The 72,089-nt window shown below is 37.9% G+C and overlaps 3 protein-coding genes, 1 long non-coding RNA gene and 1 other non-coding gene across 7 annotated transcripts; 3 read left to right on the top strand and 2 right to left on the bottom strand.

Moving 5' to 3' along the window:
* Positions 1–27,665: 27,665 nt before the first annotated feature.
* On the bottom strand, positions 27,666–34,976 carry psmd12 (proteasome 26S subunit, non-ATPase 12). Its single transcript, XM_046871794.1, has 11 exons — positions 34,727–34,976; positions 32,567–32,626; positions 32,272–32,400; positions 32,046–32,153; positions 31,855–31,959; positions 30,928–31,077; positions 30,653–30,787; positions 30,166–30,278; positions 29,389–29,563; positions 29,050–29,127; positions 27,666–28,256 (listed from the first exon to the last, which is right to left on the bottom strand). The coding sequence occupies exons 1-11, from the start codon at positions 34,832–34,834 to the stop codon at positions 28,047–28,049; spliced, it is 1,371 nt and encodes a 456-aa protein (XP_046727750.1). The 5' UTR covers positions 34,835–34,976; the 3' UTR covers positions 27,666–28,046.
* Positions 34,977–35,036: 60 nt separating this feature from the next.
* Positions 35,037–59,752, top strand: ppp1r12c (protein phosphatase 1, regulatory subunit 12C). Its single transcript, XM_046871672.1, has 20 exons — positions 35,037–35,547; positions 39,994–40,168; positions 41,084–41,214; positions 42,280–42,398; positions 43,910–44,069; positions 45,509–45,653; positions 48,314–48,388; positions 48,777–48,853; positions 48,975–49,087; positions 50,933–51,000; positions 51,154–51,284; positions 51,466–51,553; positions 52,484–52,598; positions 52,907–53,022; positions 53,752–53,801; positions 53,916–53,967; positions 54,060–54,164; positions 54,783–54,833; positions 56,139–56,189; positions 56,314–59,752. The coding sequence occupies exons 1-20, from the start codon at positions 35,360–35,362 to the stop codon at positions 56,398–56,400; spliced, it is 2,097 nt and encodes a 698-aa protein (XP_046727628.1). The 5' UTR covers positions 35,037–35,359; the 3' UTR covers positions 56,401–59,752.
* Positions 59,753–61,771: 2,019 nt separating this feature from the next.
* On the top strand, positions 61,772–65,922 carry LOC124400209. Of its 3 annotated transcripts, none has more exons than XR_006928343.1 (5): positions 61,772–61,927; positions 62,083–62,138; positions 62,679–62,732; positions 63,271–63,847; positions 65,363–65,922. It is a non-coding gene; the product is annotated as an uncharacterized LOC124400209 (long non-coding RNA). The 3 variants fall into 3 exon arrangements; XR_006928345.1 differs by having other exon boundaries at positions 63,283–63,847; positions 65,363–65,921; XR_006928334.1 differs by having other exon boundaries at positions 61,773–61,927; positions 63,393–63,847; positions 65,363–65,913.
* trnak-cuu lies at positions 64,806–64,877 on the top strand. The gene has a single exon. It is a non-coding gene; the product is annotated as a tRNA-Lys (tRNA).
* Positions 65,923–67,936: 2,014 nt separating the features above from the next.
* Positions 67,937–69,965, bottom strand: LOC124391774 (zinc finger CCCH domain-containing protein 6-like). Its single transcript, XM_046858538.1, has 5 exons — positions 69,909–69,965; positions 69,284–69,367; positions 68,892–69,011; positions 68,402–68,468; positions 67,937–68,305 (listed from the first exon to the last, which is right to left on the bottom strand). The coding sequence occupies exons 2-5, from the start codon at positions 69,335–69,337 to the stop codon at positions 68,076–68,078; spliced, it is 471 nt and encodes a 156-aa protein (XP_046714494.1). The 5' UTR covers positions 69,338–69,367; positions 69,909–69,965; the 3' UTR covers positions 67,937–68,075.
* Positions 69,966–72,089: the final 2,124 nt, after the last annotated feature.

The raw sequence follows: 72,089 nt of genomic DNA, 5'->3' as shown, positions 1-72,089 counted from the left end.
ATTACTGTTAACTGGACCTCACATCATATAAGATAGATAGATTGCTCGCTAGATAGCTGTGATAGCCTAGTGGGTTAATGTCAGGGTCCCCATGCGGATGAGTTTGAGAGTTTGATTCCTGGTCGAGCTGGTTGCTGTGTTGGTAAATAAAACTTCTGGACCTTGTCCACTCTTAAAACATTTAAATTCTGTGTTGGATTAATTTCTTGCTTTCCTGGTCTTTAATGAAAGATAACTCCACCAAAAAAAAAAAAAAAAAACGCACTTCTGTGGTAGCTCAGTGGGTTAAGGCTTGTGCCTGAACATGGTCCTTAATATAGTCCACGCTGGTGATAAGGTTTCAAAGCCAGTCCTACATGCCTTCTTTCTTACTGCGCTGGCATGAAACAAAGTATGAACCCTCCAAAAAAGCACACATGTTTTTCAGCAGTGGTCGCTCAGTGGTTTAAGGTTGTGCCTCATCTAAACATGCTTCCCAATCTGATCTCTTCCATGGTTCAGTGGATTAAGGCTGGTGCCTCACTGAAGTCCTAGACTTAACACTCGACACACACTCATTACTCATCTCAGCCCATTCAACCATCATTTATTTATTATTATTTATACTCTACCGTACTACACTGTTTACATGCTGTTTTTTGCACCTTTGGCTCTATTATACTGTTTAGATGCTGTTTTTTGCACTACATTGTGTCTGTTTATATTCAGTCCCGGGTATAGTTTTTGCAGTTCTCCTCATACAGTACTGTATATTCAGAGTATACAGTAGGTTTACTAGTTGGTGCTCAGGTTTTTTGTCTTGTCTTGTGTTGTCTTGTGTTTTCTGTCTGCAATGTCTGTCTGTAATGTTTTTTGTCTGCACTGTTCTCACTAGGTTGCACTCGATGCACTTTATGTAGCTTGTTGTTGTTTAGTGTAGCTCCAGGGTTCCGGAGGAACATTGTCTCGTTTTTACTGTGTACTGTGTACCACTGTGTATAGTGGAAATGACAATAAAAGCCTCTTGACTTGACTTGACTTGATATTGAGGATCAGGGTTTGAATCCTGCTTCCTAAGTCTTTCTTTAGCTTTATATTCTTGTGTTGATGGTTTAAAGGTAGATAGACCTGATCTAAACAAATTTCCTGGCCTGTCTTCCCTGATGGTTCAGTGGGTTAAATCAGGTGTCTTGCTTTTGGTGGGGTTCAGGGTTCGAATCCTGTTTTCTGCCTGCCGATCAGGATTCACTTCCTACATCTTTCTTTAGCGATATATTTTTGTTTTTAATGGGTTAAAAAGAAAGATAGACCTGCTCTAAACAAGCTTCCTAGCCTGCCCTCACCAATGGTTCAATGGGTTAACGTTGGTATCTGGCTGGTGGTGGGAATCATGGTTCGAATCCTGCTTTCTTCCTGCCAGTTACAATGTAGGTTTAACTAGTCCTACTTACATCTGTATTTGCTACATCTTTCTTTAGCGTTAAATTCTTGTGTTGATGGTTTGAAAAGAATGATAGACCTGCTCCAATCAAGCTTCCCATCCTGTTTTTTCTGATGGCTTAGTGGGTTAAGGCTTGTACTTTGCTAATGTTGGCAGTCAGGGTTCAAACCTGGCTTTCTGTCTGCAGGTAGGTTAAATTCCTGATTCCTACATCTTCATATTCTTGTTTTGATGGGTCACAAAGAAAGATAGACCTGCTCGAAACAAGCTTTCTAGCTTGTCCTTCCTGATGGTTCAGTGGGTTAATGCTGGTCCCTCGCTAATGGTGTGAATCAGGGTTCAAATCCTGCTTTGTCCCCGCTAGTCACGATATGGGCTTCCTTCATATGTCTGTCTTTAGCATTATATTCTTGTTGTGATGGTTTGAAAGAAAAGATAGACCTGCTCTAAACAATTGCCGCAGCCAGTCCTTCCCGATGGTTCAGTGGATTAAGACTGGTATTTCGCTGTTGGTGGGGTTCAGGGTTCGAATCCTGCTTTCTGTGTTTCTGTCTGGTCTGAATTTCTTGCTTTGAAGCCTGAAACGAAGGATAAACCCCCAAAAAAAAGAAGGTTTGTTGTGGGACTTGATGGCTTTGTGATAAAAGCCTTGCCTCTGAGCTCAGAGGTTGCTGGTTCAAATCTAGGTTAACAAAGTTAACAAAGTTAAAAACTTGTTATACGTCTTGTTTCTTTTATTAGTCCAAAATGAAGGAAAAGCAGCAGACATTTGTGGAATTAAAGGTCAAGACGGCTCCATGGGAGCAATTATTGTATCAGAACGTGTTTCAAAAGTTTTTACTAGTATTGATATTGTATCAAGGATGCTCAGGTAAAAAGGTCAGTACAAGAGAACCAGAGTCCAGCGGCAGCTAATCAACAAACTATGGCTATGTTTACACTAATCCGGATACATTTGAAAACTGTGTTCTCATCAGGAAACGTTCCACGTTCACACTATAATTTTCCATCATTTCTCAAAAGTTGCTCATCTACACTGAAAACATCTGAAAATGCTTATGTCCCTGTACTGCGCATGAGTAAAACGTAAAACGATGGGACCGGCATCATTTCTAATTTCTAGCTCTTTGAAACTTTGTGGCAATGTTGAGGAAAGGCACCGTCACATGGCATGACTCAAATCCGCCATGTGTTTTCAAAAGCCTCCATTTCCTTTCACTAAAAATGACCTGTCAGTGTGAAAGGCTAAAACTGAGAGAAAAATGTTTTCAAATTAAAAATGAATGAGTGTGAGCATGGCCTTAAAGTAATCACAAAACTGATTTGGACTCTGACCAACCAGGACTGAAATGAATTGAATATGTAGCAGGCGGCTTGATGGTGGTGTCTGTATTTACTGCCCAGGCAGGTACTAAAGATGAATATATAAACACTATAGGTTGATATTAATGAACATGTTCTTACACCACACATGTGTTGTGTACTGTAGCTGAGAGCTCAGAGAAACAAAGTCAGGTTCCATTAGCACAAGGAGTATTTACAAAAGGAAAAGTCAAACCAGGCAGGGTCCTGACCAGGACAATTAGTCGTATCAATTAACACATCCATAGACACACTCTAAAATCAGAAAGGTGATAAAAAAATAAATAAAAACCACAAAAAAATACCAGGAAAATGTCAGTGATTAACATTTACTGAGGAAAAAAAGCTGGATAGAGACAAAAACTAGGCCAAGCAAAAGGTCATAAAACATTGCAGACAATCCAGACATAGAGAAGCCTCACATGGACAAATCAGCTTTAATGTAACTCAGAAGAACGAGTCGTCTCAAAGAGTGATTTAATCACTTTTTCGATTAAAGAATCAAAGTAACGAAATGAAGATTTTGATGAACGGGATTCAAAGAACTAATTCCCTAAAACGATATTTCCACCATTGGTATACATCAAGACTCGTTTCTGTTCTTGCACTGAGGTGGTGAACTTCCCTATAGATACCCAAACAGCTGAGTCACTGCCTCAGTATCTTTAAACAACGAGTGAAGACCTACCTCTTCCCGAAACACTTTTACTAGCATTTATTTTCTCTGATATGTTGTTTTTTCTTAAGTGCTATAATTCCTCCAAAAAAAGATTAGGCTGTTGGTGTCCTAAGTTTGCAACCTAGTGAACCAGTTGATTTATTTATTGATGAAGTCTTTAAAGCACTTTTGTACGTCCTCAAGATGTGCTAAATGTAATACTTCTTTGTCCTTAACTATAGGAGGTGCTTGATTACAATACAAACAGGAAATGAAAGCAGTAGAAAAAGGGGTTCAAAGCTCAGAAGAGGGTGCCCTCTGTCTGTCTGGAGGTGTCATAACATAAACTTCAAACTGACACATCCTTTTAAAGTATTCTCATGTTCCAGAGAACAAAACACCAACAATTATGCTCTCTTTCTCTATATGTATTGGTCTAGACCTGATTATCTGCCCAATCCCAGTAATGTATTTCCATAGCATTTTTTCAGATATGTTATATAAGATGACATGGTTCCTTTTTTGTGTTCCGCCCATTTCATCTTCTGTATTTGAGTGCAAATCAGTACACAATGTATATTTTGTCCAGTATTATTACTGTTTGGCAGCAGTAATTTACGCATGCACATAGTGTATGAAATAATGCATTATTTATACAATGTTTGCTTTCATGCCATTTTAAAGGCAGTATGTAATTTATGGCGAGCGCATTTGCTGAAGGAAAACATGCAATAATGAAATGAAGTCCACAGGAGAGAGCGGAGAGAGTAGGGAGGGGAGAGAATTGCAGTGCTCTGTGAAGGAATAATGAGGGCACATCGCTGCGGCCACAGGAAACGGGGACGGCTACAAAATGGCTTTCCCACAGAGAGAAAGGTGACTGGCATCAAAAACGAGTGAGGCATGAGCGAAGTCCAGACGCAGCTGAGTGTGTTTTGAAATTGGGTCCGGAAAAGACGGATCAAAAGCAATGGCTGTTAAAACCAGATATGCTTGACCGCTAATGATTTTTTTTTCCCACAAGCTACCACCTGAAGTTTAAACCAAAGTAGACTCTATGTGTTTCTTGAGCTTCCTGAATAAAATTACATTGTGACATGTGCATCATAATGACATACACTGACGTATATAAAGACGGCGTTTACGGCTTCCTTTGCTCACAATGTAAAGTGAATCAATATAGGGTGCCAGGTTTCTGTGAACATTATGTTAAATTTCCCTAGGTGAGAAAACAAATAAAGAGTTGCTGAAACAAACAATATTTTTAAACATTTTTTTCAAATGAATTGTTTCAGCAGTCTGCCCTTCAGTGGATTTTCTTTAACACTTATACACCATATAGCATATACTGCACTGAATGAATTGCAGGAAAGACATTTTTTCCTCCTTTAAATACAAAACAATTGATGAGGTCATTTCTGGAACTGGCATGGGACAGAAAACAAGATGTACAGACGCTCAGGTAACGTATAGACTAAATAATAGTGATAAATCGGTCATGTAACAAATGTAACATTTCCCTATTAAGTTGTGAGATTCCTCTTGTTAAAGTTGCTTAGAAAGAATGTTATAGATGGAATTTCTAGAAACATTTAAGAAAAAAGAAAGAAAGAAATTAAAGGTATTGTTAAAATGGACACCTTATTGAAAGCTTTGTTGAAGCAAATCTGAACAGAAGGGTGTAAATTTAAATTTCAGATATGACACCGAACCAGTTTGGGCCCTTGAAGAAAACTGTTGACCTGCACCATCAAGAGGACACTTCCCAGGGTGGTACATCATCTCATCTGCATTTAATTCACTCGAAGTATAAAAAAACAAATAACCGCATTATCCAGCGGAATATTGAGATTATTCAAATGAATAAAAACGTTCAAACAAGAGCTCTCGATTTAATCCACCATTAATTTCTCTGTGAAGCCTTGATTAAAAAGGTACTTCATAATGGTGGAAAAATTCTTTACGGTCAGTTATTTGCAAACCGAACCCAGTGCAGCTGCCAAGCAACTGCATGTTTTGTGTGAGGGACACTCACTGACCTTTACTTAGGAGAATATTTCAACATTGTGTTGTGTGTGTGTGTGTGTGTGTGTGTGTGTGTGTGTGTGTATTGGAAGTGGTAGTACTCTGAAAGCCCATCTCATTAAATCCAGTCTGAGCTGTGTGCATGCAGGGGGTTGGCAATGATGCTGATTTCGTTAACCTTTTCCCCGGGAGGAAGAGGAGGAGTAGGAGGAGGAAGAGGAGGAGGAAGAGGAGAAGAAGGAGGAAAACAACACCTCTCAATTAATGAGAGGAACTGCACTCTCTTTCAAATCACATCCCGCACGTGCTCATGCCGCTGTTTTGCAAAATACTTGTATGAGTCATGGACTTGTATGAGTCAAAATGTTAACGAAACCGTCCTTTATAATATCTTCGTCTAATTATAATTTTGTATCAGGACAAATTATTAACTGAACTTGTAAAAAAATATATTTTGAATGAACAGATACAAAAGCAGATATAAATAGGAATATACTGTAGATACTAGGAGAATATATGGTACAAGAAAGAAGTATAAGCAAACAAGGCTGTGACTTTTACAGTGTGTAGTACACTGAACAATTTTATTAGCTTTTTTTTTCCCTTAATTTTTAATGTTTACTATCAGGAGGTTAAGACTAGAGGAGGCATATGCCAATTCAGTGTGACAACTAAAAGTTAACACAAATTAAAGGTTTCTTTTACTTTAAGCAAAGTTGGCAAAAATAAAGTTTGTAGTATTCATATAAAATATGAGATTACTGAATGAATTCTAAATATATTTAATGAAGATTCTGAATATATTGAATAAACATGCTAATTATATCGAATGGATGCAGAATATATTGAATGAAAACTATTGAATAACACATGAGAATATTTAATGAAATTTTCATATATTGAATGGTTTCTGAATATATTAAATGAAACTTAAAAATATTTAATGAATAAGTGCACAGTTGTAGAGGCACACAATTTGAATGAGACAGCAAAAAATGTTCTGTTTACTTGAACTAGGAGACCCAAACCTGGTCCAGCATGAAAATGCCCCTGTGCACAAAACCAGCTCCATGAAGATAAGCTTTGCATGGGTTGAAGTGTAAGATCTTGAGTGGCCTGCCACTGAGCTCTGTTTTCAACCTTATTAAACACTTTTAGGATGAACTGGAAAGCTGACTGCACTCCAGGTCTCCTTTAACTACACAAATTGCTGACTTTACTAACACTCTTGAAGCTGAATGAAAAATCTTCACATTTCATACATCAATTATTCAGATAAAAACACATCAAGATTTGTTTGATGAATTTATTACCAAAGATTGCATGTCATAAACAATGTCTTTTTTTCGGCATCTCCCATTAGGGGTCGCCATAGCGAATCATCCGTGTTATACCCCCCTGTCCTCTACATCTGCCTCTTTCACACCAACTACATGCATATGCATGTCTTCCCTCACCACATACATAAATCGCCTCCTTGGTCTTCCTCTTTTCCTCCTTCCTGGTGGCTCCATCCTCAGCATTCTCCTACCAATATACCCCATGTCCCTCCTCTGCACATGTCCAAACCATCTCAATCTCGTCTAACTCGCCTTGCCTCCAAAACATCCTACATGCTCTGTCCCTCTAATAAACTCATTTCTAATCCTGCCGATCGTCGTCACTTCCAATGAAAATCTCAGCATCTTCAGCTCTGCTACCTCCAGTTCCACCTCCTGTCTTTTATTCAATGCCACTGTCTTTAAACCGTACAACATCTCAGGGCTCACCCCAGTCCTCAAACTTTCTCTTTCACTCTTGCAGATACTCTTCTATTACAAATCACTCCTGCTACTCTTCTCCTCCCACTCCACCCTGCCTGCACTCTTTTCTTCACTTCTCTAACACACTCTCCATTACTTTGCACTGTTGACCCCAGGTACCTGAACTCCTCCACCTTCTCCACCTTTTCTTCCAGCAACCGCACCACTCCACTGCCCTCCCTCTTATTCACACATGTACTCTGTCTTACTCCTACTGACTTTCATTCCCCTTCTCTCCAGCATGTACCTCCACCTCTTTAGGCTCTTCTCAAGCTGCTGCCTACTCTCACCACAAATCACAATATCATCTGCAAACCACGGAGACTCCTGTCTGACCTTGTCCGTCAACCTGTCCATCACCACTGCAAACAGGAACGGGCTCAGAGCCGATCCTTTATGCAGTCCAACCTCCACCTTGAACCAGTCTCTTGTTCCTACTGCACACTTTACTGATGTCACACTGTCCTCGTACATGTCCTGCACCACCCTCACATACTTCTCTGACACACCTGACTTCCTCATACAATACCACAACTCCTCTCTCGGCACACTGTCGTACTCTTTCTTTAAATCCACAAACAATGCAACTACTTCTGACCTTCTCTATACTTCTCCATCAACATTCTCAAAGCAAATAATGCATCTGTGGTGCTCTTCCTCGGCATAAAACCATACTGTTGCTCACAGATGGTCACCTCTTCTCTTAGTCTGGCTTCCACTACTCTTTCCCATAACTTCATGTTGTGTCTGATTAATCTAATTCCCCTGTAGTTACTGCAGGTCTGCACATCTCCCTTATTCTTAAATATTTGTACCAGCACACACCTTCTCCATTCCTCAAGCATCTTCTCACCTTCCAAAATCTTGTTAAACAATCTGGTTCAAAACTCCACTGCCATCTCTCCTAAACATCTCTATGCTTCTACCAGTATGTCATCTAGTCCAACCGACTTTCCACTCTTCATCCTCTTAATTGCTGCTCTCACTTCCTCACCAATCCTATCCACTTCCTGTTTCACCATCTTCACACCAGCCAACCTTCTCTCTCTCTCTCATTTTCCTCAATCATCAGCTGCTCGAAATACTACCTCCACCTTCTCAACACACTCTCCTTACTAGTCAACACATTTCTATCTCCATCCGTTGTTGCTCTAACTTGCAGCACATTCTTCCTATCTCGATCCCTCTGCCTGGCCAACCGGTACAAATCCATTCCTCTCCTTAAAGCCATACCTACCCATTACCTCCTCATCCCCTCTGTTCCCTTCACCTACATGCCCATTGAAATCTGCCCCAATCAATAGTTTAGAACAAGGGTATTCTCTGGACCAAGACAGAAACAACACAAATGGCATAATATAAACAAAAGCAAAGGAAATTAACAGTTATTTTTCATATTTATTCTTATTATAATTCTTATTATAATTTTTATTACTATTATTATTATTCATACATCAGTGATGATTTCTCCATTCAAAATATCATGCGGTACATTTGCTAGATAATTCAAGCTGAGGGTATTGTTTGCTTATAAGTTCTGTGATTCTTAACAAGGAAAACACACACACACAAATTGCGATGTTGGTGTTAAAGGCCCTGAACCCAGGGCAAAAGCTATGGAGCTTAAAGGGGACATTGCTATGACTCCAGTGACATTTAAAGTCTTCATTTACAGCCTGGTTTGTGTGTTTTTTCGTGTGCATACACGAGAGATAATTGATTTGCAGTGACATGGAAAAGGCTATTTATAAGTCCCCTCGCACCCCTGTTTCAGCACAATCACCCTTCAACATGGCTGCATTCGAGAACATTTCGAGGACATCCCACAATCCGACTATCTTGCACTATTTCTGAGTGTCCCTGGTAGAGGCTCTCCTAAAATAATCGGCCTTACTTCCAAACAACCTCCTCTTATGTCCTTGACGTCGTCCCGGTGCAGAAGTAACACTAAAAGAAATGCATTTCATGTAATCATAATGGGTACTGTTCCTTGTCATTAGTGAGTCAGACGTTTACTATAAAACGCCCCCCATGGTGGGGAGTGAGAAGATGTGGAGGATGGGAACGACACACTGGATCAGGCTGGAGTTTATACAGTACTTATACAGTAAGGCCAAGAAGCTGTTAACTAAGTTTCAAATCAGAATATTTTTAAGAATCTGTAGGAGGCAACTTGTATATTAGGTTATGAATGGTTAAGGGTTTGAGTAGCTTCTGAAGCTAGTGAGAAATGTTACTTTTGGTCTCTAATGTCTCTAATGAGCAATGGCTGAGAAACAGGGTGTGGGGAAGTGGACCAAAACTGACCTGAATCTTGAGTAGCTGAATGATCATATTAATAGTTTAATAGTTAAAGCTTTGAGCTAGAGATTGTTATTTTGGACGTTCAATTCCTACCATTGCTAGATCTCCAGCTGAGAAGATGCTTAGAACTATTAATTTCATTGTGTTATGAGATCCACCTAAATAGATTATGATTTTTATTTCACTTTCTTATGTTTCATAGTCAGTGTATGCTAATTTTCCTCATTCTGGACCAGGAGTGCCCTATACGTCGATAGCGATCTTCCGGTCAACCGCAAAGGTAATGTGGGTAGATCGCATGACATATATATATATTAAAAAAAAGATATTTATATATGCATTTTTATAGTAGGTAGATCATTTTGACTTGGTCTTTTTAGCAATAGCTCGCATGCTGGAAAAGTGTATGTTCAAAGTGACGTCAATATTTATGAAAGTAAAGTTAGGTGTATTCAGATCTGGTTTACACACAAGTTTTTATGTGCATAATTTCAGATTATGCAGTCTGTTATTTAAGGTCATGTGAGGTTGCCAAATGTTTCCTGAGTAGAAGAATAGGTAGGGTCCCGACTGTATACCACCACATTTTTCATAAACGCGCTTGCATTTAAGGCCGGCAAAAAAAATCCGAAAACAACATGTAAACTGAATTAAGAGAAACTTGATATTGTCAGGGATCCACCACCCACACCTTCATCGGACCCACCTATCACTTCAAGTAGCTCTCCATCATACTAACCACCTGCACCTGGCACTCATCAGCCTACAGCCTATTTAAGTTCCGTTCTCCCCCTAAGTCACCGTCCGTTCTACAGTTTATCCTGGAGAACATAGTCGGACTACTCAAGCTACGGATTACCTGCCTCATGTAGGATTGCTACCTTTTGATAGACTTTGCATGTTCTACAAACTTTGCCTTTCATAGAGTTTACCAGGTTTAGTTGAACCTGTATGTACTGTTTTGTTTGCCGTTTCTTCCCTTTTGCATTACCATTCATTAAAACCTTTGTTCTGCTGAACTCCGGCTTCCGGCACGTTCTTCCGCCTGACAGATATACAGTAAGCAAGTACTGAAATATTAATATAATTAATATTAGTGCATGCAACTTAATAAAAAGCTTTGATACTACATGAAGGTAATACATGTGTAATATTTATTAAAAACATGGCCCAAAGTTAAACCCAAAGCATTTTCTTTACTTTTCCCTAAAACACACATCTGATTAAATCTCCTAAAGTCTTAAGGCAAAACATTTTTTTAATAATAATGACTTAATACTTGCTTTTTTTAACAGGTTTGTATAGGGATGGGATTATTTTTGCTCTTAGAAATTTTTTTGAACTTACATATAAAAGGGGGAGGAGACTTTTATTTGTCACATGTACAATACATATACCTTGCTGAAGGGCCCAAGAGTGGCAAGTTGGCACTACAGGGGTTTGAATTCCCAACCTTCCATCATTAACCCAATACCTTAACTACTTCGCAAACACTTCATCCCATGGAATTTCTGAGGCATGTTACAGTTCAATTTCCATTGATGTCCCTATTGTGCAGCACTGTTAAGATCGTCTTGATTTCCGGGAAAGTTTTGCTTATTCTGTCCAAATATGCATAAACATGAAACTGTGAATCACATTATGCAGTGAAAGGGGCACCGATTCTAGCTTGTTCTCAGGGATTCACACGTGATCTTTTTGCCCTGAGATCTCATAAGTAGCTCGGTTGGAGTCTATTTGCGATGACTGCACCAAACTGCGAGCTCCATAGACTAATCCAAAGGCTGTAAAAAGGCTGAGGCAAGCCGTGGTCGCTATGGCGACCACCAAGTTGCAGCTGGGATCAGTGTGTGTGTGTGTGTGTGTGTGTGTGTGTGTGTGTGTGTGTGTGTGTGTGTGTGGCCTATGAAATCTTCATGATGCTCAACTCTGGCTAAGCTGCACATTCTATGCTAAATCACTCATACACCATCTCAAAAGCCCAGAAATGTTCAGCATTTGCTCAACTTCACTTCCTCTCTCATCATGCTTTTCTTTGTCTGTCAATCCCTGTGAAAGGGTGCAACCTTAGTGGATCCTTATGCTTTATTTTAGACCAACAACTAAACCAACAACTGTCGACCTGTCAATCATACAGGGTTCTTTTTTTGCTGTAGTTTGTATAGTATTGTTTTACATAATCCACAGGAGAAAAGAAATGCTGTACATGCAAATTAAAAAAGAAAACAGAAAGTTCCAGTGCTTGTGGACATTTTAAAGTACAAACATTTTTATATGGGTATTACAAGATAACAAGCAGCACGTGAAAGAGTAATATTTGAGATTTTATTCGATTTTATACACAATATTGAATCTCAAATTATTATAGTAAAAAATACTGTAGTAAAAAAAATGAGTATTGTGGTTGCTTTAGAATTGTTCTTCATAGATTAAATCATTTATCACTTATTGAGATGATAATTATAATGCTTTGGAAGATGCACCTGCACTACGAATGTGCCAAAATAAAAGGATAATATATAAAAACAAAATAGGGTTTATTAGATCAACCTAATTTGCATTAGTATCTTTGTTTGAGACTCTTAAAACAACAGCAATATCTTTAGTACAACCCGCCATGGATGTAATTGCATCCCTCTATTAATATGCTTAAAAACAAAAGAAGACAAAAATGGAATTGGAATTAAAGGATAAATGATTCAAGATGAAAATGAATAAAGAAAAACTAGAGTGTACAAAAGAGAGATGCCTATAGCTGAGAGAATATGTATATTGGGGTTGGAGAGATAAGAGCTTTCAGTCAGACAGTCATGTGTGTGTGTGTGTGTGTGTGTGTGTGTGTGTGTGTGTGTGTGTGTGTGTGTGTGTGTGAGTGTGTGTTTGGTAGAGTGTTAGAAAAGCCCTGGCAGGGATGTTCACCCCCACCGGGCCACTTCCTCTGTAATGTTGGCACCCTGACTGAGCGTTCTCCATCACACACACACACACACACACACACACACACACACACACACACACACACACAGAAATAAGTGCGATGAAAACCTGATTTGACATCACACGCATGCCATCAAAACTAATGAGCTTCAATACAATAATGAAAAAAAATTCATAATTAAGAAAATGATAATAATAATAATTATTTTTATTATTATTTAAGCTATTTAAGTTTAAGCTACTTATTTTGTTGCATGAAATAGACATAAAATATGTTTATCTGCTAAGCATTGCTTGCTTATTAGCTTACTAAAATAATTTCAAAATTTTAAGATCCCAAACTAGCAAGAAAAACTTGTCTTTTGTTTGCTAGCCAGTTAGCTGAAATGGCAGTCGTTCCATTATGTCATACATTACGCCTCAAACAGCTAGCTTATCATAACTGAAACAACAGAAAAAAAACTGTAAGCTGGCTGTCAAATTACAATGAAAGGTATTGTATCCTAGTAATTTGACATACAGTACACTATATGGATAATAGTTTGTCCTGACCATAAAATTCATATGAACATTTTAAACATCTCCACATTAAGTCCCCATTTTCTGTTATAATAACCTCCACTCTTCAGGGTAGATGTTCCACTAGATTTTGAAGTGTTCTTGTGGAGATTTGTGAGATTTCAGCCACGAGGGTGTTGGTAAAATCAGGTACTGATGTAGGGTGAGGACACCTGGGGTGCAGTCAGTGTTCCAATCACAATTGATCACAGTTTTTTAATAATAAATTACGCAACAAACCTTTTCAAAGGTGGATCCTCAGTCAAAATGTAGAAAAGCAAGGCACCTGAGCTAATTTTCAAGTGTTGTTGCAAAGGGTTTGAATAATCAAGTGCATGTGATATTTTTGAGTTTTTTTCATTAAAAAGATTACCAGATATTTCTAGAATTCTGTTTGCACTTGGTCATTATGGGGTGCCTTAATCCTGTTTTATCCAAGAAGCATTAACAAGTAACAATTATCAGCGATGATTCATTGATTTCATGTTATGGTTGTGTTGCATGCATGCTTGTTGCAACCTTACTTAATATAAGAGAGAAACTTTTCAAAGCTTTGTAAGATCTGAAACCTGCGTGAGAGGGGTTTGGAATAAACCAATGAATCACAAAAATAAATTTTTGTATTAAATATAACAAGAAGACTTTCGACCTTAATTTTAAAATATTAAGGTGAACTATGTTCAGACAAAATAACCAACAATGAATGCTTTGTATTAGGTTTTATTTGCTGGGAAATAAATGAATCACATTCCAAATGTAAACTGTAGCTACATTTCCCTTGGGGAAAAAAAAGTCTGGAATGGTCAAGTCACTCCTAATGAGCAGATCACAAACAATAATTTAAAAAGCAACAAGAAAGTGCCTGGACATCACTGTTTTTTCATTTTAATGTCATCAATCAAGCTTACCGGGACTCGGTAAATCGAACTAATAAGATTTTCCAAATTCATAAATATTTAATGTGAAAAATCTTTCAACCTGGCAACCCTGTTTCCAAAGCGTCACCAATTATTCTGGTTTAATAGGAACCTTTAAATAGATTTTAATAACTAGAGTTTGATCATAGATCATCATGGACTGCTAATATCCAAAAAAATAAAATAAAAATAAACGTTTATTTGACCGCTAAAATCTTGGATTGCACTCTAAACCAGGATTTATTAGTTTAGAGTCATGAAAGGTCTGTTGCCAGCACAGCTCATTTAAACACAAGAGTTCCAGGTAATAGCCAAGTCAGAGCAGGGAATTTACCAAACTGTGCTGGATTCCAGACCTCCAGGCCTGGAAGTGATGGCCAAGTGTCATATCATCAAGAACATTTGTTTTCTTAATAATTTATTTCCAGTCTTTTAACTGGCAAGCAAAATAAGAAAATATGTTAAACATGTGAAGGGCTCATATGTCTAGAGCCCTGATGTTCTCTTTTCTCAACGACCTCTAATAAAAGATGCAGAAACATTTGACGTGTATAAAGTTTACTTTTGTATGTCGCTCTGGATAAGGGCGTCTGCCACGCTTGTTGTTTGCTTCATAAACTAGTCTACTATCTGTGGTGTGATAACCAGGAAATGATACACCAATGCATTGGAAAACCAGAGCAGTGACAGGAAATCGGTTGATTGGCTGAAACTGCACGCAATGAGAAGAACAAATATTGACATTTCACCAGAAATATGAAAACTAAAGTAGCAAGTCTGCTTTGAAAATGTAAGAAGTAGACAGTACAGATTTTTCTATAAAAAGTTTTTTAGTAAAAAGTTGTCCAGAAAATAAATAGTGAAGTAAAGTTCTGATACCAGAAACATCTACTCAAGTACAGTAAAATATTTCTCAAGCAATGAATGGGATAAGCATTACACTCTGTTGAATAATTACATTAGTATAATTACATTGAGTATAATGCTCATCCCTTGATCATCCCTTGATCTTCATTGCTTGAGAAATGTTCGGTTAATTGGTTCAGAAAGGAAGAAAAATCCTATCCTATCTTTTTAAAGATTTTCTAATAAGGATTTTTCAGCAAATTTCATAATCAACACTTCTCCCAGTCGCTGAAAATGCTCTGCTTTGTATTTGACTTAAAAAGCTCAAATGCTGCACTGAACATTGGAAGGATGAAAGGGCATGAGCAATGTGCGCCCGCTGGAAGCCGAGGTGCAAAAAAAATTATAATAGAAAAAAGGAACAGAAAATGAAAAAAGTCTCCACATTGTGAGTTCTGCAATAATATAAGAAAAAAAAATACTTTAAAAAACTAATAAAATTCGCATAAAATCTGATGCTCCTTCAATATTTGGGGGGGAAAAAGTTATTCATGGTAAGTATGTGGTTTTTTCAGCAATGGGGACATATACAGTACGAGGCTTCATAGGGTTATGGTTGCTAAAAGCCTTACAGAAAATGATATTCAAGTGTACGACCACTTCACAAACCACCAAACTGCATTAATTTGCTAGGATGATGAAAGGGGGTGGGGTGAGGGAGCTTGAGACATCATGTGATTCAGTTGCTCTGTGCACTGATCAATAATTCATTTTAAACCGTGTTCCTCACTCTGCTTGTCCACAATATCTAAAACTCACAAAATCAGTTTCCTTTCATTTGTTCTTGATTAATTATCAATTATCAGCTTCTCGACCTCAGTTGCTCACTGTAGCAATGTTGACTGTTTTTTTCCTTTCTTTCAATTCAATTCATTTTTATTTGTATAGCGCTTTTAACAATGAACATTGTCTCAAAGCAGCTTTACACAGATAATGTGGTGATTAAAAGTGAATATGTTCTTTATAAGTAAGTTTGTCACTGATGAGTGAGCCGGTGGCAACTGTGGAAATGAAAAACTCCCCGAGATGGCATAAGGAAGAAACCTTGAGAGGAACCAGACTTGAGGGAACCCATCCTCATCTGGGTTGCACCGAATGTCCATTTGTAGCAGATATACAATGTGGCAGGGTACAGTGATGATGATCAGTAGCAACAAGTAGTCCTGGGTCAGTGTAGCAGACTGTTGACATTAACTACAGTCCAATTCATCCTCAAAGCGCCCGTTCTTACTCAGGAATTTCATGGAACCACCCAAGGCATTGATGAGAAACCATCCCAAGCTTTCATTCTCTAACACTTATTATTTTTACCTGGACCTGCCAATTATATTTTCCAACAAATTTTTTGTTCGCGAATTATTGTCCTGCAAACCATTAACACCCTGACCAAGCAGTAACTTTAAGAATGAAAGAACTAAATAGTACATTAATGATAAAGATTCACACATCTACACTCAACCAGATGTGTTCCCTTCTGATAGGCTTTTTTAAATAAAAAAAAATAAAAAAATTATTTGCCATAAAACAGAATCCACCTTCCATAGACTTATAGAGCTTCTGTCTACGCACAACATGAAGCTCACATACTCCAGCACTGTTTCTAGTCATAGGCAAATTAGATGACTGCACCCAGGGGGAGCGGGGGTTTTGGGGGGTGGGTGGTTTACCAGTGAGTGCACCCTGTTCTGCCACCACCCTCATTCACTTAAATTATTTACCTGTTTTTCTGTTAAAGTTTAATATACAGTATATGCTTACACACTTGCATGCTTACATAATAAATATTAAATGTGTTTAACCCTTTTATAGAAGGTTGCAAATGATTTGAATGGTCTGGGGGTGGAGTATTGTGGTGGGTGGGTGGAGCCAAGGTGGGGTGACAATAAAAAACTTGCCTAGGGTGCCAAAAAGTCTAAAAATGGCCCCGACATAAACAATGCTATATTGCAAAGTCTTGCCAATTATGCTTATTCATGCTTTGCATTGGTTTTTAAATATTGAATAACCTTTATAAAAATCTTGCGCATGGATCCTCATCTTCCTAGACAGAAACTGCCCCAATGAGAGCGCTGTCCCATCAGGGATCTATACTAGGAACACTTGAGAATGATAATCCAAATGTATCCGGTTCCATAGTCATTTGTTCGGAATGCTTGGAATCACAAATGCTGTTTACTACAAATCAAAAGCAAAACTATCACGTATGACAAAAAACGGAAAAAAAACCAGCAGTCAAACAAGATTGTAAAAAACCCATTGTTAAACAATATGGCTCTTTTTTTTACCTATAGCCTTGTTTAAACCTGCAAAAGTGAGACGATAAAAGAAGTCCTAGTGATGTAAAGTGTGTTCAGGAAACAGATGGTGTTCCTAAGCAACAGACGAACATCTCAGTCGACACATTAAAGCCAGTTATTAACGCACGCTGACAAATTGTTTTGTTTTTGCTGTCTTTTTATTTGGCTGAAATGAGCTCTTCCCCGATGGGGTGTCCTCCTCTCCTGCTACGAGAAGTGTGCGGGAAAGTTTTAGCTTGATCAAAGGATGATTAGGCTCACAACTGTTAGCAAATAAACCGGAGGAAAAGTACCACATCTCTTTCACGCTGCTTGATTTGAAGGTGCATTGCCTTTAACACAATCCGAGTGCTTTCGAGAATTACACTGTGATCGAACGACTGCTGATTCAGTTATTCAATATGAAGGTAAGTCTAATGATGTTAGCTCATCTGTCACATGGGAAATTTTCACTGCAGAAAACAGAGTTGTAGTGGTTGCAAATAAGCAGTGGCAAGCCATCAGGGGCTTCTCTGCTGACCCAAACTCAATCAGAATTACTGACTTATGTTTTAATATATTTTTGTACATGAACATGTATTAAATTATATCTAATAGTCTATTCTCGTTATTTGATAGCTATTTTTCGGGTCATAGAGCAGAGCAACCAAGTGAAAGTTTAAGTCTGAATTTCCAATTGAACAGGACGTCTTTGGATACTCTATAATATCATTTTGCATTCACTTGAACTTGAAAAACCCAAATATGTTCCAGCATGGCAAGGCCCCATGCACAAAGTGAGCTCCTTGAAGATCTGCTATAGAGCTCTGATCTCATCCCTACTGAACACCTTTGGGATGAATTGGAATACTGACTGCACCCCAGGACTCCTCTGGGAGTGGAATGACCCAATACTTTTGTAAATATAGTGTATATTCGTGTGGATTTAATAGCTGTTTTTTTTATTCAACAATAGCTGACAGAGGAGATTAAATTTATGAACTTACAAGGACGTTCACAAGATGGACTTTTCAAAAAATTCAGGACATCATGAGGAAAGGTCAGCTACAACAAGCTGTTAAACTTTTTCATACACCATTTATACATTTTTGTATATAAAATCTGTACAAAAAAACACAATTTGCCTTTTTTTCAAATCCCCATCAGAACCGTAATGCCCAAAAAAGCATGTAAAGCATGTTTCATAATGTTGTTTATTATTCTGTTTTTTTCTCTTTGTTGCTTTGGGTTGTATATCTGCTCCACAATTTACCTCATCTACACTTGCATCAGATTCTTGTCTGGTTACATTACAGGGCAAACAGTTACATGAATATATCTTTGTTGGTGAAAACTGATTGAAAGTCTTGGCTGAATGATAAAAAATAATTTGAGAAAATGAGATTTTCTTGGACAAATAAATTTGTAATGGTTTTAATTACTTGCTTATTATTACCTACCTTACCTTTAATAAGCAAAAAATACACCCACAACTTGTAAAATTCACATTCACTGAGCTACTGATTGAGTGCACTTTAATCTAAACTGCTCCAACACAAACATACACCTTGTAGGAGACTCTGATTCCATTCATAGTATTTGCTCAGTGTTAGTATTCTTATGCCTGACATACCAAAACTTGTATCTTTGATTGCTTTTCAATATTAACTTGTTTTGACTCATGCTTTTTTATTCGTCTAGCCCAGTCTGGCCTTTTTGTAAATCTCCCAACTATTGCTGTTTTTTGACTCTGTGTGTTAGGTAGAAAATTCTCACAGAGCAGCTCAAGACTGCAGTTTTCTTAGTCTGCAGTATGTATAAATGCGAAGCTCATGTCACAATGTCTTTTTTTAATAAGGATACAATCTTGCTTAGAGCGTTCAGCCCCTGGGAGTGTTCCAATGTCCTTCTACACAAGTACCATTTCGGGATTTTGAAAACTACAGCCCCCTTTTGCTCCATTCACATCGACATGGGAATTTCAGCACATGAAATTTGCTTACGTCCAATAGAATTAGCAAAAGTGTCATGCCGCTAAGTTGCGTTCACACATGCATCAAAAGAGAGCCTTCGGGGTTTTTCAACACTGAATAAACCCCAAATGGACCATGGGGTTTGAATTAACAAGGTAATGACAAAACCTATTTCCAGAACTGAAGAGCAAAAACAGCTTATCCACAGTGTTTAATTGTTCCATTTCAGGGGTCATTTGCATCCACCTGTAAACATATGAACAATATCAGGTTTTATTTCAGCGCTGGGATTTTTTCCATTATGATTATGCACATTTTTATTTTCTCTTTTTTCTTTCCATATCTGTGTATGCAGAGAAACCAATAAAATCATATTTTTTTTTAAGCAAAGAAAAATTCCATAGTAAATGTGTGTAGAGAAAGCAATAAAATAAAGTAATAAAAAAAGCTAATGAGTATTTTAATAGAAAATGTATATAAAAAATGCTAACAATCACTTAAAATAATTGATTGTCAAAGAAAACCCGACAAATTTAGCTAATGCACAAAATACAGGGCACCCTGTACAATGGATATTAATGAATTAAATTAAATAATTATTTCTTTAAATATCATTGTTACTTCAAATCGCATACAATCGATCCTTGTTGTTTAAACTTTTATAATAGAATATAACCTCTATTCATTTTGCTCATTCAAACAGCTGCAGTTTATTCCAATGGCGATTTAATTGGCAGATTTAAAATATTTTCTCATAATCGCACCACTTTCAAACGTTCTTTGTTACAAACAATATTTGACTCACAAAGGTGTTTTATAGCTGTAAGAGTGAGCAAATTTTAGTTCTGAAACAAACAAATTTGACCAATGTGCCGTAGATCGATTGGATTATTACAAAATGTGATTTTTAGTTTAGACGTTCTTATAATATGTAAAAGACTTTATTCTAAAAGATGGTTCGAAATGTCTAGCGTTATTGACTAGAATTTCTAAATATTCTGGAAAACTTTTGGCAGCTGTCAGTTGAAGCACTTTCCTAGAAAGTTTAAACGGCAGAGTATTTCTCTAATGTTCAGTTAAACTGGTGAATCCCCATGGATCAGTGGTGAAATTGTCTCCCAGGGGATAATGAAACATTCCAGTCAATTTGGTATCTGCAAGGTTTTTTGGCAGCATGAAACATTTCTAAATTGGAAGAAAACCTGCATATGGCATCAGTTGTCGTTAACAAAATGCACATAACACGTAAAAGTAGAATCAATTATTGCTATTGATGATTATTATTTTTAAGTCCTTTAGCGGTCCTTTTCAGGAAGTTTAAGGGCTAAGGTTGATTTATTAACTTAATTGTACAATATGATAAACAGTTGATTTTTACACCACAACACTATTCTCAGTTTGGTCAGAAAGCATTTGGATGTTTTATAACAGCAGCTTGGATAGTGGTGTGAACAACTCGGTGATTGTAAGTATTGCAAACTATCCAAATGAACAGATTTAGAGGAAAAATTCCGTTTTTGATACGAAAAGTTTTTTTGTAAGGAGATTATTGTTGTTTCGTGAGGTAAAGTTTATTAAAAGTCTTTAGGATAGAAATTCTTTACCAGGACAAAGTACAAGAAATGAAAATTTAACTAGAGACTGGGGTGAGATGTGATCCAAAAGTGTAAATAATATTGACAAGCCACAAGCCATCCCTTACACTTTACTTTACTTTCCTTAGTGAATGATAATACTATATATGGGGGACACCTGACTGTTCCAGCCACAGTTGGTTCTTCCCCAAACTTTTACCACAATGTTGGAGACATTGGAAACAAACTTTCCCTTCATTTGAACTTAAAGACACAAACCTGTTCCAGCATGAAAATGCCCCTGTGCACAAAGCCAGCTCAATGAAGTTATGCTTTACATTGGGTGGAAAGAAAGATCTTGAGTGGATAAATAGGCCTGCTATAGGCAGACGGACAGACTTCAAGACTTTTAGTTTAGGTCAACTTTTGTGGGATTTTAACCATTATTAATTTAGTGCACCGTGTGTGTGTGTTCTCCCTGAGGTACCCATCTGGCAGCTCCCACTGGCTCAGTAAACATTTTTCCCCCAGGGGATATCTACAATATACCCCAACTGTTTACTTTGAACCATGAAATATTAGTGGAACAATTTGTTAAAATCACTTTGAAAGGCTAGAAAACATGATGAGTACAAATGAGAATCTAACATGGAGAACGCAACAGCAATATACGAGGTGCTATCAAAAAGTTTCGAGATTAATGTTTCTAACTGGTGCTATTCTGAACACTTGTGTTACCACGTCTGCGATTTCATCATGGACAGGAAGTTAGAACAAAGAGCAAACATGAAATTCTGCATGAAACTCCACCTTTCACTTGAGGATGCCACACAGGTGCTCAATAGGCTTCAGATCTGGAGACATACTTGGCCACTCCATCACCTTCACCTTCAGGTTCAGCGCTTCTATTGGTTTTTATTTTGGGAGAAGTCACACTGCAAGAAAGAGTCTCAAATCTTCTGGCACTGCCAGAATATCATCAGAGGAAAAGCGCCTTTAATCGTCTGTCAATTAACATGTCAAACCAGTGATCACAGACTACAGATTTTACAAATTTGTCCACCTAGCCTAAGAGCACCCTTTAACATAAATCTACATTTAAAATGTTGTTTAAATAGCTCAGAGGATTATATAGTGGAAGCCCATAACTCGTGCTGAATGCCACTGTGTGCGATTTAAAACAAGGAATCTTCCTAAGCAAGTAACAGAAACTAATAGTAATACCCACTCCTGCAAATAGATTATCAGTCATTTGAATTTGAGGAATATTAGCATTTATCACCCTGCATTTAGTAAGCGAGCTGTCAAGAATTTCAATATGCTTCAATATGAATTTTTTTTTGTGTCTGATTTCCTCCTGTGATCAGATTTGCTTTTTGAGCTATTGCTGTGTAATGCAATATGCAAAGTGGCTAAAAACATCACCCATTAGCACAGAACAATGATAGCTGTGCCCTCTGAGAAAAAAAACATCAATCTATCACAGTTTCAGACTATAAGGTCACAAGGACTTTTGTAACTTTATATCAGAGGTGGCAAAAGTACACACATCCGTTCATTAAGTAGAAGCAGAGATACTCATTTTTTTGCTCAATAGGACAATTTTTCACTCAAGTTAAAGGAAAGAAGTCTGGGCTCTAGCATTTACTTAAGAAAAATGTAGCCATTACTACTACCTGTTTTAGTGTCACACTGGTAACTGGACCTCACATCATATCAATAGGTTTATACAAAAATAATTTTAAATGTTGTTACCTATTGTCCACCATATAGAACACAAGCAAAGCAAAGAGTTTCGATGATCAGGTGATCAGGAATGTCTTTGTTCTCAGTCATGTTAAAATCGCCGACTCCCTCTGTCTCATCCACATTAACCCCATACTTCTTGTTGCCTTCTGCCTTGCTTGTTAGTTTCGTGAACTAGCCTACGTCTGTGGTACGTGATAGTCAGGACATGATATACCAGTGGTAGATTGAGAAATTGATGTCACCAAATAGATTAAAACCATAGTAAAGAGTCTGGATTGAAAATGTAATGAGTGAAAGACAAAAGTTGTCCGAAAAGCAGAAAAATCTACTTAAGTCCAGTGATGAAGTATGTGTACTTTGTTGCTTTCAATCTCTGCTTTATATACATAAAAAAGTATAATTAATATACATAAAAAATTCTAATTGCTTCATCTTATATAAAATAGTGTATTGTGGCATTATTCAAATCTTAAGACTGCAAAAAGTCTTTATTTTCCCTGACACTGTATCTCAATATTGACTCAAATTCTCATATTATAATGGCCAAACAATAATGTAAATGAATCGTGTTGAAAGAAAATTCATGGTTTGAAAGCAGAAGTCGTATTTGAGTCATACACAGTATTGGGACATCTGTCTTTTAAATACCTTATGTGGTTCGTTCACAAACTGTTACTCTATGCTTCTCTGCATGTTTCTCTAAAACCTGTATATACCTTTTAACAATGATTCAGAATTTTAACAAAAAGAATTTAAAATTTCAATTTATTTGTTAACAAGCTTTCTGGCTCATGTTCGCATGTGGCTTCTCCTTTGCATGATAGAGCTTTAAAGTGCATTTGTGAATAACATGGCAAACTGTATTCACAGACAATGATTTTTGGAGAGGTTTCTGAGCCCATGCAGTGGTTTCCATTGTAGAGTGGGGAGTGGTAGATCAGTTGTTAAGGTGCTGGGTTGCTGATTGGAAGGTCAGGGGCTTAAGCCTTGGTACTGGCCTTTGTGCTCCAGAGGTGCTGTATCAGGGCTGGCTCTTATGCAAGCTGGGATATGTCAAAAAAATTATTTCACTGTGCTGGAATGTTTATGTGACAAATATTTCTGAGAGACTCTGCCTCTTTTTATACCTAATCATTTTATTGACCTGCTTTTAATAAACCAAATTAGTTGCAAAATATTTATCCAACTGTTTCTTTTTTGTAACACTTAACTTTCCCACCCTCTATTCGATCCATTACAACATTACAAATTTTACCCATTTGATATGTTTCTATGTTTTACTGTGAATAAAATTACTTTTTACAAAGTTTTACAACTTTGAAATTGGACTTGTATTTGGCCCCTTGCAATGTGTTATGATTTGTATATAATTTACCCCATAGGGAGCAACGACTTCATAAAGCATCAGTAAATTATGCCATTCGTTTCTCATCTGTCAGCTCGTGCTCTTTTTTGGGCTGACAGTCTAGCACCGAAGTAAATGTCTGTTTGTGAGGGATTCAAATCTCAGCAGAGAAGAGAACGATACAATTCCAGCCAAAGCCAGTGCCAGATTTTATGATTTATCATGCAATAACAAACAATATCTGCAAAATACTTCAAACAATATCTAAAGCCACAGGTGGCTGCAGTCGTCTGAAACTGCTTTATCGTGATGCTGGAATCCAGAGTGGTTACAAGGTTTGGTTCTCAATTTCTTTGAGATGATTAAGACGGCTGAGCGGAAAGAGCAGGATTAACCTTTCGGTGCTTGTCTATAAAGATTAGGGCCTTGCAAGGTGACAACCATCCAGATGAGGTCACAAGTCACAAATCGCATTCAAAATTGCATTCAAAGCAGGATGAGGGAATAAGCAGAAGGATTTTCAAGTGCTTTACTTCTCCTGCTGCCGCTTTCATAACGTTAGCAAGTGAAAAAACTTTCATATGTTATTTCACATTGAAATATAACATGAGTGTGTGCTTCCATGTAAGCAATATTGCACGAGGAACAGATTGCCTTGCTAAATATCTCCATCTGAATGTCTTCGTTATTTACTTGTAACCTAACATCAGACAGAGAAGAGCACAAAATGAAACAAAGGGACGAAACCGTATTATTAATGGGGGTTTATTGCAGAATTTTAGCCCCATGGCTCAGTCAGCGACTTGAGGAAGTGAGACGGAGCGATACCCGAGAGTATAGAGAGAAATAGATAAAGGGTGGCATGTTTGTGAAGCAGCAGGTGTTGGTATAGATCACAAACAAATTTCAATTTTCAAACACATTTCCATTCCAGGCGTTCCTGCCTCCCCTCTCCCCGAGGTCAGCTCCACGCTATGCATTATTAAACAGCGATAAGCTTATCCTCTCTTCTTGCTTTTCCTTCTGCCTTTATCTCAACCTGGCACTCGCACAAACTTGCACAAACCAAAAGTGAGCCAAAAAAGAAATACCAATGACCTAATAATATAACGACACACTATAGTGATGCCAAATGCACGATTCTGATTGGTCAAAAAGTGTTTCATTTCATCACTCTTAAAATATTATCATTTTTATAGAATCAAATGTACACATGCAGCATAAACACAATATGGACACTTAAGCATAAGATTCATATGTACAACCTATTTAACATTAAGTCCCCATCTGCTCTAATAATAACCTCCACTCTAGATGTTCCACTAGATATTGAAGTGTGCTTGTGGAGATTTGTGCTCTTCTAGTTGGTTAGCGTTCTAATTTATCCGAAAGGTGTTTAGGACAGAGCCCTATAGCAGGCCTTTCAAGATCTTCTACTCATGTAAACCATATCTTCGTGGTGCTCACTTTGTGCACATTGTCATTGTTCAAGTGAAGGAAAGATTTTATGCTACCACATCTAAAGACGTCCTATACAATTGTGTGGCTCAAACTAAATGGTAACAATTTCAGGAAGAACCACAAATGGCTGTTAAAAGTCCCAATTATTTTTATCTATATATTGTAGCAAATGATTGCATCCGCTTCACTATATGGAAAAGTATTTTGATACTTTTGGGATGAGTTTCCAAATGTGTTCCCAGGCCTACTCACCCTACATCAATACCTGACTTTACGAACATCCTTGTGACTAAATAAGCACAAATATCCATAAGTTAAGCAAATATAAACTAAATGTGAAATGGCATGTTTAAAAAACACATGAATCTTATGGTTATGGTCCACAAACTTTTTCCATAGAGTATATATATTGCATGTATAAGCTATATGAGATAAGATGGATTCTTCCAAACACTGAGAAATTGGCGAAAGCTAATCCTAGCATACAAAAAAACATTTTCAGATTGCTTCTAAGGGTTTGTTTGCATGCGTCACCCTTCTGCAATATCAGTAAAATATTGCTACAGCGATTACCAAACCAAATATTACATGCTTATCTGTAGCAAAAACCTCATTGTTTCTAGACAGTACCTTCTGTTTGTTTTTTTTTTGCTAAACAGCGCAGATGCTAGGTTTTCTGTTTTATTAAAGGTCAAAAAGTTTGACTAGGAAAGTGCAATAAAAGCTGCTCAGAGCTCGAAAGATTTTCTGCAGCACCTTAGGGCTCGGACATGGTGTTATTCTTCAGAAAGACAAATCGACTAAATTACACATGTACAGGGTTTTTTTTTTTTTTTATTGCCTATTGCTAATACAGAATTGTGTAAACGTTCGAATCTGAATCTGCAGCTTTGAAAGAGAAAACAATGATGAAGATGGTTCATAAAAAGTTTGCGTGATTAATCAAGGGGGGAAAAAATCTAGTAAGTGTGAATTATGTAGTAAATAAAGAACATGACTTTTAAAATAGGGTGGTTTTGATAGACGGTGTTGCCAAAAATATACGGACAATCTGTCCATCACACCCTTGTGTAGTCATTAAAAGCAGAAGTTTGTATAAAATATCTTTGTATGCTGTTGCATTACAGTTTCCCTTCACTGGAACTAAAAGGCCCAAACATGCACAAAGCCAGCTCCATAACGACATGGTGGATGAATTTCAGTGAAGCACCCTGCACAGAGCCCTGACATTCACCATGACACCACGGAACACCTTTAACATGAACTGGAACACCAGGTTTCCTCACCAAACATGAATACCAATCTCCACAACCACAGTCTAAAATACTGAAGTCTTCCCAAAAGAGTGGAGGGTATTATAAAAGGAAAAAGGGGACTAAAGAATCGAGGCATATGGCATGCACACATGGGTGTGATAATCAGGTGTCCACATACTTTTGATAATCAAAATTAAACCTTGTTGAAACATCTGAACAACATGACACTTGCAATGACAGAAACCTTTAGGGTCTTGCTAGTTAGTGGGAGCAAAAAAACCTAGACGTTTAGTTATAGAACAGAATAGTTATATTTTAGCGCCCTCTAGTGGGCTTTCAACAATAGCACATACATTACTATACAAACATTTCTGAAATACACTGATCGTGAATAACATTATGACCACCTGCTTAATATTGTGTTGGTCCTCCTTTTGCTCCCAAAACAGTCCTGACACGTCGAGCATTACCAGCATTAACTTCTTTAGCAATTTGAGCTACAGGAGCTCGTCTGTTGGATCGGATCACATGGGCCGAGCTTTGCCCACCACGTGCATCGATGACCCTGCATAAAATTCTGGCACTGTCGGACCCTTAGGAAAGGCCCTTTACCTTTCTAGTTTTATGATTTATATTAATAATTTTAAGCGTGACTGCCAAATGCGATAAATGTAAAAGTAAATGTACTGTACTTTTTACATTAGAATACATCTTGAACTTTACTGTGATGTCATGATGTGATCCTGGTGCTAAATTGTCTATGTTGTAGTTACTGCACTGACAGAGTTACAATTGTTTGTATTAATTAAAAACAAGATAATATACTCTATTGTAACTTTCTCAAAATAAATTCAGCACTCAACATCATTAAAGAGAAACTATATTTAGATGAATTTTAAAAAAATACCAACGTTGGATTTCAGGCATTCCAGACATCATCAATCCGGTATGGCTCGGGTCATCCACGAGTTGATGAGCACGATGTTCCGGTGGTGAAGCGCTGAACTGACAAAGAATAAAGCCCCGCTGCATCGCTTTCAAATTTAGTGGGCTCGGCCAAAATGATAAAATGTTCATACGTTAAACATTTATATATACACACGAGACACTTGTGATGTAACGAAACAACAAATGAAACACGGTTTTCAAAAGAAAGATTTAATGTGTATTTGCAAAACACTCCAGAAAAATTTTCAAACATGGCGCAACAGTCATATGGCAAAAATCAGTGATGCAGGTTTTTGCCAAATTCTGACCATAACGTTACCCCTGTACCAAAGCCGTGAACTTGGATGAACATTTTTTGAGATCAGATTTGACTCCATGTTACGCAGGTTTACAGTGATTATGAATTCTGAACATCTGAACGATTACGCCAGTATGACTGAAAAACAGCCAGAAGAAGCCGATGTCATCGTTATTACCGACAAGGGTTCCTAAAACTACAATTCGGTTTTTTATTTTTGCTGAAATAAAGAAATTCGGTCCAATTTGAGGCAGTTGTGGAATTTCCGAGCTGAAGACTACTGCAGGTTGTGGATCATCTCCTCCTTGGCGATGAGGTGTGTGGTTTTGTTGACGAGGGACATGAGCGAGTTGAGTTTGTGCGACCAGTCGTTCAGCAGGTCGTTGGGGTCTTTGGGCCTCTGGAAGTTGATGATGCCTGCCAGCCGATCCACTTTGGCGTAGATGGTCTTGTTTACCACCAGGTTGGACAGGAACTCCTCGGACTCCTAGAAAATGAACAGGAAAACGCTGCTTGAGTTCTAGTAGTCTGCTTTAGGGAGAAGAGCGAGTGTGGCAGGGGAAGATAGATTTTCTCCTCCTTGTTTTATTTATAAAATTATAATGCCTTCGCGACTGATATATAAAACAGAAACTATAGAACGTTTTTATTAATTATAGAATCACACATTTTACTTATTTTCTGCCTCAATGTATACAATGCTGCTAATGTGTGCATACATAATATTTTATTTCTATTGTTACTATTGCAACTATAATTTTTAATCTTATTATTATCTCCCAATGGTATTTTGTAAATAATTTTATTGCAAGTTATTCTGCACCTTTTTAATTTTCACCCTTATTTTTTTAAATTCCATAATTAAAGCATTTTACTGCATGTTACAGTCAGTATGGTTACGCATGTGACTAATAAAAAACGAATTTGGATCCCTTTTATTTTCCATGTCATGTTATAAGTAGCTATGAATAGTTGTTCCCTCATCAGCCTCTTTTTTTCCTCTCTGTCTGTTATACAAGTACATACTGTTGCTGTAGAATTGATTAGACGTATTAGAAAAAGATAACCAGTCCAAAAGGTCACAATGCAAGTATGATGAATAATGATCTTTTAAAATCATTACAAACTCAGAAAGTAGCTCATCTGATGTTAACATTTTGTATTTCAGGTTTTATTCCTACTTTTTGTTAAATGAATAAAAATAAACAGCGCATTTGGATCAAGACTAAATATATCTAACTGATAAATTGATTAAACAAAACAACAACAACAGAACTTACATCGATGGAAAGGTCAAGAAGTCCAGCCATCCTCTTCATTGTGATTCTTGTGTAATACTTGGCCATAATCCTTATATTCTATACAATGCGAAGAACAGCATTAGAGAACAGCATACAGCAAGTATAACATAATATAGTACACAAGCCATAGTTTAGTTTCTATGGTCCGACATGTAAAATTGCAATTATTAATGTAGATCAGAAATTAAATGGTTATTCCTGATTAAATTAAGTGTAGTTTGCTGTAATCTTTAAAGCATATTTAAAAAAAATAATTTAATACTGACACATCGATTCTACTAAATCAATTCATCTTTGTGGGCTTAGTGAGCAACTCACATGTTCTACCACTCTGTTTTTCAGGTCCTGCCATCTCTTCTCTCCCTCCTCGGTCTCGGTGAAGACGTCAGTGGCAGGGCTGTCTGGAGAGCCCTCGCGCAGCTCCTTCCCGTAATCCTCCACCAGGGAGGACCAGCGCATCAGCTCCATGGTGGTGAACTGCTTCAGAAAATCCCTGGAAAGGAAAGAGGGAGAAATTCGACTTTACCTTTCAGTCAACTTCTAACGGTTTATTTGTATAAAGACCCGGCAAAATTCTACTAAGTATTTTTGCAAAGGGTGTGAATACTTATGTGCATGTCTAGTAGGAGAGGCCGGCCTGCAAATAGGAATCTATATTGGTTCCACCCATTGGAGGAGTTTATTTATTGAGGATGTGGAGAATTTTTTAAATGTAATCTTGGATACATGTCTGGTTGGAAAAGACCTTCTGAAATAAGACACTAATGGCAACGTTTAAGTAAAGTTTCGGCTAATGAGATTGTAACAACCTAGCATTGTTATTGGTCCATTTGAATTTGAGGGGAGGAGCCTCAATTATACAGAGCCTACCTGTTTGGCCAAAGCAAAAAAAAGGGATTTTTTTTTTGTGCTCATTTTGAAAATAGCATTTCACTATATGTAATACTCTGTATGAATGTGTATGTGACAAACAAAACTTAAATTTGATGCTAAAACCCAAACTTGCAGGGAGTCCATGATTTTCCTCTAAACACTGTTCCCTTGTTTGAGGAAAAAAAGCATTCTTTCCAAGAAACTCTCCAAAACTGCACATACTTGTATTTAGGGATTTCTTCCAGTTTCTTGTCTGCACTGATCCGATGGACCAGATCGGACTGTTCATTGTCATATGGAGACAGAACCACATACAGAACCACACTTTTCAGGGCCTGGGCAAAACAACAACAAAAAAAATTTACAATTAGAAAAGATTAGACTATTATATGGAAAAAAAAACTAGTCCAGTAAAAATAAATAAATAAACAAACACACACAAGAAGAAGAAAAGCACTCCTGCGCCAGAATGTTATACAAAGTGATTGCATGAGCATGATGTTTGAGCTCCAGGAATATTACAGCTATGCAAACTAAAGCTACAGAAAGTCATTCCTTATATAATAGTTAAATTATGCTAATTGCTGAGGTATTTATTATTTATTTATGCTTGCTCTATGAAAATTGAACCTCCAGCCAAACACAACATGACCTGACTTGTTTGAAAGAGTTTGTGATTGCAACTTTTCTTTTTTTTTTTTTGCATTACCTGCTGCCACTTGGAGCCATCCTCCAGGATGCATGGAGTGTCATAAATAGCCCGGTAGTGTTTACATATGGAAAGGTAAGAGCCTTCATGTTGGTCCACATGAATCATCAGATTGTAGTACTTCAGCTTGGACTCCTAAGAAAGAAGATGAGAATAAAACATAAAAAAAAAAAGAAATTAAAGTTTGTTAAACCCAGTGGGGTGCCAATAGTTAAATAATCGAGCAGGTGCTCAATTAAAAACCTCAAGAACAGTGTGCCAGCCTTGACGCTCACCTCGGTGCCTTCCTCCTGAAAGAACTTGGTGTTGATCTTCTTGCTGATGATCTGCGTGCGGATGTAGTCCTTCACAGCTATGCACAGCCTCATCTGCTCCAAGATGAACTCCGCCTTCTCTTTCTTCTCCATGGAGCCGTACGTTTCCACCTGCGCAACGAGGGAAAGCGTTTATACGGAGACTACCTTGATGAGGACCTCCAGCCTTGTTAGATACCTCATTTGCAGAGTCCGTATCTAAAACCAAACGATGCTAAGGATGCTTTTAGATCGTTGTTAAAAACTAATTCAATCCAAGTTATTATGTTCACAGTTGCTGTCTCACTCTGTATGCAACTCCAACTGCAGGTTACCAGAGTTACATAAGCAGCACATGAATTTAAAATGGTCATTAATCTGACTGGAACTGAGGTGCTTTTTTACTAGTCATGCGTACATTACAGCTCAGAGAAATTCTTTCTGCGCATATCCCAATGATGTTAGGAAGCTGGGGTAAAAGCACAGGGTAAACAATGTTACGGTGCCCCGAAAAGCAGAGGGTTAAGGTCCGTGTTAAGGGACCTAAGAGTGACAGCTTGGCAATACCAGGGCTTGAACCCCCAACCTTCCAATCAGCAACCCAGTGCTCAACCACTGATCTACCAACTACCAGTGCTCACAGTCCAGCCAATCAGAAACAAACATTCTGACAGACTATGATAGAAATTATATGATCTCTACCCACTACTGTCGTGCACCAGATTGCGAAAAGATTTTGACTTAGGAATGGGATTGAAGTCTTCCTCGTGTTAGCGCAGGGATTCCTTCCTAGTTTGCTCATTATCTAAATCTATACCATAAACGTTATGAGCACAACTACTTTCCAGAAGCCTGTTGCATATGTGAATGCATTATGCGAAAATAAATAAATAAATAAATGAACCTTACCTGCAGCTCCTGTAGAATGGACGAGGCCTCTTTAACCTCCCCATTCTGCTCTTTGATGCCAGCCAGCGTCTTGGTGAGTCTTGCACGCTCGATCTCGACGTAAATCTGCATGGGACATACAGAGGTCACAAGTATCTCAAAAGATCACCTTTTTCGATCAGAGAAGTCTGGAACCTGACTGGAGAACCGACCTTTCCGGCAGTAACGGTTCTTAGAGTGTCGATGAGCCTCAGTTTGACCGCCAGGTCGCTAACAGCATCCACATATTTGTAACACTCCTGCACCATCTTGGCCACAGCCTGCAAAAACACCGCAATCCCCCGGTCACTGCTTTGCTTCATACACTTTTTAAACCGTTTGGCTTTGAATATACTTGATCATGTGCGGTTGTGAATAAGCATGCCGAGCGAGCCTCACCTGCTTCAGCTGACTCCTCCTCTTCGACAACACCATGATGTTCTCGTTGAGCGCGTCCCAGTCTTTTGCCTCGTAACACATTTGCACAATGGCCACCAAGATCCTCGATGTAGACACCATGTCCGAAGCCTGGCAAGAAAATCAGTGTACAAAAAAAAAAAAAAAAAGGCTTACTGAGTGTTCATTTCTGCCTGTTGGCACATCACAGGGCAATTCCCCTGTTTACATTAGACAAGCCAAACAAATCCGATTTGAGCTGCTATGTACAAGAATCGACATAATGGTCCAGACTGACCGTCCTGGTTTGCTTCTCCAGAGATAGAAGGCTCTCGACGGCTTCTTGAAGTCGCCCTTCCTGCACACACAATTCACACTGAGGGTTAGACTACAAGGTCAAACAGTGTGGCTCAAGAAAGACCAGGAATTGAAACCGATAGTGGATTTTACCGATAGCTAGGTTGGATCGCACTTACCGATAAACGATTAATCAACCAACAGTTTTTAAAATGTACAAGGGATTAAAAAAAAACTCTATCTAATATAGTGCTGACCTTTTATTACAAAAACAAACAAACAAACAAAAAAAAACCAGTACTGAATCATGAAAATGTGCTAAATGAAAAAAATCTATATATTAATTATATGAATAAGTTGTGAGAAAAATAAAAGATGGGCTTTCAAACTGAAACAAAACACACACAAAATTAAAGATTTTGTACTTTTTTTAATGAAAACACTTGCACGCCATTGATTCACCCCTAGAAGCTGCATGAATGACAGCGGACTTTCTCAGCTGCTTCAACAATAGACGCAACCCGGAAAAACTATCGGTATGAATTTTTGCTGATAGCCAATTGTTCCAGCAATCAAATATCGGTGCTGATTAATCCTGAAAACCGATGAATTGGTCGACCTGTACTTTTTTCCATTCCAATTTGGCCAGAAGTAACGCTTCTCTAACAATCTGCTAAATGCCCAACCATCTTAATCCTAATCTTTACTAAATGAGTGCAAATTTAAAGAAACTTGTACAGCATATAGTCTATTAAAAACTGCACCAACACATTATTCATTCTTAATTCTGATGGGTCAGATAATGCAGATTTTATACACTGGTCAGAAGGTGCATGTGTTATCTTTTATAGAAAACAGACAGATGCTTGAACTACAGATATAGTAATGTGTTCGTTCATGGACATGGACATCATCCAAGACTAATTATAGATAAATGTGTTGTTTAACTAAATAAAATGCATAATTGTTGATATAGAGACATTTATTAAAGTTATTTGTCTATACATAGTGATACATCGCTGTAACATTCCCCAGTACAGGAAACCATCAGGACAGAGGCAATATTTTGAGAGTGAGAGTCAGAGAAAGAGAGGGAGATACAGATAGATATGGAAAAAAAACTGAGAAAAAGACAGAAAACATGAGCATGAGAGAGACAAAGAGTTTTCTGGTGATGGTTATTGCAGCTATCCTACATATGAGGATCTTGTCTCTTTCGGACATTCCACAACAACAGACAAACAGAAACCATTAAAATGTGTGTTAAGAAATCCCATCACCCCACCCCTGTGTAATTTTATTTTACACCACTTTCTGTGTGTTGATCCTTATAAAGCAGCAGCACTGACTAGTTTCAAATCACAACTTTCTATTAAAGCATTGTGGCATCATAATACCTGTCCCAGAACCTTAAACATATTTTAATGTAAGTTATAAAAATATGGAGCATTTTTAAAGAAGAATAAATAATGGACACCTTATTAGTTTGACTCACTAAACATTTGTTTTACTAATGCGCAAAGTCTTAAATCAAATCACCAAAATCCGCCATGATGCACACATCCGGCAAATAAAACCGCCCGTGTGGAAACAAAGCAAAAGTTCCACTTGGTGTCATGATTATTTTCATTTTAAAACACCATAATTACTTTAAAACTTTTACAAGAATATTTTATCTTCATGCTCTATGTTGTCTGGCTTTACTAATAATAAACATACATTTGCATAAAGCATCCATATTTGTACCTGCTCATGTTAATTACAATGTTAAAAATTAAAAAGTAGTAATGACAATCATGCATTTAATCGCGATTAAATATTTTATTCGATTGACAGCCCTTTATTTATATTTACACCTACACACACACACACACACATATATATAAAATTTATTTCCTCAGGTACACCGACACTATTGAGATGCTAACACGCATGCTCAGTGGACTCAAGCACATAAATGCTAGTATTAGGACTGTGATACAAGCATACACTTAAGTTTTAATGTAAAAGTAAAAAGGTTGGAAGTTGTTCTGACAATAATAATATTAAAGCGACTAACAAAGATGGTTGAACAGTAGGGGAATGTTAGCCGGCTAGCGGAGCTAATAAGCGGAGTTGCTGCATCATGACTCAGCCGCACGTCTCCGTCCATTCAACTTACTTTAGCTATTTTCTCGCACTCGGGCAGCCGCTGGTCTACAGTAGCGCTGTAATCGACCTCCATCTTGACGATTTTCCCGTCGGATCTCTCGGCCCTGTCGTCCGACATTTTTATGTTTGTTCCTTTTTTGTTTTTAAAAATGACAAGAAACTCAACAATCCAGCGACTCTCTCGGTTAGCTTCCGCCGCTCAATTTCTGTTGTCAAACCAAGCGGAAGTGCTTCACCGGAAGTGCATTGCTCGAGCGCCATCTAGCTGAGCGGAAGAGAACGGCGCCATATTTTGATTTTTTTTACGCTGTTTGACAGGCGCGATGTCAGGTCGTTGTCTCTGAACGTTTATTCTTTCTTCATCCGGTCGATTTCTTGTTTTTTAGAGTTTTCATACACATGTTAATACAAAATTGGAAATATATATTTTTTAAATATTTGATCATTCCGAGATAAAAAAAAAGACTCGCGCGCTTGCCGCGCCGCCAACTTCCTCTGAGCGCTCTCGAATCAGGAAGTAGCTCGGTTAGCCAGCTAGCTAGTAAACACCTCAAATGGACGGTGTGTCCGAGTGAGCTTTTTTTTATTTTTTTATTTATATTTTTAAGTGTTTTTTTTTTTCTTTTTGTGGAGGAGAGGCAGAATGGGCGACGCGGCGAAAGTTGAGCGTCGGGAGCAGTTAAAGCGTTGGAGCGGCTCCTCTACAGACCGACAGCCTGCCGCGGCGAGGAGACGCTGGCGGGACGAAGAGGAGGACGGCCGGCGAGATGGTATGAAAACAACGCAGGACGCGGACCCACATCGAGTTGGCAGGCAGCACATCAAACGGAGGTGATTTCCTTACAAAAAACCCGACATTAACAATTCTTCTGATTCGTTTCAATCTACAGGAACCACACACGCCTTTTCCAGAGTTGCTCAATGCGCTTCTTACTCATCACGATCGGAAGGCAGAAAGCGGTGTGATGCAGAAGGTAGATCAGGGATAGGTTTTCTGATTCTTGGCTAGAACTTAGTCTGCCTGACTTTGGATAAACTCAGATTTCCCTGGTGCAGCATGTGTTAGGACAAAGTTGAACAGCTGTCAATCAGTTATGTTCATCATAGAAGGTGTTAATTAGCTGGTAGGTTCCTAATACTTGTAGTTCTTGAAGAACTGTGCTCCTGGAGAGCCCTGATTCTAAAAAACTATCCTCCTGGAGATCCCTGATACTGGCAAACCATGCATAGGTGCATTTCTGGCTCATCACGGTTCTCTTAGGATGAAGGTGGACCACTGTTAATTACTTATGTCCACCATAGAATGTGTTAGTTAACTGGCAGGCTTTAAATACTGAGCTTGGAGACTGATGCGTCTGGAGATCCATGCCCCTGGCAATATATTCTCTTGGAGAGCCCTGATCCAGAAGACTCATGCTACTGAAAAGCCCTGATTCTGGAGAACTATGCTCCTTTAAAGAACTGCGTTTCTTATTCATCACGATCAGAAAGCAGATGCAGTGCAATGTAGCAGGTATATCAGGAACAGGTTTTCTGCTTCTGATTTAGTCATCTGATGTCAGATAAACTTAGATTTCCAGATTTCCTTGGTGCAGCACAAAGGACAAAGGTGGACTTTTTTGCCCACCATCGAATATGTTAGTTAGCTGACAGGTTCGTAATACTGATCTTGGAGAACCGTGCTCCATGAGAACCATCATCCTAAAGACCCATACTCCTGGAGAGCCCTGATTCTGGAGAACCATTATTCTGGAGAACCGTGAATAACTTCGTTTCTTACTCATCACAATCGGGGATCAGAACGCAGCTGCCTTGCGATGCAGCAGGTAGATCAGGAACAGGGTTTCTGCCTCTGGTTTAGACCTTATTTGTCTTTAATGCTCTGTCTGACTCTTGATAAACTGAGATTTGCTTGTTGTAGGATGTGTTAGGACAACGGTGGACAGCTATCAATCAATTATGTCGAATATAGAATGTGTTAGCTGGCAGGTTCATAATCCTGATCTTAGATAAAAATGCTTCTGGAGAGCCCTGATCCTGAAGAACCATAAACAACTGCAGTTCTTACTCTTTACGATCAGAAGTCAGAAAGCATCTTGAAGAACCATGCTTCTGGTAAACCCTGATCCTGTAGAACCCTGCTCAATTTTACTCTTACCCCTGTTTTTTTTTTTTATCACACTGTTGCAGTGTATCTTTAAGTCAACATACTTTCTATACTATTTCCTTGTGCATCTGTCCATAGTTTTCAGTAATATGGTAGGTTTACTAGATAGGAGATCACTATTCCTTTTTCAACCTTTCTTTGGTGAAAGAAAGACACAAATCGATTTGACTAATTTCAAATGGTTAGACAACATTAATCATTTAGCTATTAGACATACAGGGCCCTATAGCTTTTCGGCACATAGACATCGCTGACAGTAGACCTTACTCCAAACACAACACAACAACTCATCTACCACATTGTCCTTGTTACCTTTTACCATTAAAAAAAATGGTAGCTAGCCTTCTGAAAGCTGCTCATGTCATAATCTATATTTTGTTCCCGAAAATCCAACCATGTGTTAGATATAACTTCTTGGCAGAAGCAGACAGATATTCGTTTGAAAATCTCCCAGAATCTGTGGTGGTATGAATTTTATTGTAGGGAAAATTTCACTCCCACAATATCAAAGTTGCCTTACCATGCTTTTGTCTCAGCCGACCAAAGAACCAGCCTGACTCCATGCACTCACGTTTGTGGTCAAATAAAAGTTGTTCTTCTGAAACGCCTTTCAAATAGTTTGCTGGCGACTAATTGCGGTTTTGGAGACTCTGTGACGCCAAAAATCTCTCACCAACTGTCAGGTTTAGAGACCTTGTTGTCTCTCTAACTATGTCCCTCAGTGTGCATGGGGAAAGAATGCACTTGAGTAATCTTCCAGAAAGGTTTCTTTACAGCTCTGGTTGATTCAAGCTTTAAAATGATTGCTCCAGCTATGGATATGGGGATTTTTAGGCATGTAGCATTCTTTTCTTTTTTTTTTTCATTTTATAAGCAGTTTTTCTGAATGCCAACTAACTGATGAATGACTGGGGAATGACACGCTTCTGGGAAGGCTTTCGGGTTTAGGAGCTCAGCTATTGGGATATGTGCTCATTCAGCCACAAGAGCATTAGTCCCATTAGACCCCAAAGTGAGATTTATCCAAAAGAAGGGTTGAGGTCAGGGCTTTGTGCAGGACACTCGACTTCTTCCACTCCGACCTTAAAACACCATGTGTTCATAGAGCTTAATTTGCGCACCAGCGCGTTGTCATGCTGGAACACGCTCGGGCCTCTTAGTTCCAGTGAAGGGAAATTATGATGGTACAAACATACAGTGGAAGAACCACTCATTTGTGGAAGAACCGCTCATATGTGTGATGGTCAGGTGTCTAAAAACCTCCAGACATTTCAGGTATGTTTTTTGTAAAAGAAAAGCCAATATTTTGGATAAACAATGACATTCGGAGTCATTTTAGTATACATTAGATTGGACTGGCTCTGTTACTGTGACAACTAATCAGCTTTTTTTCACCAGGAATAACTACCACGGCAAATTGAAAAGCTGAAGGAAGGGGTTGGGGGCGTCTACTCCACAGAAATGTGCGGAGCAAGCCTTAACAAGCTCTTAATGCAAGATTAGGCAGCGGAAAATATAAAGAAAAAAGTGTCAACATTTTTGCAGAATGAAACCCAATTATTCCTCAGTGCTCAGGATATGGAAAGTTAAATGACGTGCGGTTTACAGGTTATACATTGCATTAGCATTTAACCGCCTTAGTCAAGGCTTTGATGGAAAAATGTGAGGGAATTTATTATTCGGGCAGTAAAGCAATATTATTTGCACCTGTCTATGAGCTACTGAAGTTTCCCAGGTGAAAAACAGTCCAATTGTTTGTGATTGTAAAATCTTTATTCGATTCGCATGTCTCTATCTTGATAAAAATCACACAGGCTTTTTTTTTTTTTAACTTATCAAATGCACATTCCTTTGGCATTGTGTGTTTTTTCCTAACGCTTCCCTTTTCACCTCCATTCCTCTCTGTCACTTAGTTCCAATGAAATGTTTTCCAAGTGAAGTGAATGTAATAGTGTATCACATTCCAAATGCTATACATGCCAAGTGAGGGTTCTTTTCTTTTGTTTTTGTTTTTTTTTTGGTAATCTAATTGCTTTAATTTGTGCATTATTGTTTTTGAGACACATTCGTGTTCCTTTTGTTTATATGCTACAAACTGCTAAAAACACAAGAAGGGAAAAACAAAAGGCAAGAACACACAAGAATTGAGCAGGGAATTACTGGAAGAAAGTTCTGTGGAGTTCAAATTCGACAATTTTTGTCTCTAAAAGAAGAACTTATGTAAGACAGAACAGGAAAGAAGATTTTAGCAGACTGCCTCACACCCACAGTCGAACATGGAGGTGGAAGCTTAATGGTTGATGGGAATACAGAACCGACATGGCCTATTTTAACACCGTGCAATTCCGTCTGCACTGCGGCTAATTAGAACCAACCTCACCATACATCAAGACAATGACCCGAAACATGGAAAAATGGGCAATCGCAAGGATTTGAGCATTTGACAAGGGCGAAATTGTGATGTCTAGACGTCTGGGTCAGAGCATCTCCAAAACAGAAGCTCTTGTGGGCTGTTCCTGGTCTGCAGTGGTCAGTATCTACCAAAAGTGCCCCAAGGAAGAAACAGTGGTGAACCAGCGACAGGGTCGTGGGCAGCTGAGGATGGTTGATGCACGTGGGGAGCGAAGGCTGGCCCATGTGGTCCGATCCAACAGAAAAAAGAAAGAAGTAAAAGCTGTTAATGTTTGATGGGTCACGACTGTTTTGGCATCAAATAGGGGACCACGACAAGCAGTTCAAACATCGACGTAGATTTCCGCTTTACAAATCGGTTGTCTCTCCACATGGCTGAGACTTTTTTTTTTTTTTTTACTGATGTGGAAAAAGGTCAATTTTCCTTTTACAAATAGTGTTAAAAGTGATGATCATCATCACTTTTAACACTATTTGTAAAAGGAAAATTTATTCCAGGCCTATTTTTATTCTTTGTGTCATAATATTTATATAAAAAGATATAGCTTTTTATTTTTTATGTTTTTAATGTTACCTTTTGTTATAAAATTGTTGTAAATATCATGAAAAAAATTTTGTGATGTGATAATTGTGTTGTATGTCCAGCGAAATAAGAAAAGATCTCTAGAAACGAATATAGTTGTCATTGGGTGTGTCAGGAGACGTGTTCGGTTCGAGAGGACGGCAGAGTTCCTGGCTATCTGCGCCAGCGGTGACACGGAAGAGGCGAAGGTGATGCTGGAGGATTTGCAGGTTATAGGCAGCGAGGGCAAAGTGTCCCGAAAAGACGTGATCAACTGTTCCAATGCTGACGGAATCACAGCACTGCACCAGGTACGTGGATCATCAGCATGACATTTTGTTTGTGGGGTTCAAGCTGTTAAACATGATGTGCCACCGCCGGTCTAAAATAAATAGGTTTGCTTCTGCGTATCATTGCATTAAAAAAAAAAAAAAATCTTCTCAGGCCTGAAAGGATCAGTAAACACGAAGGCTGCGTTCCCGCTGTAAAGGAAACATAACCGGGGAAAACATGAATCCAGAACTAATGTGCTGTACTTCCAGAGAAAGTCGTCAAATAGATTTATCAGTCTCTACTTCACCTCTGTTATAGATGTGGAAAATAGAGCCTGTCGTTTGGTATGAACGCTGTATGCAACCATTAACCATGGTTAGATAAAAACCACAGCTTCATTTTAATTTAACGAATGAAATGCTGGTGTCTGAAAGCTTTTAGGTAGAAATATTGGGATGAATTTTCCCATCCACACCATTTTTCTTTTAGCTCCGAGACTAATCTTTACATAATTTAGATGTTTATTTTTATATTTACACACTTACCTAAAAAGCAGCTAGCTAAACATTAGTTACTGTAACTGTGGAGAGCAACACATACTAGCTACAAATCTGGCTAATAATCCTATAAGATTATTTTATTACAAATTATTATTACAACCCCAATTCCACAAATGTTGGGACGCTGTACAAAATGTAAATAAAAACAGAATGCATTGATTTGCCAATCATATAACAATAAGTTACACACTGAAATGGTTTCAGGTGTGTAGTTATGGACATTTTCTAGCCACAATCGACTTTCATTATACGTTTTTATCTACAAACACAAAATAGTTCATTGACTACATTTGGGGTAGATGGGAAAATTGTGTTAATGTATTTTTGTTTTGGTTTTTACATTATAAAATTTTTTTATTTTTTTTTTAAACAAGATTGTGTGTTGTTCCTCAGGCCTGCATCGATGGCAGTATTGAGGTGGTGGCTTTTCTCTTGTCGCATGGTGCGAACGTAAACCAGGTGGACAATGAGGGCTGGACCCCGCTTCACGTAGCAGCTTCCTGTGGGAACATGGAAATTGCTGAGTATGTACTTTACATCATGTTGCATAGCAGTGAGTGTATGTACTCTGAGGAGGAGTTTTATATTTGGCTTCCCCTGTACACCAAATAAATGTCAATACACCTAATTGACTGTTGAGTGTTTGGTCAATTTTTATGAAATCGTAAGCACCCGTAGTTATTTGTTGTATCAATAGTGCTTGATTTTCATGAGGCAGATTATGTTTTTACTATAGCATTGTTCAATATTAATCTGATTGGCCAGAAGATTGATTCATACAGGATTATATGAATGAACGATGACTGGTGAAGTGAACATTAGGACTGGTGAAGTGAACATTATGACTGGTGAAGTGAATAACACGATTATCTCTTCATCATAGCACCCGTTAGTCCTTTTTGTCCTCAAAGTTGATGTGTTAGAAGAGGGAAAAATGGGCAAGCGTAAGGATTTGAACAAGTTTGACAAATTGTGACGGCTAGACGACTGGGTCAGAGCATGTCCAAAACTGCAGCTCTTGCGGGATATTCCTGGTCTGCAGTGCTCAGTATCTGTCAAAAGTGATCCAAGGAAGAAACAGTGGTGAACCGGCGACAGGGTCATGGGCAGCCAAGGCTAATGCACGTGTGGAGCAAATGCTGGCCCGTGGTCCATGTAGCTCCAGAAGAGCTCCTGTAGCTCAAATTTACAAACACAGTGAATGATACTCTATGAATAATTCTGATATAGTTTTCAACCAAAATAAACACTTCAGGGTTTTGTGCTTTCTGTAACACATCAAGTGTGACTTGAGTCCAAGTCCCTAACTCTGATCCACATCTCTGGTTCAATGATGTGCAAAACCGAATATAATTAACAAATACGAAAGAATAGTCTGATTGTCATCTGTAGCTATTATGAAGACTGTCCATGCTGTCTGGGTCAGAGGGGGGGCTATACTATGTCTCCTCTGTTGTTAGCCAATCAGGGGCATCATGTATGTGGAAGAGGGTTGATAGCACTTTTCCGTTCAGTTATTGAATGAACAACTGCCTTGAAAGTTAATGAATTCAGTGAATAAGGCTACATTTTGACTTTGTGTGTATTAGATTCTTGCTGCAGAACAGCGCATCTCTGAGTTTGGTGAACTGTGATGGCGATGTACCATTAGACATCGCCGAAGACGAAGCCATGGAGGCGCTACTGCAGGAGCACACTCTGAAACAGGGTAAGTCCACAAGGGAGAGGGAGAGAGAAACAGAAAGCTTTTATTACCATGAATAGCTCATCTCCCACTCACCCAGTCATGCAGTGAATAATGAAGCGTTGTGATGCTGACGTCAAAGTCCAGACGTCACAAATACTCATGTGAGTGTTAGTCACTGCATTTGCACAACTGCGACACGTCTGCATTTTACAGAGCCTGTGTGTAAATGTGCTTTCAATCCACAAGCCAAAAATAATATTCACATTTTGAAATGTCACAAAGCGAAAAAAATTTTTTTTTACCCCAAACTTCCCTTAAAACAAACTGCCTGGACACGTACAGTGTCTGAAGTATGCGTCTTTACTTTTGCACTCGAAGGCAAGCTTATAGCTCGGAAGTTAGAATTATGCAATATGCGTAACTACATCAACAAACTCTTACATTATGTGGTTTCTGGCTTTGTTACATATCATCTATTATAATGAACAAGCCTAAACGCCTTCTCATAGCCATTTGAAAATCTGTCTCCTTCTCAACACTTAGACTTCATGCATGAGTAGGAGGTGTGGAGGATATCTCATTTGCATATTTAAATATATATTTGTTTATTACAGTATGTTTTTAGCATTTGTATGTCCAGATGATTCTGGTCAAGTGTATCTTGGCTTTGCTTGATTTGTTTGATTATTTATTGGTGAGTGTATATATAAATGGGGTCCTCCAAAGTTAATGTCACACTTTATAGTGAAAATGAGCAAAAATTGATATATTAAAAAAAGAATGACACTAGCCAATAGGCTCCTGTATGCAGAAGAGGGTAAACGGCACTTTTGTCCTTGGATTTACGTGTCTTGCATGTTAACTAGCAGTGCAACAGATCACAAAACTCACGGTTCTAATCACATAAGAGTTTTTAAATCTCGGATCGGATAATTTTTCGGATTAGACAAAAAATGGGAGGAGACAAATGTAATTTGCTTTTAATTTATTACAAGGAAAGTTACAGCAAGGAAATGCTCCCATACATGCGATTCAATATTGCGGCAGGCTTTTCAAACGCTATTGCTCCTTCGCTAGCCATTGTTGTTGACTGATAAACATGTCCCGCTCATGTTAACACGACTGCTCTGTGTAGTTAGGAAATGACTGAAAAAGCAATATCTTTCATTCTGTGATCGTTAAAAAAACGAGCAATTAATCTGCAGTTCACATGCCATGAGATGTGATTCGCACGGATCAACTGCGGTCTGTTGCACCCCCAGTGTCAACCTTTCACGTTTATAATGTATAATTTGAGACCTGACTGGTGGGTGGGGCCAAGTTGTGTGGACAGTGTGGTGAAAAGTGAAGAGTGAAACATGATGGTGGGTGCTGTAGTCAGAAAATCATTACCATTAGGAAGTTGATTATTTCCCAATAACTGCTCTTTGATACCACTTCGTCATTTTTTTTATTTCATCATTTTTTTGTTCGATTTTTATCTTGTTACATCATCTCACGATCGGAACGATCATTCCATTCTTCCCGTGCAGGTGTGGATGTCGAGTCAGCGAAACGCTTGGAGGAGGAGTTGATCATGTGTGATGCCCGCCGTTGGCTTACAGAGGGTGTGCCTGCTGACGTGCACCACCCCAGGACTAAAGCCACACCCCTCCACGTTGCAGCTGCTAAAGGCTACCTTGAGGCCATCAAGTAAGCAATGTTACTATTTGAATAAACACTTCAAACACTAGAGACTTAAAAACAGCAATGTATGTGGTAATACCTTGTGGCGTATTTAGTTGCTTGGGTGGGAAACCTTTGAAATGGTCTGGTAAGCACGTGATCGGACAGCTCTCTGATCTCTCTAAGAATAGCTGATGTTTGTTTCCTGCCTCATGCAAGAGACTTCCTGTGGAACAGGCCACAGTCGTCCTGCTGCTCTCGCTGAGGCTGGGAGTTGCCCTTCGCACTATAATGCATAGACCCTCACGTAAACAGGGTTTCTGAAGGGTCTCAAAAAGAAAAAAAATCTAAAGTTTAGGCTTTAAAAAGCCTTAAATTCAGTGTTCTGGGTTTTAAATAGTTTTAAACAAGTTCATTTTCCGATGTAGATGTAATGCAACCTCTAATGGTCATTGAAACGCTCATGCAGCACTTTAGAATGGTTTTGTTTGTTAGTTTCCGTTGGTGTTCTGTTCTTCACTGTATTACAACTACAATATGACCAACATGACCAACATGCTACAGCCAATCAGCTTTTTGTTATTATTTTCGTCAATAGTGGAGATGAAGCTGATTATACATGCCTTTATTTTTTTCTCTGCTGCTAAGCTCTTAACCAAGTCATCAAAGAGAGACACCAATTTTAATCACTTTACACTGGCTTCCAGTCAAATTTACAGTTCTATTTTAAATTGTTGTCTGTGTTTGGACAACAAGCGTCTGTGTCTATACAAATGAGTTATTGCAATCTTATAATTCCAGCAGGAATCTGAGGTCCTCCAAACAGATCTTACTAGTGGTTCCTTGCTCCAGATTAAAGGCAGAAGGTGACTGTGCCTTTGAGGTAGTTGCTTGCAAGTTGTGGAATGCTCTTCCCTTGAACTTCAGATCTGTGGACACTTAACAAAAAAAAAAAAAAAAAAGATCTTAAAACTTACCTGTTGAAATTGTTTGCTATTTTCTTTTGTGTATGTTTCTTAATTGTTCTCTTTTATCTTGGATGTAAAGCGCTTTTTGATGCTTGTTCCAGAAAGGTGCTATAGAAATAAAGTACTGACTCACTTACTTACTCAGGTACTTGGATTGTACCATAAATGTAAAAAAAAAAAAAAAAAAAAAAAGTATTTATTTATGGAGATGTGCAAGTATATTGATACTTGTCTTGGGGAATTTTTTCTTTTTTTTTTCTTTTTCGGACTAGTTTAAGGCCAGTTGCTATCAACGCATTTGTGTGTGTTTTAGATGTAATATATGTCTTAAATTTCATTCTTAGTGGTCTTAAAAAGGCTTACATTTGACTTGGTGGAACCTGCAGAAACCCTGGTACATAAAGCAGTAATATGCACTGGTTAAGCTTCTTATGTTTGCGGCACTTTCTAAAAAAAATAAAATAAAATGTGTACGTATGTTTTATGCGTTTGTCTCAGGTTGCTGTGTCAGTGCGGCCTGGATGTGTCTGCTAAAGATGGGGACGGCTGGACTCCGCTCCATGCTGCAGCTCACTGGGGTCAAAGCGAGGCCTGTTGTCTCCTCGCAGAGCAACTGTGTGACATGGAGGCCCGCAGCAATGGGGTGAGAGAAAAAGCGAGAGTGCAAGATAAAGTAACAGAGAGACAAATTCATTCCACTGGAGAGTCTCCGATCTTTTTTTTTCACTGAACCCAGATTACAATGAACAGACAACAAAAAGAGAAAGAATGAAAGAAAGGAAAAACTGTGCGCTACACAGACAGAGAGTAAATTTGTGCTAGACAGAGAAGGGGAATTGTGAGAGACAAGAGAGAGCTTGTGCTTGATGGAGTGAGAGCGTATTATAAATATGAGCAAAAGATTTAGGGAAAGAACAAAGAGAGAGAATAAGCGAGTGTTAAATAGAAAGAATGAAACTGACTGAAGGATACAAGTGTAAGAGATTGAGAAAGAAAGCACATTTAAAATAGTGGCATAAACCAGTATTAAGAATGTGTATGAATGAAATCTGTCATCCAGGCAGAGTAGTGAATATTTTATTCTCACTGATCTATGGGTGGGCGGGATAACATTATTTTCTCCCCTGTCAATCAGTTCGACACCAGCCAATCACAGGCTTTCCTGAGCTCATTGACAGAGAAAATGGCAGATCTCCGGTTGTGTTATGCTGCCCTGGGAATATAGCAGTTCACTCGACTTGAAGAAGACACTTTTGTGGTTGGTAGCTGTGGTGTGATAGGGGAGTGCTAGCTAGTAGGTGAGAATTAGCAAATTAACAAATTAAGGAAGTGTGTTAAGTCATAAACCATGTAACCGCAGATTATGGTGATCAGATAGCTATTACAGATCTATTGGAATTACAAATCGTTTATTTTTTATACTGGGGAAAAAAATGGAAGATGTTTTTTTTACTCGCTCTACTTGATTGTCAGTTATTTCATAATCTCTCATAATTGGGATTGTTGAAGGACAAAAGCTTAAACTGTGATGGAGAACTTCTGCAAATGACAAAAGAGAATGAGAGGCGGGTAAAGAGTGGCAGTGCTATAGATAAAGTGTGAGACTAAGGAACTGAGACAGACAGACAGACTGACAAACACACAAGCCAAAGGGTGGTGAAAGCTGTGCATATAGAACATAACAGCTGAGGAGCGAAAGACACTGACCGCTAAACAGAACGTGAGAAAAAAAGGGGGTTTCAGATAGCATTGTATAGACAAATTGAGACCGCCGCAAATGTAGACCAGAGAAATAAAAAAAGGGCAGAGAGAGATGGACAGCTAAACAGAACGAGAGAAGGACGGCTATACAGTAGTAGAATAAGGGGCATGGATCGAGTTGTTCACTGAACGAGAGAATGACGACTAGGCACAATAGAGAGATACAGAGAAAGAGAAACAGGGAATGTATCTGAACTCTATCTAGGCCGAAGTTGGATGAGGAGCTAGAGAGGGAATGGAGGAATGAAACAGAGAAGATGGAGACTAAAATGTTTCTTGAAGCCAGTAAAAAAAAACAACATGCATTAACATGCAGTTTCACCTCGGAGCGAAGCCGATATTAGTCAGCTCCGCCAAAGTGAGCACTTTAACACACTGTAGCTTGTGCAATTGTGCAGCAGAAAGGATGTGTGTAGGATGTGTGTCGGTGCCCTTCTGTGCCAAAGAGCTCACCACACTAATGCTTAAGCAGGCTGCACCCACACAAACACACACACACACACAAAACTTCGCTTTGTAAGCTGCACCCACATGAGTGGGAATTGCATGAGAGGGTATTTTTGTGTGTGTTGGTTATTGAGAAGTAAACAGTGTGCATTATTAATATACATGCCAAACCTATACCACTTAATTTTAACTAATAAGCTGGTATAGCATGGTGTTTGGTTGAATACTAGTTCATTAGTTTATTAGTTGGTTATTTTTACTTGACGACGCAATAACATTAATATATTGCGTCTCAATCGTAACTTAAGTCTTGACTAATAACAAATCTATTACAATATTGAGTAAATCACAAAATACTGCGTTCTGATGTTCAAAATCGGAGATAAAAACAGAGGGTTACTTTTAATAGTAGCCAAATCTCTTAATTTCGCTGGCGCAATAAAACGCTTGTATCGGTGCCCCTTTTTTGCTTTTTCGAAAGCCAAACTGTTACATAATTAGACATAGGAGCTACTCATAAATAGAACAGAAATGAGCCAAGTGTCTCATAACATCTTATACGCACGTACAAATTCACTGCAGTAGGTAATTAGATATACTATTAGTGTCGTATGGGCTCTTGCGCAGATATTCGTTTCGTAAAGAATATGCTGATTTACTGCGCCACAAAAGGAGCTGCAGAAATCCTGGTCACACCACGCATATAGAATCAGTCTCTAGTATTGGACTCGATGGAAGCCCTTTCTCCCAAAATGAAAAAAAATTATAAAAATAACTGAAATCACTTCAGAACCTGTGTTGTGGTCTGATGAGAGAAAATTGCAAGGTGAAGCATGGTGGTGGCAGAATTTTGCTATGAGGCTGCTTTTCTTCAGCTGATATCATGTTATCATGTCATGATGAAAGGAATCACTGGATAAAAAAAAATAACAATCATACAATTTCAACAGGAGTGCGTACACCTTTTGTATTCTATTGCAGAGCAGAACCGATTTTTTTCATGGGTGGTCGGTTAAAATATGCATATGTGACATTAATTATCATGCATGTAATTGTATGTTAAAGTGGGACAATGACTGTAAATATGTATATTAGGGTCAGACTCCGTTCGATGTGGCTGATGAAAGTGTGGAGGCCTTGCTGGAGGAATTATCGCAGAGACAAGCTAGTGTAAGACACTCCACACACGCACGCACGCACACACACACACACACAAGAACAGACGATGACAAGTTTAATGTTTCTTTACACAGAATATTTCAATAAATAGAACTAAAATATATGAAAAATAAGAGATAAGATCAACTAGTGTCAGGATTATATTGAATGGTATTATATCACATCAATATTACATTAGATCAGATATTATTCATAATATTTCAATATTAGATTAGATTAGATGTCAGACTGCTGTTTTGGGTAATATTATATAATGCTGGATCTTATGTTTGAATTGTTGTAATATATTTGCATTCATATAAATCCGTGCTGGAAGTGATCCCTTTTGGCTGCTTATCCGCAATTTATTTACAGACGGTTTGTGTGTTTTTCTTTGCAGTGGCGAACCGAACAGGACATTAAGGATAAACAGAACGCACAAGCGGCCGCAAACGGCAACGCTGGCAAAAAACGCAGGTTAAAACGCCACCTGGCACCTTATTCGCTGTTTATTCGTATCTGTTCAAATCGCAGTATGTCTTTATTTATTTATTATTATTATTCACGGGTCTTTCTCTCTCTCTGTCGTCTCTGTCAGGAGCTCGGTGTGTAGGATGAGCAGCCGAGAAAAGATGAGCGTGCAGGATCAGTCAAAGGAGCGAGGAGTCTCTGGAGGCCTGGAGCTAAACGAGGAGAGAGAGAGCAGTCCCGGTAAAGTTGTATTTACAGATGCGACACAACAGTTACCAGCACCAGCCTCAATGAATTCATTTTCTGAGTGTTCTAAAGTTCTGCTCCAATCACAAATCAATTTTTCAATATATTTTTTATCTCAATTGCTTTGATGCGTTTCTGAGACCAGAAATGAAATTCACAAAAACAACTTGTTTAACCTCCACATCATGTAGTCACTTTTTCAATTGTTTGTCATGTTGTTCAAAATATATTATACTGCTTCTCACTATAGTCTTAACCCCCGAAACATCTAGGTATCAAGTCATTGCTTAAGTCAGTGAATGCAATATGGTTATTATATGGTTAAACCAGTTGTCGTAATGTGTCGAGCTTAAATTTCTATGAAACTTCACTAATGAAGGGGAGTGTATGGCATCGAGATCAATCAATGATTAACTCTTTCTCTAAAATAGGTCAAAGGTAAATCTTGGGAACCTTCAATTGATAAGCACATACATACAAATATAGCAGTATATAGCAAAACACAACATTCCGATTTCTAAAAATGGATGAACAACCAGAAAACAAACGAACATTAGTACAGTACAGGAAAAGTGTGAATCCTGTTCAGTCTCTTGCAATCAGCATCCCACATACAGCTTTAGAAACTCATAGATTCCGTACAATCATTGTAATCCATTGTAAACGACGGACATCAGGAAATAGTGAAACCGTCATCCAGACGACATCTTGTTTGTAAACAATGACAATGACCTGTCATTCTGATGGTTATGATATGTCTATTGACAAATACTTACTTTTGAGAGATGAACTGAGTATTTAGAGAAAACTATAGGCTTTTGCAAGAAATCTATTGTGTGGTGCTGTTTGTACAATATATCAGGAATGCACTTTATTAAGAAAACTTATGTATTGAAGTATTAGTTCCTTTGATCATGTTACTTATTGTGTATTAATGCTTTAATTAAGTTTGCTCAGGTAAATTTAACTAAATTACTAAGGAATAAAACTCAATAAGGTGTGACGAGCTGCCATAAGGAAATAGTTGTCAGAAATCTCAACTTTCCAGCTTTAACTCTGACTGTAATGAGTTGTGTCTGGAAGCTCCATCCACCCTCACAGAAGACTCCACATTATTATTAATTGCAAACTTTAATATATCGTGACGTTAAATGTTACCAATATTTAAAGCCTGCTATAAAAGGGGTCCCCAAAGTTTTCCCTGTGAGGGCCACATAATTTTTCTTTTCTTTAATGAGGGGAAATAAATATGTATATATTCGTTAATAAGTATTCATTGTATAATTAATAAATAATAAATTGATTCACCTCTAGAGGCCGCTCTCGTAATAACAGACCCAGAAGCCGGAAAAACTATCTGTATGTATTTTTGCTGATAGTTCCAGGAATTAACTATCAGTGCTTTGACCTCTATTAATAACTAAGGAAAATTTCAGTTTAAAAGGTAATCATTATTATCAAATACAGATAAGATATGCGTAAAACATTTTTTTTTTTTTTTTATTTAAAAAATATGTCTCTGGCATTGTTCAGAGGGCCATTCCAAATGTGGTGGTGGGCCATAAAATTTGGGGCCCCCTGCCATATGGCATGACCCGCAATCCAAGTTAATTAGCAGTATAAGTGTATGATGTAGGTCATGCTCACAGCATCTGAGCCTCAGACTGGTGGTGATGTCATAATGAGAGAAAATGTGATTGATCAGATTGTACAAATTGAGGATGAAATCAGCGAATTGATATCGAACAGCATGACGGCGGGGGGAAAAATCTGTGGATTCTTGATTCGTGGTTTTCTGAAGTTGTGTGTTTTTTGTTGGGTTTTTTTTATCTGATGTAGAGACTTCCGTGGTGTCGAGCCCAGATACAGAAAGCATCACTACCTCTACAGTCAGCCCTGCTGACAAGGTAGCGTGTTCCATTAAATACACTAAACTATCTGCTCTATGTTGTGTATTGGTATCATATAGGAGTACATTTCTTGTTTATTTATAGCATATTTGTACTTACTGAACATCTGGCATCTGATGTTTGTGTATGATTTTTTTTTTTCCCCCCCAGACCCCTGAAGAAAAGGAAGCAGAGGAGAGAGAGCATGAGCGAGAGAGCCGTACTGCTCGTGTTCCTCCCACTCTGCAAAGAGTCGACTCGGCCCCAGAGAGTCCCAGCGGTCCCTCTACTGACGGAAAGAAGTAAGAACACCACCTACACACCAGCTGCTTGGCAGAAACAGGCTTTTATGCACATTGTCCATTCTGTGAACTAGTGCATTTTGATCTCTTGTTGCTGTAATTAGTCATAAAATATGTCCAGATTTTACTTTGAATCTGTAGTGATGCACCTGTCTTTATCAACGTTCATCCATATCAACAGGTACCAGGCACCATGCCGAGATGAGGAGTCAGAGTCCCAGAGAAAAGCTCGTTCTCGACTCATGCGGCAGTCACGACGCTCCACTCAGGTATTATTCAAGTAAAGTAGATGGACACCTATTATACATGTTTTACATTCTTTAGATCATGTAAGTAGGTACAGAATTGGAGAACTAAACACTGTAAGGTATACAGTATGTGTATTCCAAATCATGAAAACTATAAGGGTGTGAAAAAAAAAAGATCGCACACTTTTTCAACACCTGTGGTTCCAGAGGTTTCTTTTACTTAGAAAGCAGGTAGTTCTACATGAATTTAGACATTGAGCACCACCATATATCCAAAATGCCATGCTCCTCACTTCATAACACCTCTGCAGATTCGCCTGTGATACTGGTAGTCGATTTAGGCTTCTCATATGTAAGCATTGACTCACGGTCACCCCTACCACAATATTCGGGGTCACCCCTACCCTGAAGTAATAGTTTTGGCCTCCCCTGAGCCTCAACAGAGCCTATGATCTCAACTGTATTGAGTCTGTCAGGGATTACATTTGGAGATTGAAGGATCTGAGGCAGCCTACATCCACTGTAAAACTGTAGTAGTTCTCCAAGATGTTTGGAACATCCTACCTGCCGAAATTCATCTACTTTGAAGAATGGATGCTGTTTTTGGGGCAAAGGGTGCTCATACCAAATCTTTGGTTTGATTTAGATTTCTCTGCTGTTCATTTACTTTCCATTTTTTTTTATTTATTAAAATAAACTCAACATTTCTGTTTTCTATTTAAAGCATTCTTACTTTACAGCATTTCTTTGTGAAAGTGCTTAAATATTTTCCACAGTACCATGTTCGTTTTTGATCCCACCTTTGTGAATGTTCTCATCGAAATCTTTTTATGACCATTTTTCCCCACAAACTCTGCATTCACTGTTTCTTTTTTTCAGTGATTATTGCATAGTATATATTGTATATATATTTGTATAAATATAGTGTTCTCCTTGTGTTTTTGTCGGCAGGGAGTGACCCTAACTGACCTTAAAGAGGCAGAGCGAACCGTTAATAAGACAAATGAACCTCAGCCCAGTCTTCAGACCGTCAGTCCTGTTGTCACAGTAACGCCAGCAGAGAGAGGTACGCGAATATCAACAAGGCACAATAATGGACGCGAGTTTTAGTCAAACTCGCTCAAATCCATACGCTTGCTCATTTTTCCTGCTTTGAGGACAAAATGTTCACCTGCTGCCTAATAAATTATAATGTCATAATGTTATGCCTCATCTGTGTATAGTAACAGAGGCATTGTTTTTTGACACAAAAAGAAAGTCATTTCAGTTTCAACCTGGAAGCTAACTGTATTGCTATATTCGTATTAGTATATTAAATTAAATGCATTGCTACTAATTACTAAGCACCGTTGATTTATAAATGTTCACCTGCAGACACAGAGCCTGTGAAACCCTCTACCCCAGAGGGAGATTCCAAACTGGGTGTGAAAGAACGTCGTAGATCGAGGAGAGAGAGACGTTCCACCGGCATCACCACACTTACAGGAGAGGTGAAAAGCAAACACACACACACACACCCCCCCATTGATGTGTTGTACATTTTGCAGAGATTTGACAGCACACGCTTTAATAGAAATGAGGTTTGTGGTGAGCAGAAGACTCGTGAACCACATTCAAACTGAATGATCTACACAAGCGCTAACAGACTCTAACTTACCAGAAGTGGCTCAAAAATAGCAGGTTTCCTCCTACACCTTGTATATTGGTCTCTGCACTAGTGGATGGATAAAAAACAAACAAACGTAACACTATGTAAATTTTATTGTTAAATTAAACTTTTATTTGATCAAAATAAACTCCAAAAAGAAGTTCTAGCAATCAGCTATTGGTGCCGATTAATCAGAGAAACCTCTTAATATTTCTCAAATTTTCAAATAAGTTGATAACATTTTGGTTAACTGGAGCATCTGCCCTAAAATATAGTCTGAGATGAAAGTCAAATGTGGCTTCTCCGCATCTAGATGATATAATCTTCTATCTATAATATTATTATTATTATCATATTTCTATTATCTCAGTTGCACTAGTCAAGTTCACCTATTTTATCTTATTTGCTAATGCAAGCTACCAAAAGGTTTGTTGATGTATTGTACACTTTGAGTTACTCTGGATAAAAGTCAGTTGAATGTAATTGCAGCATTTCTGAATCAATTATAATAATAAAAACACTGTAAACACTGTATGCTGTGTATAAGCTTTTTTTTTTTTTCTTGTCTTAGACAGAGGATCTGGATGTGAATGAGCCTACGCGTGCAGATGGCACATTAAGGTTTTTGTCTCTTCCTTGTCTACAGTCATATATATATATATGTATGTGTGTGTATGTTCTGTATATTACAGCATTTCATGTGCATTTTAGTAAATTATTTTCATGTTGCCACAGTGAAGCTCAGGCAGGAGATGCAAGATCATTATTATCACTGGATTTTAGAAAGGTACAACTGAATATTTTAAAAAGTTTTAACCGCTTGCCAAGATGTCGAGATGAATTAAATGTCTGCCTGTTTTCTCATCTCTGTCTGTGCAGCTGTATGTGGAGGTGTTGAAGGACAACGGTTGTTTGAGAGAGAAGCTCCAGGAGACACAGCTGCAGCTCAGCGAATGCAAAGTGGAGCTCGAGCGACTCAGACAGGTCTGTTTCATGTTTCTATCATTAGCTATTCATATAAATAGTCTTTTTTCCTATAAATCATTAGTTATGCTTGTATGCATGTGTATGTAAGAAAAATACATAAAAATGCATACAAGCATAACTAATGATTTGTAGGGGATAAGATTAGATGCCTGAAGATATCAATATAGTTATCAAGCAAACCAACATTTTTAATGACATTCAGGCATCTAATCTTATTTGTTCCTAATAAGACATAAATTACAAAGTAAATTTAAACTAGCTTGAGGTTCTGCCACACAAATCTTGCGTCCCAAAATTTTTTGGAAAACAGAGCTTAGTTAAATCTATGTGAAACACATATTTCTAAATGATTGCCACCCTCTAGTGGACAGCAGCGTGTTTGCATGTTTAAAACAATTATATGTTGCGTGGTTCTCTGTTGAATTTCAAGAGCTTTTTATATATATATATATATATATATATATATATATATATATATATATATATATATATATATATAACAAATACCTAAAAGTCCCACTTAGATAATTAACCATGCTCCGCTAAACTTGCAGAAATACTCAATTATATATTCCTCTTTTACTGTCACTATAACGTGTGTGTTTCTGTACTCAGAGCCAGGAAAATGGTTGTGACCGCCCTGCTCTACTGGAACTAGAGAGATTTGTAAGTAAATTTTTGGCCTCGCTTCAATTTCAGTGCAATCCTCTTTTTCCACTTCACTTTGAGCCAATTGTCTCATATTCTTAACTTTTCTCTGATGAGTTCCTATAAGTTATGCACTGTTTACTTGTGATGTATTGAACAAAGCAGTATATGCAGCCCATCATCACTGTAGTGTGAGTACATGGACAACGAGCGGAAAAAAAATAACTTAGGGCACCTAGTGACCACTTAGTGAAGATGGCAGAGACTTTTCAAAGGGTTAAGCATAGGAAATTGAAAACATGGTCTATGAAGTCATATTACAGGCAGTATAATCACTGAAATCATGTTCTAATGTAAATGAATGTTACTGAGATACATGAGGTAAAATATTACTCCAGTAAACATGCTTCCTTTAAACATTCACAAGTATTTGCCTTTGAATATACTTAAGTTTTCAAAGTACTGTGATTTATTATGGCTATTTTTTTCATATTATCATTTTTGTCACAAGACTCTTTGCTTAATCAACTCTGATCCATATCTATTAAAGTTATCATGAGCCAAAAAAGAAAAAACGTGCAAATAAGTCCACGGGTGTTGTGGCAAGTTAGCATTGAACTTGAACTCCTGTTGAACTTGATGCTGAACTGTATGTTGGTGATAAGTGGACGCCACCAAGCGCCAGCAGAGCTGAAGATGTTGAGGTTTTCGTTGGGAGTAATGAGGATGGACAGGATTAGAAATGAGTTTTTTTACAGGGACAGTGCATGTAGGACATTTTGGAGACAAGGTGTGATTGAAATGGTTTGGACATGTGCAAAGGAGGGACATTAGGTATATCAGTAGGAGAATGCTGAGGATGGAGCCACCAGGAAGGAGAAAATAAGAAAAACCAAAGATGTTTATGGATTTGGTGAGGGAAGTCATGCAGGTAGTTGGTTTGAAAGAGGCAGATGTAGAGGACAGGGGTTATGGAGACTGATAATCTGCTGTGGCGACCCCTAAAGAGAGGCAGAAGAAAACCTTGCTGTGACTCTGTTCAGTTCCAGTTCTAGAATTCCAGATGCTTCTAGGTATACATTTTAAAATATCTGTTTATGTAAAGTCCAGGCATATGCAGTTACTTTACAAATGATAGCATGTTAAAAAGTGTTCATTAAACTTCTATCAGGTCTGTAACGCCTTCTGACCAATCAGAATCGAGCACTGTGGTATAATGAGTGTTTGATCAGTATGGAAATGCTAGGCTAAATCCGCAGGAAAGGTTAACATAAAATAAGCATAATGTGTTGGGTTTTTAAATGATGTTTTTGTGTGTTAAAGGAGAAGAAAGCACTTGAGAGAAAAGCAGCAGAGCTCGAAGATGAACTTAAGGTGAATGTGTTGATATGATTACTGTACCTTTTTTAGGGTATTTATTGCAAAACAATTATAATAATAAATCAATTAATCCTCACACCACACAGTCAATCCTGTACTTACATTCTTCTCCCCACAGGTTCTTATTGATCTACGTGCTGATAATCAGCGGCTGAAAGATGAGAACGCTGCTCTCATTCGAGTCATCAGCAAACTTTCCAGATGAGCCCTTCACTCCGTCACTATTTACTGAAAACCACAAGGTGGCAGCACTGCCCATCTCTTTACCCAGAATAAACTGGAAGAACGCTCTTCTCTTTCTGCCTGGCCATGACGCACTGCATTGTCAGTTACGTGTGTGTGTGTGTGTGTGTGTGTGTGTGTGTGTGTGTGTGTGTGTGTGTGTGTGTGTGTGTGTGTGTGTGTGTGTGTGTGTGAGTGAGTGAGAGAGTGCGTGTGTATGTGTGTGGGCTGGTGGGTAGGTTGGTGGGTGTTCTCTCACCCCTCGGGTGGCTAAACTACTGTTCTCCAGATGAACCTGCACACAAAGGTGAACAGACCTAGCCGCAGCACAACCCTCAGTTAAACAGCACACCAAGTCTGATCTTACCAGGTCTGATCTTACCAGGTCTGAATTTGCCAGTTTTGAATTCACCAGGTCTGATTACACCAGGTCTGAATTCACCAGGTTTAAATTCACCAGGTCTGATTACAGCAGGTCTGATTTTGCTCGTTCTAGGTCTCAAGAACAGTAACACGTTACTTGAACTCGTTGTCACAAGACTGATCATAACATAGTCATAACCACAGTTGTAATTATACAGTATCACCAACAATATAACAGTGTCATGTTACAATTATCAGTAATTATTATTATAGCTGTCTTTTTATTATTATTTTTTGGATCAGATGTTTGCAGTGTACAGTGGATTTTGAGTATCTGAAAGAAATCAGTAGTTTGTCAGTTCCCTCACTGTAATTGTTGTGTAACTCATTCACAGTGAGCTGTATGGTGACCGTATATCGATAGCAAGGTAGTTTTAGCTTTAGACTTTACAGAAAATGTACTTTACTTTGTGATAGGCCGCATCATTATAAAATCAAACTATTGATGATTGTTTGCCTCTCATATATATGACATAACATCTGCCATAAAATAGCCACTTTGACGGTTGCCATCTGATTTTTCATACATGCCGCTATTTCATCGCTGTAATATTTATTCAAGATGGCATACGGCTGTGTTCATGACCATTTATTGTCAGTATTATGACGTAGGGTTCACGTAACGTGTTACCCGAAGTACATACTTGAAGTACAGCAGGATGGAGAAGAAATGCAGGGTGCTTATGTTCCATATATTTAATTACATCTCCTTTTTTTTTTTTCTCTCTCTCTTTCTCTCTCTCTTGTGCACTGTTCTTATTATAATTTTTTTTACCTTGTAGTTTAACTGAAAAAAAGCCAGTACATGGTTGCCAGTTTATATTATTATTCGCTTTAGACGTGTGTATCCACTGTAGCTCGTAGTTTATACTCTCACAGTCTTGGACACCAGAGGGCACGGCCAATCATCAGCTTTTAGGACAAGACCAAAAAAAAAAAGGTCCTGATTTTGCAGAGCGACAGGCCGTCTGGGGATCAGATTTTTATTTAGTTTTTATTTTTATTACATATGACAAAATTTCTTTGCATTTTCATCAACTTACCTGTGTACATAATATTAAAGGAGCAGCGAGTAAAAAATTATGATGAAAAAACTGTGATGCATGAAATATAAAGCAGGGGCTTCATATATTTTCTTTGGAGTTTTTTTATTTATTCTGTTTACATCTTTCTGGTCCAAATATCAGCTTCCAGAAATCCACCTGCACCCACACACATTGCTGCTCAGGTTTTTCCATTAAAAACTAATTTTACTTTCTTTTAAAAAGAAATAGCAAAGGGGTTATAGTTTGTTTGCGGGAATTTATTTTTGTTTATTTGAGGGAATAGAAAGATCTTTTATAATTAAGTATAACATTTTAGCAATTGAGTTTTCCTCAAGAACAGCAGAGGGCACTAAAAAATACAAAACTGCTCCTTTAATGTTACTTCTAAAGGCGTAGCTTTCTGCTGTAAGCCAGCATAGTTAGAGGAGGTCAACTGTTGCATAATTAAAGCCTGTAGTCAGTGTGCAGGCATGTTGGGTAAATAATTGCATTAGTATTTGTAAGTTAGAAAAATGTGCTTTCCGCGTATTTTATGTGAAAGAGCCATGTTTACATTATAAAACTCAACACGATGTAGTGGACGATTAATACTGGTTTATAAAAGTATTTTAGCAGACCAAAACAATTAGCAAAGCTGTTTAGTGGGGTTTTTTTGTAGTCATGGACCCTAGTTGTGGAAAACTCGGTTTCTGTATCCAATACTCGGTTTCAGTTTATCCAATCATGAGCATTTGTTTTTGGGTTTTAAAAACAAAAGGTATAGTGCCAGAGGACATAAATAGCAGTTTTCACAAAATAGATTTCATTTTGTTACATGACAGCACTGTTTACAAACCAAAATGTTTACAGACAGTTAGATATGTGCCCGTTCGGATAACCTTCTTAATAGCACTATACAACTGGATAAAGGTTAAATATTGGATGCTGTTGCTATTCAGTGACGGTAGCTGTTAGCAGAAGGGGCGGAGCCATTAGAGGAAGCTGATCAGTTAACAATTAAGACTACCATGTGAGGTTTGTCAAGCGGAGAAATGTAGTTGTAATGTCACATGATCCAAATATGATAATCGTTTTTTTACCCGAAGCCCCGCCCTCTTTTAATCAGTGCAAAGCCTACCGCTCGCTCAGCAAAATCGGGACAGCACTTGCATTGTTAGACATAAGAGATGCAAACGTGCCAAAATCTGAAGCTCCTCTCATGCATGGCTACTGGTGCTACGCTGTTGAGAATGGGGGCTTTCTCTTTCTTTCTCTCTTTCTCTTTCTCTCTCTCTCTCTCTCTCTCTGTGTCTCTCTTTCTCTCAGGACAAGCTTAGATCAACACTGTACTCGAGCACACTGCTACTGTATGTCGGACCAAACAGTCATTGACATGGTTGCTGTTTCTCAGCGAGCGAGTATTTATTAGTGTATGTGATGTTTTACAGAGCCCGTGTCCTGTGCCAATGGTGGTGTAGGGATTTAATATTTTTGTCATTTATTTTCCAAGAGGAGAAAGAGGAGGAATGTTTATACTGTGAGTCCTGCTCTCGAAAGAACAGGCGCTTTATAAGGTCAAAGCTTTTGACAGTTCTTCGTGTTTTTTTTTTTGTTTGTTTTTTTTTGGTTGTTTTTTTAATTGCTCCTGTTTTATTAATATTATTTTTAAGCCAATGCATGCCAAGATTGTATTTCGACAAAAAAAAAAAAAAAAAACGTGCCTTTCTATATATCTATTTTAATATTTCAATGTTGCTCAGTTGAAAAGCTCCGGGCTCGTTGGCTCGGCAAAGCTCCGATAGACTCCAAAAGATTGTGCTGTCCTTCAAAAACACATCCAGCCGTCGACATTCTGTGAAACGGCCAATAAAATTCAATGGAAACCGATCATTAGTATTGCGTCGTCTTCTGCTTCTTGTCTTTTAGCTTGTTTCAATTTAACACTTTCATGGAATGTGGAACTATTTGCCCCATAGTTTAATGTTTATATTGATAAAGATATAGATATAAATTATCTACAGTGAGGAAAATAAGTATTTAAACACCCTGCTATTTTGCAAGTTCTCCCACTTAGAAATCATGGAGGGGTCTGAAATTGTCATCATAGGTGCATGTCCACTGTGAGAGACATAATCTAAAAAAAAAAAATCCAGAAATCACAATGTATGATTTTTAAACTATTTGTATGATACAGCTGCAAATAAGTATTTGAACACCTGTCTATCAGCTAGAATTCTGACCCTCAAAGACCTGTTAGTCTGCCTTTAAAATGTCCACCTCCACTACATTTATTATCCTAAATTAGATGCACCTGTTTGAGGTCGTTATCTGCATAAAGACACCTGTCCACCCCATACAATCAGTAAGAATCCAACTACTAACATGGCCAAGACCAAAGAGCTGTCCAAAGACTCTAGAGACAAAATTGTACACCTCCACAAGGCTGGAAAGGGCTACGGGGAAATTGCCAAGCAGCTTGCTGAAAAAAGGTCCACTGTTGGAACGGAAGGTTCCCCTGCTTAAACCAGCACATGTCCAGGCACGTCTTAAGTTTGCCAATGACCATTTGGATGATCCAGAGGCGTCATGGGAGAAAGTCATGTGGTCAGATGAGACCAAAATAGAACTTTTAGGTCATAATTCCACCAAATGTGTTTGGAGGAAGAAGAATGATGAGTACCATCCCAAGAACACCATCCCTACTGTGAAGCATGGGGGTGGTAGCATCATGCTTTGGGGGTGTTTTTCTGCACATGGGACAGGGCGACTGCACTGTATTAAGGAGAGGATGACCGGGGCCATGTATTGCGAGATTTTGGGGAACAACCTCCTTCCCTCAGTTAGAGCATTGAAGATGGGTCGAGGCTGGGTCTTCTAACATGACAATGACCCGAAGCACACAGCCAGGATAACCAAGGAGTGGCTCTGTAAGAAGCATATCAAGGTTCTGGCATGGCCTAGCCAGTCTCCAGACCTAAACCCAATAGAGAATCTTTGAAGGAAGCTCAAACTCCGTGTTTCTCAGCGACAGGCCAGAAACCTGACTGATCTAGAGAAGATCTGTGTGGAGGAGTAGGCCAAAATCCCTCCTGCAGTGTGTGCAAACCTGGTGAAAAACTACAGGAAATATTTGACCTCTGTAATTGCAAACAAAGGCTACTGTACCAAATATTAACATTGACTTTCTCAGGTGTTCAAATACTTATTTGCAGCTGTATCATACAAATAAATAGTTAAAAAATCATATATTGTGATTTCTGGATTTTTTTTTTTTTAGATTATGTCTCTCACAGTGGACATGCACCTACGATGACAATTTCAGACCCCTCCATGATTTCTAAGTGGGAGAACTTGCAAAATAGCAGGGTGTTCAAATACTTATTTTCCTCACTGAATATATAGGTATAGATTATCTATATATACAGCATATTGGTATATTTAAAGCCATAGAGCTTCTTTTACACATTGGGAAACTTGTTTTTTAAGTACTAAGGTTTAGATTCAAATGAGCACACAAACATTTACATTTGCAGCATTAAGCAGAGGCCCTTGTCCAGAGCGTACAAAAGAACATGGAAACATCCCTTTAGGTGTTAGGTTTCTGTTTAGGTTTCTGTTTTATGGTTAGGTTTCTGTTTTCTGGTTAGGTTTCTGTTTTATGGTTAGGTTTCTGTTTTATGGTTAGGTTTCTGTTTTGGGGTTAGGTTTTTGTTTTGCAAAATATAAAAATAATGATAATAGTCACTAAAAATTAGCACCGTAAAAAATTTAAACTGCTGCTAACAAAACATCCAACAACCATGCTACAATAATAACACAATGATTTAACGAACAACCATCATCACCATCAACACAAACAACAGCTAAAATAACAATAATAAATAATACAACTTTTTATTATTTATAGAAAAACCAAAAAAGACCAAAGTCTTTCAGTGTTTCTTGAAAGTTCCTGTTTCTCGAGTGTGACATCACAACACACAGGGTGGGGTGAAAGTCAAAAAAGAAAACTGCATGCAAGCTCCGGATTTGACTCAGCTGACAAGCGGAATCTGGTCTAAGGTAAGTCATAATAATAATCAGAACCAGACAAATGATGAAACAACTGATGAAGTAAACAAATGATGAAGTAAATTGCAGACTTTGTATAAAAGTTCATTAAAAACTTAATTATTCAGATTCTTTATCAGCATTCTTTATTCTTATGTTCTATTCAGACATACTCCAAACATAAAAAGCAGAAATGGCATGCAGACGAGAGCAACTCTTTGAGGTAATTATCAAGAGGTTTTGAATTAGTGGAACTACTAAATGTATGTGATAAATATATGGTGGAATAGCAATCGTGCCAGCATCAGTGTAAGCCAACAGTTGAGTTGAGGGCTAGAGAGCAAAATGCTGGGAGAGTAGATCACTGGTTAATCTGGTGGTCTTCTTTTCGGAAGGTTGTGAGGTCAGATTTCACCATTTATCTGCCACCCCTTAACCCTCAACTGCTCAGTTGTATGAATGAGAAGTGTAGGTCATGCCGGTTACGGTGAATGGAACGGTGGTGAACCGGTGACAGCGTGGTGGGCGGCTGAGGCTCATTAATACACGTGGGGAATGAAGCCCGGCCCGTGTGGTCCGATTCAACAGACGAGCTCCTGTATCTTATCTGCTGAAGAAGTTAATGCAGTTAATGTTCGATGGGCCAGAACTGTTTTGGGTCAGAGCTGTAGGGGGACCAACTCAATATTAGGCAGGAGGTCATAATGTTATGCCTGATTGTTTTGTGTGTGTTTCTTTTCTGTAAATTATCATTATTTTTTAGCTCATCCAACATCTGCATCACTTAAATCTAGATGTTGAAAGAATGGATGTGGACGTAAGTATGCATAAATGTTGATCTGAGTGTTAATCTGCTCATAAAACAGGCAATGAGAAGCCTGTCAGGTTCAATAAGACGCTAATGTCAGATCAGTCATTGTTAGTCTGCTGTTAAGATGCATTATAAAATTAATTATTAGTAAAGAATTATTTGCGTCAGATTTTAGTTTTGATTGAAATGTGTGTGTGTGTGTGTGTGTGTGTGTGTGTGTGTGTGTATATATATATATATATATATATATATATAATATACTGTAACAATGTTATTTTTTAGCTAGAACTTTTATTATCACTATTAGTATAATTAATGTTATATTATTTGGTATGTTTCAATGTACATGTTTTGTTAAAAGAAATGAAGTATTTGTCTGTTTTAACCATCTCTCTTTCTGTCTCCTCTTTCACTTTTATTCTGAGCTTCCTTCCTTTCCTCTTCTATCTCCTCCCTTTCCCCTCCTCCCCTCCTCCCTCCCCACCCCTCCTCTCCCCTCCTCCCCACCCCCACCCCCACGAAACATCCATTGATCTGTACTGAGTTTGATCTCAAGTCACAAATATCTGAATCAAATGACAATGAATTCATTCTTGCAATCATGGTTGACTGAAGTGGGCTTCCTTTTTGAAACCCCTCCCTCCCTCCCTCCCATTCATACCTCAGTTTTACTCTGCATATAAGGAGAAATTCACAGAACGATGACAAGGCTCAAAGTCTGAAGGAACCTTCAATGAAAGATTGAAAAACTCTCAACAACGACTAAGTGGACTCTTTATCTTCCTTTACTCATTTATTATTATTATTTTTTTTTTATATTAAAACTTTTTTTAAATAAAATTAGTTATAATTTAGATTTTTTTTTATTTATTTTTTTATCTTAAATAAAATTTTAGATTCAGTAATGTTTTCATATGTTGATTGCCAGAAAGACCCACACATGCTTATTTACTCAGGTGCCACATGATGACATTAGTGAGATCAGTGAAATCTTCCAGAAGCTAAATCTGGGGGAAGAAGAGATGGAGGTGGAGGTGGAGGTGGAGAAGATGATGGTAGAGAGGATTGAGCTGGAGGAGAAGGTGGAAAAGATGGATGTGGACGTGGATGTTATGGATGAGGTAATTGTTTAAACAAAAACAAAAAAAAGCTCTCATCTATCATCTGAACTTTTAATATTTTTTATATTTGTCATATTTGTTAGTTTTTTATATTTGTCATATCCTGATTGTTCACATGTACAATGTATGTTTTTTGGTTTTCTCCTATGTGATTATTTTACAAATGATTGAAATGCACATTCGATTTTGTTCACACATGATCATATAACAGCACAAGATCCCGTGATTATTTATTTATTTGATGATCATAAGGGTTTAGTTATTAATACTGTCAAACTCAGGGTACGACATCTTGTAATACCACTGAATCCACTACAATACAGAACGATTTAATCGAAATCTGACCAGACACTGGAGTAGACATAGAACCATCGAGGCAGACCAGGACAATGTTCTGGAGAAAGTTTTTGAAGGGGAGTTTCTTCCTCTCTGGCAGTTTCTTCTCTACTCTTATGCTGCCTCACTCTTGACTGATAAACTGGTGTAGCTGTGGCAAGTATCTTCCTGCCATATATATTGAGTAGGAGGAGCCAAAGGCAAAACATCTTTACATAACAGTTACTTACACTAATTTTCCTTCCTTCCTGATTTAGGTTATTGTTCTGTTAATATTTATAGTGTCTCACACTATGTGTTAAGAAAAACATCTGTGTAATGTCTATAAGGTGTATGCTGTGTAATTATGTGACTTATGCAGTATATACATGACTTCCTGTTTGAACTGTTCAATAGTATTGGTCCTTTTTCCTTATATAGTAAGGAATATAGACCCTGGATCCTGAATGTATGTGAAGGTATATGGCAAAATAGGGTTGCAAAGGGTCTCTGGAAACTTCTGGGGAAATTGGAAATATTTCAACTTACCAGGATATTATGGGAATTCATTAGAAATTTGGGGAAATTTATATAAACTGTATCATTTACAATTATAAAATTATAGGTTATATGCTGACATGCATCCCTGGTGGTCTAGTGGTTAGGATGCGGCGCTCTTACCGCTGCGGCCCGGGTTCGATCCCCGGTCAGGGAACCAACCCCAGCCATTAGGGTTGCACAAGCCTTAGTGCCGGTCCCAAGCCCGGATAAATGGGGAGGGTTGCATTAGGAAGGGTGTGCCAAATCAAACATGCGGATGGTCCGCTGTGGCGACCCCTAATGGTAGAAGCCGAATAAAAGTTTATGCTGATATGCATGCAAACTAATACAGACTTAAAAGAAACATTTTGATGTATCTTTGCCCAACCCTTAACCCGATGCTGTGTGCTGTACTATGTATTGTGTTTTTTCCCCGATATCAGATAGAAGACCACGGAGAGGAAATCTCTCCTAAACCTCTCCAAGATTGAATTTCTAGTTTGGGCATAAGAAAACCTTTCAATCATTTGTCAAAAATCAATTAACCAAATCAGCCAGTCATTATATTTCTAATGGATATAATTTAAGTGACATTTTACTGAAATAGAAAACTTTTACTTTGAACACACATTGAAGTCATTTATTTTTTCACCCTGACAGATCAGACAGATGATCGAAGTGATAATCAGACTGATGATCACAGCCAGGATCTGATAAATGAGCATTTGGAAAAATTTGACTGAAACAGCAAATCTTCATTTCAAACACTGTATATGTGTCTATGGCATATTTTGGACTTTTCTCTATACATGCTGGACCTTCCTTGTTCGGAGCAACCAGTTTTTCCTGCGCCACAGATCTGGTCGCTTTTGCTGAAAGTCCTCTATAAGATAGTGTATATATATATATATATGTTTTATATATATGTTATAGTGTGTATATATGGTTTTTTTTGTTTTTTTTTCTTTCATCAATTTGTATTAAAATTGAAACAAAGTATAAGTCCTCCAAAGTGGGGGGGTGGATGGTATGGGTTTAAAAAATGATGAAAGTATAAAAATACATATGGTTCAAAGGTTCTTCTGTGATTTTTGTTCTGCCAGTTTATCATTTACATTCATTTAAATTAATTTTAAACCAGAGATGCCCAAACTAAGGAGCGTTGTGGCAAAGCTGGTCTGTCGTGACTTTTGATTTGGTCCATCATGCCATATCTGAGAAGACAAAAAATCCACTAATACATATCTTCATTTATAATTAAATATTAAATATAACTTTATTTTTAAGATGCAGAAAATGTTAATTGAAATGAATATTAAAGAAAAGAAAGCATATCATTGATTTTGATCAATTATATATATTTATATCGATTTTGAATTAATTTTGGAAAAAGAGCAGCTTCATGTCTCTTATTACAGGTCAATTGATATTACAAGCATATGGCATTAGTATATTTTTTTTGTTTTGTTTTTTTGTTGTTGTTGTTTTTTAATAATTTGCTCTCTAGAGGTAGACTGGTCCCATTTATCAGAGGACGACTTTTCAGACTCACCTTCAATTTGAATAGAAACAAATTTTTACTTTTAAACATTTGAACACTTTCAGTGCCAAAGCAATAATTCACAAATAATTCACTTCCTTTAAACTCACTTAAATAAAAGTCAAACACTGATTGATATCTATTACAATTATCATGAGCCCAAAACCCTTCTTAACTACTTAATAAAAAGATCACTCAAATAAGACCACGGTTGTTGTGGCGAGTTCGAACTGCATGTTGGTGATAAGTAGATACACCAAACGCCAATTGAAACAAGTTCAAAACAGAGCCCGTGCTCGGTCCTGATTGGCGTCTTGTCACTTTGAAATGTAGTGAAGTTCAAAAGTAAAAGTCCCCCAAAATAGAAAGACTGAAAGTACAGATACATGACAAAGCTACTTAAGTACAGTAACAAATTACATTTACTTTGTTACTGTCCACTATTGCGATCGGCGATTCCTTTTCAAAATTTCTGACCAGCAGGTTTTTTTAGTCAATAAAAGTCAATACAACAATGACTGCTGTATTGTATGTATTTAACAAAATATTTTAGAATACACACTAAAAAATTGATGAGAAGTGTGAATGTGTGTGTGTGTGTGTGTGTGTGTGTGTGTGTGTGTGTGTGTGTGTGTGTGTGTGGAAGAGTATGTATTTTTTTTGAGAATTTTTCCAGACTTGTTTATTCTTCTCTAGCTAGAAATTTCGACTCAAATTTTGAAACATTTAATTGCGTCCTCAGTTGCCTATTAGGAGGGAAAATTCCAATATTGAGCTCTTGTCACTATTAAACTCCATGTCAAATTCATCCACTAACTACAGAGATTAACCAGATAAATTTCCAGAGGCTCTCCAAAGAGCATGCTTGTGGATGGATTTGAGGTAGAAAAGCATGTTTTGGAAGGATTGTTAAGAGATTGGGCATGAATCTCATTGGGCTCTTAGACCCATGTGTGACATGAGGGTAATAAATGATGGTCAACAAGTAATTTTTAAAGTAATGGAGTTGCTTTTCTTGGTTCTCCAGCCAGGTGTTGCATATAATTTTGCAATCTATATAATGTTTCATTCCTCCCTGTGTCCATCTATACATGATTGTATAGAATGTCTTAGTATTCTGCAGAATTACAGTTTCCTCTTTACTTGAACTGAGAGGCACAAACATGTTCTAGCAGGATAATGTTTGGAAAAAACTTTTAGGCACTGAACGTAGAAATATATATTTTATAACCTCGTCATCTCAGTGAAGTTGCTTTGAGACAATGTCTGTTAAAAGTGCTATAGTAATCAAACTGAATTGAATTGAAATCCCCACAGCCAGAGTGGATATTATGTTAAAGGTGTAACATCAAACATCAGACTAAAGAAAAGAAAAGGATGAACTCTGTGATTTTACCCATGGCATGAATGTTGATGGTTTTACTGAAATTCTTAATGTCCTCAGTGTTTGACAAAGAATCCACAAATTATAATCATTTAGTTTTGGATAATAAAGAGAAACAATTTGGCTTCATGGTTCAAGCACTGTGCAACTGTGTAATAAATAGAGTCTTTCTCACACACACACACACACACACACACACACACACACACACACACACATATTTTCACATAGGACACAAGTAAGTTGATAAAATATTGTATTGCAGATAACTATAGATGCACTGCACTTAAATACTTGAAATTGTACTGGGGACAGATTGTTAAAGATGATTTGTGATAAAGATCACCAGGGATTGTCACACGCCATCAAATGTATACATTCCCACAGAAAAACAGCCCAGGGTTCCATTTTCAGGGTAAGTTGAACTGCTTTGTCGTTCAATTCATGTTTTACAGTTTGACAAGCATTGCATATGAGATATTAGGTAAGGGGAAGAGATATTTGGCTGATATTTTTTGATAACGTACATACAAGTCGACCTCGTCCCCGTCGTCCAGCTTAAGCTTCTCCATGGCTTCTGTGATTTTGGCAATTCCATCATGATAGTTTTGGAGAACAGTACGCTCTGATTTCTCAGTCTTGAGGGTGACATTCTTTTCTTCCTGTCTATTTAGCTTTACTGTGTAATACAACATATGCAACATTTTGAAAATTCATTGCATCACAAATAACTGAAGAACAGCAGGATTTAGATAATCTGTACATGGAGTTTTACTTTTGTAGGATAGGTTTCGATGATTCTTTACTGGGTTGTGCCTGTTGGATTTCATTTTTCTGTAGCCCTTTTGTGTGACACAAGAAGGTGTGATGTAAGAACGATCAAATGAAAACATTTTTTAAAAAGATTGTAGATTATATCTGATCACAGTACAACATATTTATGTATTTTGATCATGTTATAAAGACATTGTGTGCACGTCCTTTTTTTTCCCAGATGAAGGATAAAAAAGTAATGATTTATAATCCCAATATTCTTTTTTACCCCAGTATGACTTTCTCTCTGACTGTTTTAAGCAACACTGCCTCATTTTATCCCAAGGAGCTTCTCCATGTCACTGCCACCTCTGGTTTGTTGATTAGAAATATAAATCTAAGTTGTAATATGTAAAAACATATTAAAGATGTACCCTGGACTGTATCACCCCAGTGACTAAACAAAAATATTTGAATATTAATGAAGTTGCTTGAAGTAACATCCAGCTTACCGTCATATATGAGTGACGAAGCATGCAGTCCCTTCTAAAGCAACGGTTCTCCAGCCAGTTGTTGCATATAATTTTGCATCCCCTGGCAGCTTCACTGTGCCGGAACTTACAGTGATCCCCCTTTCGAAGGAAAAACGTTTAAACACTTCCCTCCACAAAAGTCACTCTCCCACAGACAAGCTTTTAACAATCATTCTGTTGTGTATGCTGACAGAAGAATAATATGCAGCAGAATGATGGAGTCTTGCTTGTTCACATTGTCTTTACTCAGAACTACAACGACTAATACATCATTACACGAGTCACCACTAGAGGGCAGGCTTATCACAGAATGCTGATACTCAATAGTATATACATTACACATTCGAAATGTTTTCATATCTCTGCAATACCTTTATGCATGTTGATGTGAAAAAGAAATAACAATCCTCTCGATTGTAGCTCATGGTTCCTTCTAGGCTCTTTACAAGGATCCACTGATGTTTGAGAAATCAGACAGAAAAAAAGACAATTTTGTTTTTTTGATAAACATGCTCATATGTCTTATGATATAAGATATTGAAAGGCTAAAATGTCGGATGTGTGTGTGTGTGTGTGTGTGTGTGTGCTTCTAATTTTGAAAATAGTTTTGAAAATAGGTAAATGTACTTTTAATTAAATATGTTTTGTTTGAAGTATTGTGCTTAACTTAATTTTTTTTTATTAAATTAAATTACATGAAAATAATGCAGGGGGGGAGGGGGGGGGGGTTGGAAATAGAGCCCTGGAAACTACTGCACTGATTGATTTATAGGAGGAAAACAAACGACTCAAAAGAAAGAAAGATTTTAAATGAGCGACTTTTTACTTTTACTTGAGTCAAATTTAATTGAAGTGGCAGTAATTTTTACTTGAGAAGAATATTTTATTACTCTTTTCACCTCTGGCTACAAACTTAAAATAGAAATATAAAATGTAGGTTAGTGTAATGGTAATTAATGACATTTTCCATGACAGGATTAAAGTATTTTAGTTAACCTTTCAAGAGCTTTTATGATATTGGATTGACTGTAAGGAATGTTTCCCCCTACAGACCAGCACACAAAATGACAACTAGTGATGTACAGAGCCTTATGTAGCAACCCGGTGACATCACAGAATCACGTGGGCTACGCGTAATGCAAACATAAATTCATTAAATTTAGAATCAACAGATTTATTTTTTATTATTTTTATTAATAATAAATAATAATTTTTTAGTCTCACTTTGACATTCTTTGCTATTTCTTCATTTTTTGTTTTTGACGAGTTTGAAATTTGTCGCCATCTTTTGGTGATTATTGGAATTGTTTGGTTTTCTTTAACTCTGGTAGTTACAGTACGTCGCCAGACGCTATTATGTCCTTTTTGTTTTGTTTTTTTCTTTATTATTAATATTTATGAAATGCTGAAGTCCAGATTGATATGTATATTTGTTTCTCCAGTTGTGTATTATTTAAAAAAAAACAGTTCCCTTTGTGATGGGTTGTCCCCCCAAAAAAAATATTATTTTAAAAAATCGCACTCTCTATTATATGTATTCTGTATTATATGAAAAATATATGTATACCTAAATAATTGTGCATTTAGAAACAGTTGAGTTCCCCCTCCCCTTCCTCACAGTGGTTTGACCCACTGCCTGTTTTCCCAGTTCATCTCACCTTCTCTACACACACGAGTCAGGTGTGTGTGTCTGCACCCAATTAATGTTCAACTCCATTAACTAGGGTATTTTATTCACTTTAAATAAAGCGATTCTCTTTAATGTAGTTGATGCAGACTCATTCATAAATTAGTTGCGGCAAAAATGCTGATTACCGATGTAATTTTCCATGAATCTGCTCTATTAGCGATTAAAATATGACCTAGTGAACGTTAGCTTGTTTACAATAGCGTGTAGCATAGTGCACTGACACTAACACTGCAACTAATGTACTAGTGCTCTGACACTAACACTGCAACTAATGTACTAGTGCACTGACACTAACACTGCAACTAATGTACTAGTGCACTGACACTAACACTGCAACTAATGTACTAGTGCACTGACACTAACACTGCAACTAATGTACTAGTGCACTGACACTAACACTGCAACTAATGTACTAGTGCACTGACACTAACTCTGCAACTAATGTACTAGTGCACTGACACTAACACTGCAACTAATGTACTAGTGCTCTGACACTAACACTGCAACTAATGTACTAGTGCTCTGACACTAACACTGCAACTAATGTACTAGTGCTCTGAAACCAACACTGCAACTAATGTACCAGTGCACTGACACTGACACTGCAACTAATGTACTAGTGCACTGACACTAACACTGCAACTAATGTACCAGTGCACTGACACCAACACTGCAACTAATGTACCAGTGCTCTGACACCAACACTGCAACTAATGTACCAGTGCACTGACACTAACACTGCAACTAATGTACCAGTGCACTGACACTGCAACCAATGTACCAGTGCACCGACACTAACACTGCAACTAATGTACCAGTGCACTGACACTAACACTGCAACTAATGTACCAGTGCACCGACACTGACACTGCAACTAATGTACCAGTGCTCTGACACTAACACTGCAACCAATGTACCAGTGCACTGACACTAACACTACAACCAATGTACTAGTGCTCTGACACTAACACTGCAACCAATGTACCAGTGCTCTGACACCAACACTGCAACTAATGTACTAGTGCACTGACACTAACACTGCAACTAATGTACTAGTGCACTGACACTGACACTGCAACTAATGTACTAGTGCTCTGACACTAACACTGCAACTAATGTACTAGTGCACTGACACTAACACTGTAACTAATGTACTAGTGCTCTGACACTAACACTGCAACTAATGTACTAGTGCACTGACACTAACACTACAACTAATGTACTAGTGCACTGACACTAACACTGTAACTAATGTACTAGTGCTCTGACACTAACACTGCAACTAATGTACTAGTGCTCTGACACTAACACTGCAACTAATGTACTAGTGCACTGACACTAACACACCAAAGCCGTTTCACATGCAGTGTTTTATTTGGGGCGACTTGGCAGAGGTGGGAAGTAACGGAGTACAAATACTTCGTTACTGTACTTAAGTAGATTTTTCTGGTATCAGTACTTTACTCCACTATTTATTATTCAGACAA

This window comes from Silurus meridionalis, chromosome 1, assembly GCF_014805685.1.
Source record: "Silurus meridionalis isolate SWU-2019-XX chromosome 1, ASM1480568v1, whole genome shotgun sequence".
NCBI lineage: Eukaryota > Metazoa > Chordata > Actinopteri > Siluriformes > Siluridae > Silurus > Silurus meridionalis.
This window is presented reverse-complemented; position numbering and strand designations above follow the sequence as displayed.

Excerpts from the sequence above, each read along its gene's own strand:
- psmd12 (XM_046871794.1), bottom strand. The coding sequence starts at position 34,834 with ATGTCGGACGACAGGGCCGAGAGATCCGACGGGAAAATCGTCAAGATG. Across the intron at positions 32,154-32,271 it reads GGAGGAGTCAGCTGAAGCAG|GCTGTGGCCAAGATGGTGCA; the intron begins GTGAGGCTCGCT and ends GTGTTTTTGCAG. Across the intron at positions 29,564-30,165 it reads GAAGAAATCCCTAAATACAA|GGATTTTCTGAAGCAGTTCA; the intron begins GTATGTGCAGTT and ends TTTCCTTTCCAG.
- ppp1r12c (XM_046871672.1), top strand. The coding sequence starts at position 35,360 with ATGGGCGACGCGGCGAAAGTTGAGCGTCGGGAGCAGTTAAAGCGTTGG. Across the intron at positions 48,389-48,776 it reads TATCGCAGAGACAAGCTAGT|TGGCGAACCGAACAGGACAT; the intron begins GTAAGACACTCC and ends TTTTCTTTGCAG. Across the intron at positions 51,554-52,483 it reads AGTCACGACGCTCCACTCAG|GGAGTGACCCTAACTGACCT; the intron begins GTATTATTCAAG and ends TTTTGTCGGCAG.
- LOC124391774 (XM_046858538.1), bottom strand. The coding sequence starts at position 69,337 with ATGAGCTACAATCGAGAGGATTGTTATTTCTTTTTCACATCAACATGC. Across the intron at positions 69,012-69,283 it reads TCACATCAACATGCATAAAG|GGGGATCACTGTAAGTTCCG; the intron begins GTATTGCAGAGA and ends TTCCTTCGAAAG. Across the intron at positions 68,306-68,401 it reads TCGAAACCTATCCTACAAAA|TAAAGCTAAATAGACAGGAA; the intron begins GTAAAACTCCAT and ends TGTATTACACAG.